Source organism: Elephas maximus, chromosome 9, assembly GCF_024166365.1.
Source record: "Elephas maximus indicus isolate mEleMax1 chromosome 9, mEleMax1 primary haplotype, whole genome shotgun sequence".
In the NCBI taxonomy this organism is placed as follows: domain Eukaryota; kingdom Metazoa; phylum Chordata; class Mammalia; order Proboscidea; family Elephantidae; genus Elephas; species Elephas maximus.
Window position 1 is genome coordinate 120,715,080 of NC_064827.1, and position 72,089 is coordinate 120,787,168.

Here is a 72,089-nt window from a genome sequence, read left to right on the forward strand (position 1 = left end):
TCTCTTTATTGGCACATTTACTCCATTTATGTTCAGTGTACTTACTCTTAGGTATGAGCTTAGTGCTGCCATTCCAATGTTTTTTTTTTTTTTTGTGTGTGTGTGTGTGTGTGTGCTGTTGACAGTTTCTTCATTCCACTTAATTTTCTGTGCTGGTTCATTTTTTTGTGTATTTTCAACTTTTTCATTTTAGTTTATTTTGTATTTGTGGAGCCTTTATGTTTTTCTTGTTTTTTACTTTGATGTGTAGGATGGTTAGTTTCCTTTGTGGTTACCTTACTTTTTACCCCAATTTTTCTAAGTTTAAAGCAATCTTTTATTTCTTTATATCTCCTTGACTTCTCCATATGAAAGATTTATGACTACATTATTTTGTCCCTCTTTTTTGTTTGAATGTTGTCATCTTTAACTAATGATGTCATTGTTTCCCTATTTTGATCATTTTAGCTTTGATTTATTTTTGTGATTTCCCTATCTGGGTTGATATCTGGTTGCTCTGTCCCGTGTTCCAGCCTTGGGTTACTGTCTGATGTTATAGATTTTCTAACCTGAAGTTTCCTTTAGTATTTCTTGTAATTTTGGCTTGGGTTTTTGCAAATTCCCTAAACTTTTTTTTATTGGAAATGTCCTAACTTCGCCATCATTTTTGTGAGACAGTTTTGTTGGATATATAATTCTTGGCTGGCAGTTTTGACCTTCAAGACTTTATGTAAACCCATTACCTTCTTGCCTGTGTGGTTTCTGCTGAGTAGTATGAGCTTAGTCTTGTTGACTCTCTTTTGTAGGTGACTTTTCATTTATATCTAGCCACTCTTAAAATAATCTCTTTACCTTTGGTTTTGGCAAGTTTGATTATGATATGTCACGGTGACTTTGTTTTGGGATCTACCTTGTATGAGGTTCAATGAGCATCTTGGGTGGACATCTTTTCATCTTTCACGATATCAGGGAAGTTTCCTTCCAACAAATCTTCAACGATTCTCTCTGTGTTCATCCTCCCCCACCCCCAGCCAGATTATGGGTATCCAGTGCTATTGGCTATAAGGAGTAGGAGCCACCACTTATTCCTCAACCCCTGTCATGAGTGGATTGGTGGCATGGGTGGAGACACCAGCCCTCAGGCCCCTGATGTGGGTAGGTGATGACCCTGCTTAATAGACAGAGTCATGTCAAATGCCATTAACCTTCCTCTCCACCATATACTTGAAAGAGTTGAAGTGAGGGTTCAGGTATATACCCTGTTGTACTGTGCTAATGAGGGCCAGCACTGTTGAAATGGGTCCACACAGGTCTATGCAGGGCTGAAAGACATTCAAAGTCTTTGGACCTCTTATGCCTGTGCCTAGGCAAAGGAGCTGTTTCTGCCCTGAGTTCTTGGTTTAAAGGATCCAGGAGATCATTTTTCCCTGTTTGTGAAATTGTTCCCTCTCCAATGCTGGGAGAATGGCTCAGCGAGTGTGACAGATCTTTCAGCCCAGGGGATGTGGCAGTCTCTGAAGCCAGCTTGGACCGAGTGTAGAGTAGGAAGGGGGCAGATAAATGGGAGAGAGGTTTTTCCCAAAAGGGTGTTTTTTGACCTGTGTGGTAGGTTACACACGTGTACATATCTTTTGTCAATTGAGCACCACTTTTTTTTTTTTCACAGATTCTGGAGGTGGGAGTAGAATCTCCATCCCTCAGTGTCTCCCGATTTGGAAAACATGTCCCAAAGGTCATTGCTTGCCTCACCACTGACACCACCTGATCCTGGCCTGCAGGGTGATGGTTCCCACTGGGTCAGGTCTGGCAACTCCTCACTGTTTCTTAACTGTCTCTCTCCACCTGCCACTCAGTCTGATTCCTCGCCTATGCCTTAGATGTTCTGGGCTCCTAGATTGTCATATATAATCGATTCACATATATTTTCAGGTCTTTGTTGTAAGAGGGACCACGGGAAGTGTTTGACTACTCCAACCTCTTGGACCCACTAACTCTGTGTTTGATTTCCGAGGGTGGAGTACTTGTGGGGTGTTGCTTATATCTGGAAATAGTATGGAGATTTAGTTGTGAGCCTTGTAGGGATTCGGAGAATTGAGAGGTGTGGGTGCTTTTGTGGCCATTATTTGGGACTGTGTTGGAAATGTATTGATGTGAGTTCACAGTGTGGGGATTGTGTATGTGTTGAATGGGTTCCTGCAAGTTCATATATGTATTTAAATGTGTGAGTTGGTTGTGTTTACATGAACCTTAGTGATTCAATATAAGTGAGTTTTTGTGGGAGTGTGCAGGTCATGAGACATAGGCATGTACACTCAAGGACTTGGAAGTGAGCTGTATGCAATTTGTGGCTCAGGGGAATACTTTGGGTGTGGCTGTTCTGCCATGAATTTTGGGTCTTCCTGTGTATCTAATGGCAGGTTTGAAATGAGTTTCTTTGGGCATGTGAGGGAGTGTGCCTGTGTGTGTTAGCTTGCATGTAAGACCTTTTGGTTTTGTATATTTTGGGAATGAGGAAGGATCACTGGTATGTACTCAGGGCATGTTGTATGGTTGTGTTGCCTGGATGCTTTCCTGGAGTTGCACATGCATCTTCCATGTTTGGTCTGGGGTTTGTATGATTCTGCATTCAAGAAAATTGGGGATTGATTTCTGTTTGAGTATTGTGGATTGTTTGATTATGTATAGGCAGGCATTGTGAGTTATATTAGTATTTGAAGATATAGGGTCATATTTTGTATGTTTGGTGTCATGAATAATTTAGGTTATATTCAGGGTATGAGGACAGTTGTATTCGTAATGAGTTTGTTTCATGAAGAGGCATGGCAGTTGGGATGAATATTTTCTAGATTCATGTGTAATATGTCTCAGTAGGGAGTATGGTATATTCTGGGAAATGAGGAGGTGGGTATCTGATGAAAAAATGAGATTGTGCATTTGCACAGGAAGTGGGAGAATTGAATTTGTGTATGTGCTAGAGGGACGTTGATATGGTTATGTATGAGATTTTGAGAATGTGGCAGTTTTGGAACATAGGGTAGAGGGCATGAAATGGGATTTCCGTGTATTTATATAGGATGTGCAAGAGATATTTCACTGACTGAGAGGATATACTGGTGTGTGTAATCATGAGCCAGTGGGTGAATTATTCTTGGAGTGTTCTGCGTGTGTTTCTTTGAACAATGGTAGGGTGTTCGTAATTGTGTTTGGGAATGTTTCGAGGTTAGGGAAGTAAGGCCAATTTCTAGAGAAGTGTGACAATCTATTATGTTCTGGATGCTGTATACTTTAAGTAATTGGGAATGTGTGTCTGCGTGTGTGTTTTGTGTCTGGTATGTGCGGGCAAGTAGGGGGATCATGTGTGTGTGTGTGTTAACTAGAGTGCTAGGACTGTTGATGTTTTGGAGTTTTAGCTGCATTCCTGAATATGTGGGGGTTGCTATGAGTCAAAATCAAATCGAGAGCAGTGAGTCTGGTTTTGATTTTTTGTACCTGTGGTTGTGTTTTGGGTGAGTGTGTAGGGTGTTTTTGTCTGTATGAAAGCAGCCAGGGATCCTCTTTGTGCCTATTCTTGTCTAATTCTTGGAGAATTTGGTGGCACAGCTTGTATGTGCATTTTCAGAGTTCCTTTGGTGTATTTATATATATTATTAATACAGGTTGTATGTGGTTGTGTGTGTATTTGGTTTCATTGGCTTTCTGGGGTGTTTATTCTGGAGGATGTGGGGTTCAGTATGTATATTTGGAAACTGAGAGGCCTTCTATAAATTGTGCATTCATTTGGGAATTGTATGTATTCTAGAGATGTATGATTTCTTGTGGGTCTGTATTAGGGTGGCCTTTCAGGTTAGATTTTGAACTTGGAGGTGTTAGAGAGCTTGGTTTTGTGTACAGTGTTCAGTGAGTATATATGGGTACTATTGGTTGTCCATGGACATCTTCAGGCACATGTTCAGAGTATACATAGTTGTAGGAATTATTGTGTGTATTCATGGTCCGTAGGGTTTTGTTATAAAACTATAGGCAGTAAAAGGTGGTATGTTTGTGTGTTTAGAGTGTGGGTAGTAGTTGTACGTATGTATTCAGGAGTTGTGTGTTCTGGAAATGTATAGCGATGTTTGGATTATATATTAGGGGTGGGAGTCAGGGGTCCTCTCATGGTGCAGACGCAGTGTGTGTACATACTCATAGGAAAGGGGATCAGTCATGCTGGAATCAGCTCCAGTTAATTTGGGATAGTAGATGGTGCATATCTCTGCCCAAATATGGGTCAGTGACATCCGGGTGGTACCTTGAAATTAGCAATGGCAGGATTATTTATATCAGGTCATTTGTCAATGTTTAGAAATCAAGGCTTGCAACGGTCGCAATGGAGAGTGAATTGATAACATTGGTCACGTGTGTGTGTGTCTGTGTGCACATGTCTGTCTGTACATGTGCCTGTGTGTCATTAGAATGTGCTGAACAAGAACATTGAGGCCTCACTCAGGTACTCTATTGGATAGTGTGAGTGGGGCACTTGGGGCCTTATGCCCTTCTATGTTTCCATGGGAAAGACATGTGACAATATTGTATCCTTTCATCTCACTGTTCAATCTCTGTGCTTAACAAATAATCTGAGAAGCCAGAATATATGAAGAAGAATGGTCTTCAGCATTGGAGGAATGTCACTGACAACCTGGGTTATGCAGATGACAATGTTCCATGCTGCAAATGAAGAAAATTGAAGAACTACCTGATGAAGGCGAAAGACCACAGTCGTCAGCATGGATTACACCTGAATATAAAGAAAACTAAATCCTCACACTGGACAACCAAAGTAAATAGAGACATATTTGAAGTTGTCAAGGATTTCATGCCCCTTTAATCAACAATCAAAAACAATGGAAGCAGCAGTCAGGACCTCAAAGGACATTTTGCCATGGGCAAATCTGCTACAAAAAAAAGAAAAAAAAAATTTTTTTTTTAAGACTCCCTTAATGTTATAAAAAATGGAAGATGTCATTTTGATAAAAAAAAGTTGCACCTGTCTCAAGCCTGGCATGGCAGCCCCACCAAAAGGTTGGCCCTCAGAGCTGGGTAGCCTTTCTAGACTCAAAGAGCACCAGTAACCAGGAAATAGGGAAAACACAGTCTTAGCACCTGGGCCTGGGAACAGAGAGTCCCAAGAACCCTGAGTTGATGGGACCTCAGTTAGCTGAAAAACTGCCAGATATAGGCTTGCACAGCTGGAATCCCTCCAACCTTGGGTGTGGGTATGCTGAACCTTCTGAGGTGTCCCTGTGTTGAGATGTGTAAGGATGCAGGTGAAGGTCTCTGTCACACCTGAGCAGGTATATGGGGCCTGGCCTAGCTCTTTTGGCTCAGAGGGGATGACAGGTAAAGGAGATTAGATACTGGGTCTGTGTTCCTTGAACAATGTGGAAGAAGATGATGGATCCCCTCTTATAGTAGGGCTTCCCAGCCACACCCATCTTCTCTTCTATCACAGGAGGCTTCAGGACCCCAAAGAGAGAATGGGTTGGGTTTTCTCTGGTGAGTCTCATCACTTGGTTCTTCCCAGGCTGGCTTGATGCCAGTTCAGTGGGACAGGGAGAAGCAAGGCAAGGGTTGGAGTCAGATAAGTGACAGGGGAGGGCGTGGGGGAAGCCCTGTCCTAGAAAGAGGACCAGGAGGATGGATCTAGAGAGCATGATGAAGCCTTCCTGTGAACAGACTTGACTCTTTCTTTGCTGGGTACTTTCTTTTCTGAAGCCTCACCATGCTGCCAGCACCGGGAGTCTCCTCTCATCTCCCTGTTTTTCTGATAGGGTGACCTGACCTTTTTTATTTTCCCCCATGACATGTGCAGTTTCAGACACATCAGATGGTGTCCAGTGACCATGATGGACCCCAGTTCCCTCCACACACGCCTCCTACCTCACTTGGACCCACCCAAGGACTTCTGGGCCTTCGTGAAGTCTGATTCAACTTGATGCCCATACTTTGTAGTAATTATGTTGTATTTTGTTGGCAGATATTTTAAATACAATATTTGATCGGTAATGCATGGGAAGGTTTTGTAGGATCTTTTCATTGGGTTTTGAATATTCTTTTTGTTGTTGTTGCTTTGGGTTTAGCAATCACTCCTCATGTTTTCCACCTACAGCCCTCCTAGCCATTAATCTGCTCTATGTCTGTATATTGTAGATTTTCATGTGGAATCATGCAATAATTGTTCTTGAGATTTCAGTTATTTCACTGAGGCCAGTGGTGTCAAGGTTCATCCATTTATTGCAAGTAAGAGAATTTCTTTGCTCTTTATGGCTGCATAATATTGCATGTACCTGTATGGCACATTTTGTGTATCCAATCATCTTTTCATGGGCACTGGGGTTGTTTCCACCTTTTTGTTTCAGTGAACAGTTCTGCAATAAACGACAGTGTCCAAGTATCTGCTTTCTTGCTTTCAATTCTTTTGTTTATGTGCCTAGGAGTGTCTATGGTAATTCTTTGTGAAAGCATTTGAGGTGCCATCAAACTGTGTTCTACAGTTTTCAATGGACATGGCACCCACTTTCTCCTATGTTTGTTTCCTGTTTGTTTTTGTTTTTTTCTGTCAATAGCCATCGGTGTGGTGTGGAGTGATACGTCTTTGTGATTCTGATTTGCATTTCCTAATGACTGACGATGTTGAGCATCTTCTCCCTTGCTTACTGGCCATTTGTATATTTTCTGTGGAATAATGTCGATTTATGTCTTCTGCCCTTTGTTTGAGTTGGGCGGTTTTTTTCTTTATGTGTTCAGCTTTAGGCACTCTTTATATCTTTGGATATGAAACCCTTAAGCAAGTACATATTCCAAGTATATTCTCACAATCAGTAGTTGTCTTCACTTTCTTGATAGTGCTCATTGATGCAGAAAAGATTTAAATTTTCACCAAGACAAATTTATCTGTTTCTTTTGTTTCTTCCCTCATATGTATGAAGAAGTGGGGAAAAAAATTCAGAAAACATAACCCTGATGTTTACTTTTAAGAGTTTTATGATTTTAGCTCTAGTATTTAGATCTTTGATGCATTTAGAGTTAATTTTTGTATATGCTATAGAGTATGTGTCCAGCTTCATCCTTTTCCTTGTGGAGATCAAGTTGTCTCAGCATCATTTGTTAGAGAACTGTTCTTTGTACTTTGAATGAACTTAGCTTCGATGTTGAAACAAATTGGGCAAAGATGTATGAATTCACATCTCAATTCTATACCATTGGTCTCTACGCCTATTCTTATGCCAGAACCAGACTGTTTTCTTTATTACATGTGTGTAGTACTATTTTATATCTTAAAGCGTGCGTCCCAGTCTGTTCTTCTTTTCCAAGATGGTTTTTTTATATTCAGAGCACTTTGTGTTTGCAATATATAAATTTTCTTGTGTTCTTATGTATTTGATTTTCTCTGCTTCATTTAATTTATAAGTGGTAAGACATGGATCCTGAGATTTAGGAGAGAGGAATAGGAGAGTCTCAGCATCTTGCCCCAGGAATGAAAATCCCACACCAAGATTGCATGAAGGAAATTCCTGGAAGGGCTGATGAGGTACAGAGCTGGGAGATATGGGGCCAATTTTTTTTTTTTTTTTTTTTGAGGTACATGTCATGGGATGAAGAGAGAGTTTACCCTGAAGAAGAAAAGTGAAGCTTGCTGGGCTGTGCCCTGGCTGCCATCAAGGGCATAAGGAGGTTCAAGGAGGCAGAGTCCTGAGCGTCATAGTTTTGGGAGACGGGCAGGGTAGGTCTGTTCTCTAGATGAAGCTTGTTTTCCGAACATCACAGCATGTAGATACGTTTTATCACCAGTAGTATGTATATTTCTTTTTGTAATGAGAACTTTCCACACACCTGTTTAATGAAACCATGGGTAAAGAGGTCTCACCACAAAGGCAGATGTGAGTCTTCTTCCTGTTCCCAAATGAAAGCAGTCCTCAGGGCTTCGCACCAGCGCTACCCTGTGGCCTCCAAATGGTGACTGCCAAAATACCAGAGTCTCAAGCTATTCATAATAAGTATCCGTAAGACAATTGTGGGGTATTGGAGAATCTGAATCTATGGTCTAGATGTTGATTGAGAGGATGGTTACACCACGGTATTTCAAATTCCTGAAGCTCACAAAACTGTAAGTTAAATGGGTGAGTTTCATTGCATGGAAATTATATAACTCTGAGAGCTGAGTTTAACAGTAAGATATATTTTTCCCTAACTGTGTTGGCACCTGATTTGTAACAGTAAAAGTTTGCACGATTTAAGGCCAATTGAATTCCCGGCACAAAGGGTTAAGGAGGTGCCTGGTCATGGAAATGGTGGTTGTTCACGTTCACGAAGAGGCTCCTAGGAACAAATGCCTGGTGATCTCCTTTGGAAATTCAACCAGAGAATACTCTATGGAACACAGTTCTGTTGTGAAACGCGTGGGGTCGCGATGAGTTAGAACTGACCCAACAGCACTGGTTTGGTTTTTCTTTTGGAACCAACCTGGCTACCTCTTACGGATTCTGTGACCTTGGATGAACTGTGTCTAGTATGTACAATGGGAATGGCCTATAAATCATGAGATGACTTTGACTTTTATCTGTATCTGTAACAAGCACTGAGCAATATCTCACATGAAACATATTCAGCAAATAATAGCAGATATGAACATTACTATTGTTTCATGTTAATATCCTGGTTCAGGTGAAGACGAGACATGCTTCCTGCCTTTAGAAAAGCCACAGTCGACAGGGAGTAAGAACACGGGAACAGTGACATGCAGTGCGTGGTACGGGGTCTGTGACAGGGGAAAGTGAAAGTGAAGCTAGGCACAATCTCAGGAATAGAAATGGATAAGTCCTTGACCTCTTTACTCATCCAGACCTGAGTCTACTCCAATAACCTTATAGAATCTTCTCTAGACCACTCCAGCCTTCCCCACATGAACACACTCATTGAAGAAATAGCAGAAAGCTTCATTTAGGCCCTATTCTGGGAAAGCATATTCCATACACTCTCTCTATCCTTGCAAGAGCTATCCAAATAAAGTGTGATTATGCATGTGTTACTGGTCAGAAAGCTCCTGCTCAGACACCGGAGGTCACACAGCCAGCAAGAGACAGAGCTGAGATTGAAAGTCTGCTCTGGCTGACCCCAAATCCAGCTTTTCTATGGCCTCTTTCCTCTTTCTTCCTCTGGGCACTTTGTTCAACTTGTACCTTCTGTGGCTGACACTCACTCTCAGGTGTGGGGAAGGGAGGAAATTCTTTAGGTGATAATGAAATGTTAAGAGGTGAAGAGAAATTCAGGGAAAGTTGGCGGAAGGCCACACCAAACACAGAAAAAAACCTGGACCATCAGTCTAGGGTCCATTCTATGTTTCTTTGGGCGATCCTGAAGGCCTGGTTACTCATTGCCACCAACTCTGACCCACTATGGAACCATGTTCCATTGGCTCTCTCCCTATATTCTTTCTTGGAACCAGGAGAGTGATATCTTCTCCTTCCCATGCCCACAAAGCATGGCACCAATACAAAATTGTGCACAAGGAACAAGAGAGGTCTGTTAATGGATAGGGGTTGTACTGTCAGAGCAGCGGCCAAGCCTGGCATACATCTCAATCTATCTTTGCTACACTTGAGACATTTCAGCAAAGAGAATATTCAAATGGCCAACAGACACTTGAAAGGATGCTCAATGTCATTAGGCATCAAAGAAATGCATATAGAAACCACAAGGAGATACCATTTCATAGCCATACTATGGGTAAGATAAAAATTAAAAAAACTAAAAAAAAAACGGAAAAATGACAGGTGTTGGAGAGGATGTGGAGAAATTGGAAACCTCACCGTTGCTTGTGAAAATGCAAAATGATGTAGTCATTTTGGAAACACTGGCAATTTCTTAAAAACCTGTAGATATACCTGCCGTATGACCCGGGAATTCCATTCCAGGTGTATGCCCTTGGGATCTAAAAGAAGTGATATGAACAGACATATGCACACCTATGTTCACCACAGCACTATTCACAATAGAAAAAAGATAGAAACAACCTAAGTGCCCAACAACGGACGAATGGATAAGTAAAATATGCTGCATACATACAGTGGAATACTACTCAGCAATAAAGAAAAATGAGTTCCTGAAACATCTTGGAATATGGAAGAACCTGGAGGACATGAACAAGTAAAATGAGTCAGTCACAAAAAAACAGATATTGTATGTAATCACATTTATGAAATGATATCAAAAATAAAATTATACAGAAAATAATGTTCAGTAGCATTTACCAGAGATGGGGTAGGGGGAAGGGGAATTTGTTTTCTAGTCAGTAGATACTTGTTATTTTTCATGATGGAGAGGAAAAACTCAATGACAGTGAATTGTACAAAGCCTGATGAAGACAAACCACATCAGTAAAATATACACAAGGAAAAAAAATATATATGTAGTCATATATGTAGTCATATATGTATATAGGCATGTTTACATGAGTGTGTATGTGTGTGTATACAGGTGTGTGTGTAGGAATACACATATGCATCTATGTGACTGTATGCACACATGTTAATACATGTAATAAAGCACATAGAGGGAAGAGTTGTGAATATTTCTGAGACATAACCAAATACCCCGATGGATTAGTTTTCTGGATTTGAAATATTAGAATTAGAGTCTTGTGGAACATCTTGGTCACTTGGGCTGATATGGTTCATAAAGTTATGTTTTACATCCTAGTTTGCTGAGTAGTGTTTGTGGTTTTAAAGCTTGTGAGCGACCTACTAAAATGCAACTATTGGTCTCTACTCATCAGGACCAAAAGGGAACGTAGGAAACCAAAGGCTAAGAGAAGGAACTTGAATTGTGTACGTGAAGAATGTTCAGATGACAAGTCTTTTGTTACATATATATTTACCACAATAAAAAGAAAATAAAAAATATTGTGGAATCGAATAAAACTCCAGGATTCATTATACTTTCTCGTCTATAAGACCTAAGCAAATGCACTCCATTTAAGAAACGCACACTCAGCCCAAAATCCAAACATTGCTGCTGAAGAGGCAGTTAATAAAATGAGAAATAAACTCATTTGAAATGCGAACACTCTCAAGCTTGCTCTTCAAAGCCTTTAATTCAGGATTTCACCTCCCAGCTTTCCTACTGGACAAGGCACACAGCACTGCTGTCCTTAGAAAGGAAGGAATTCATCACCCAAAGGTTAGTTTTGCCTCAGGCAGACCTGCTGGTCATCCAAACCTCCTGGATGGCCTTGCAATGAGAAACACTTGATTTTCACCTCTCCTGCCTCTGCACTTCCTACTACATCGTATTTGCATTTTTCCATGCACTGCATCATTCTCTCACTGTCCTCTGGGTCTCCACATCTTCTAGGAATGCAGGTTAAGAGATCTCTTAAGGAAATGTCCTCAATATGTGTCCTTCAGTTTACTTTTTCTTCTGTGTTGTGATTAGGAAACCATCTCAGCCAGTGTTACTTCCTTCCTGTCTAAACAACGGTTACAGTGGGAACAAATTATTTCTTTTTTAGTGTGTAAACTAAACTCATAATTTCAGTCAGCCCTTAAATAATCAGTGCTAGAACGGTGTCACTGTATTTCTTTTTCTTTTTTTTTTTTTAAATTTCAATAATCTGATACTCTTTTTCTGGAAATTGCAAGATTTGCAGTATTTCTCACTTCCTTGGATCATGACTCTAAGACCCTACAGATCCAACACGTGGAGCTGGCAGGGCACAGGCTGAGAGAGAAAGCAGGGTAGCATCACACCTTGTCATTTCCTCTAATGCTCTGAGATTGGGTGGCAGATCACCTGTCTTCTGCGTCCTGTCACCCAAGAGTGGAGATGATTTTTATCAGTGGACGAGGCCTTCCTTACACTTTCCCACAGCGATGGTCAGAGAACTGGGTCCAAGGGACTTTTGGCCTCACCCTTTCATGGCCAATCTTGGTAAAGTTCATATGCGCTAATTTAATCACATATGCTTCCAGGGTCAAAGATTTTCATGTAGTAGAAAAAAAGATTGCAGAATTCGGACCCGCTTGTTCCTGCACAATGTGATGTTCAAATCATAGGTCCTGAGCTCACTCAGTCAAATCCAATGGCCCAAAATCCATTGTGTCCATCAGGGAAAAAAATCTATGGATTCACTGACAAGCAGAAGAACCAAGGAGCAAGCCTGCTTTTCCTGAGTCCCTAGATAGTAGCATTTGCTTCACCAGTCCCATAATAGGAGGTCTGGATTGAAAATCATGTAAGGTTGCCCTGTGATAGAAGCTCATATGCTAAGAAAAGTTGCCAAGATTTTGCTTTTATCAGCCACAACAAGTAGCTTTAAAAAAAAAGTTCAGGTGATTTTCTTCAATCTCTCTAACTTCATCATCTAAGCTGAGATGTGAGTAGAGTTGTACACTGTAGCTGCCAGAGAGAATACCAAGAAAGGCACATCAAGAAGCTGTTTCCTGGCTGCAGAGAATTAAGGGGTGGGCAGTTTCCAGAGAGGCAGAAGCTGCATGGAGGTGCTCTTTTCACAGTGACTGGGAAAACACTGTCGATGCTGTAAATAGAAATATTCTTCGGGTCTTATCAGGTTTATAATTCAGCTAAAACTCAGAAATCATGAGGCAATTCAAGAGGACCACATTATGAAATGACTTTCTCACAGAATTGTAGCAAAGGGGGGAGAAGAGCCCTTGCCTCCTCTGTGCAAATTCTCTGCTTTTCCACCATAATATGACTACCGTTGCATTTTTCTGCAGCATTTCCCTCTTGAGTTGAAATGTCTTCCTACAGGGACAAGATACTATGTTAGTCCGAAACCCGTCGCCTTTGAGTGGATTCTGAGTCATAGTGACCCTATAGGACAGAGTAGAACTGCGTCATAAGGTTTCTAAGGAGTGCCTGGTGGATTCAAACTGCCAAGCTTTTGATTAGCAGCCATAGCTCTTAACCACTACACCACCAGGGTTGTTAGTGCCGGTAGGGACATTTTTTGTGTGAAGGCTGTCAGTGTGGAACACTGCTCCTCTGCCTCTCCCCTTCCCCTATACCCTCCCATCCAACAACCACTGCTGATGTGAGAGCAGGATTAAAGTTGGTCGCACATGACTTTTCTTATTGCAATGACTTGGGGTCAGCACCCTCATCTCATATGACCAGTTTTTCTACCAAGCCTCTCAAACAACAACAACATGAATGCTTTTTCCAGTCATTTTCACTGTAATACACTGAAAATTCTGTTCATGATGACTAAAGAGACAAACATTCTTTGTTTAAAGATGATAACACCACGGTTTCCACAACGATTGAGGACATACATTGATGAGCCTGGATTCCAAAAAGCAAGGTTGTGTGATGGAGACAGGTGAAGCTGAAGCTGAGAAGTAGGGCTTCATGACCCAGAATGGCCAGCTAGGAGATAGATGGGAACGAGTGTGTGTGTGCATGGGGATTTGACTTGAGTGAGTAGAATCTTGCATTGGTCTCACGATACCCACCCATTTCAGGGCCATGGGGCCCTAACGAATAACTGAAGATCCTAGGGCTGTAGCATTGTAAGCACTTTTTCTTCAGAGAAAAAGATTTTCTGCCTTTCTCACCCTTACATCTGCTCTCTGCCCACTAAGCCTAGGTGCTCAAGAGTGTTTAGTGACTATTCAATATGCCAGATAATCAAAATGTCCTGCAGAGATTTTGTGAAATTGGTATGCTGGTTTAGTTTGGGTGCTGTGTTTCATGTGTATGGAACCAAGATTTAAGCTCAAGCCTTTTGGCTGCAAATTCAGGTCTGTTCTTCTGAGGGTAAGTCATAACAGCTTAATGTTTTCTGCCTCCTGGAAGTTTTCCCAGATAAAATACAAGCCACTTGTTGACTTCAAATTTCTGTTAAACAAGGACTAATATTGTTGTAAATATATCCCCATTATTATATGAGGAATCCTTGGGGGCCTGTATTTTCTTTGCTAAAACTGGCAAGCCTATTCTTGGGGGGACTTTGAAGTTTAACGGAATGTTAAAATTACCATTGTAGGCTCTAGACTAAAGAAATACAAATGGGATCGTTGAACCCAGGCTGGGGACATTGGCTTTATTTCAATATATTATTCTAACGAAACAAATATGTATATATATACTGGGATAGATCTTTATTTAATAAAGAGAAAAAAGGAGGAGGCAGGGCCAAGGTGGCAAAATACTCAGATGCTTCCTGTATTTCCTCTTACATCCAAGACATTAAAAAGAAGTGAATGGATTCTATATGACAATGTAGGAGCCAGATCATCAAAGACAAAGCTGAGGAGTTGGACTGAGCGGCAGGATGCAGGAGAGACAGTTCAGAAGCAGCAAAGAAGTGCCAGTTGTGAGGTTGCCAGCACCCTGCTGACTGGGTCAGCTGGTGCATGGCAGGCTGAGGAGAGCAGTAGCATTCAGGACAGGTTTCACCATGTCAGGAGAGGCTGGGCAGCGGAGAGTCTGCAGAAGCCTCTGGATCAGGATGGAAATGGTACTGGACCTGCGAAAGTTAACTGCAAGCTTCTAACCTACTATCTACTGTGTGGGAGTCAAAATAAGCCCTCCTGGAGGGGAAGAGCCTGTTTTCCCTCCCCGCACCCACCTCCCGCTCCCCGCTGTCCACTCTGACACCAATCAGGCAGTATTCAACAACTGCCAGGCCTTTAACCCAGATCTCAGGGCTGTCTGCACCCAAGCTAGTCTCTTGGCTATAAAAATTCACCATGCCCCCTCAGCTGGGAAGTCAGGCCAGGAGCTGCCCCTTTGGGCACTGGCATAAACGGTTTGAGGACATGTAGCTCCCTTTACCCCTGCCTGTACCTGTGTGGGCCAATTCAACACCATGAGGCCATACACTTGAAGCCTGTTTTCAACTGCAACAGCCAAGGGGTAGTTGCAGAATCGTGACATTTGATGTTGCCCTGCCCATTAAACAGGGACCTCATCTACACACATCAGGGACCTGAGGGCTGGTGGTATCACCCAACTCCATCTAGCCACCCAAGACAGGGGTCAGAGAATATACACTGCCGCCCAGTCCCTTCAGCCAACAGCATTGGGTGCCAAGGACTATCTGCATGACTCCTTTAATATCCCAAACATCCTGAGAGCTGTACAGTGTTATGCTATTTTCCCAGTGAAGATCCTGAAATGTAGAGGACTTATGGAAGTTTTCTAAAGTCAAACACCAGGGAATGGAGGAGCCCGGGCTCTGTCCTTCACTTACCACATTGTCCTTCTATATTTGATATGTGTGGTGACTCCCCTAAATACCTTGGATACACCAGGATTGCCGGTTATGCTGAGGAGGACAGTCTATGAGGTCCCTTCATGGTGTTGGCTGGGAAACTTCTGGGACTTGGCATTCCTGAAAATTCACAGGTACTTGCAACAAAATTAGAATTTAGAACTTGGAGAAAAAAGCATTGGGCTGGGAGGAAACTTTGTTGAGTTCCAGGGAGCTTCCAAGTTGAGAATCAGAGCTGCTGAAGGGAATGGGCTGGAGAAGTGAGGCCATGGACACGTGGATTTGAGGAGTTAAGTGCAGATTGGAGGGCAAGGACTTGACAATTCTGAGGAAAGACCAGAGGTGTCCTCTCCCCTTATTCTCATCTCTTCATCTTGATTTTTTCCCCAACAGAATCTTACTTGCAGAGGTCTCCATCCAGATCCCAGTTAGGAACTTCCCAACACATGAAGCAGCTCACAGGCACCAAAGGCCAAAACACTGAAACACCCAGTGCTCTGAACATGGGGTCTATGCAAGTGCCCGAAGAATCAGACTACTAATACCTCAATGCTTCTCAGCCCTTCGTACCAACCCTGCTCACATCTAGCCTTGCATACTCCAGGCATCCAGGTCTGCCATAAACATCATCAAGTCTCCGCTTTTCCTGGCTGTATTGTTGTTCTGTAAGGTAGGTTTCCTCTTGTTTGGAAGGAACTATTTTCAATGTAAGTGTAAGACTAAATCTACATCAGTTTAGCCCTAGAATTTCAGTCATCATTTGGGAAAGAAAGGGAAGAGTACTTAGAGGATGCTCCCTGGAAAATTCCAAAGTTACCTGAGGTCAGTCCCCTTGACCACAGCAGGATGGACCTTCCCAACTGAGTTAAATGAGATTCTTTCCCATCCAGAAATGAGGCAAAAGGACTTCCTAACTTCTCTGTCTCCCTTCATAGCCCATATACACACTATCAAAAGAAATCCTCATAAATATATTTCCAACACATTGTCTCGTTCTGTCCTCACCAGAAATAGCATACTACCGTTGCTTATTTAGCAGTCCTCTTGAGAATTCATACCACTTCTTAGAGTAAATGCAGAGAAACAGAAAGCCATGTCCCCAAGAAGCCAAGTCTTGATCCTGTCAAGTCAAATAAACCACACAGGAAAATCCCTGGGTGCACTGAGGATCATTTTAGATCTGTTGTCCGACATCTTTCTAGCAAACAGAAAAAAAGCACCTTCAAGCAAAGTGCAGCCTCCAGGCTCAATTGTAGAAACATTAATTAATGACCAAGAAGGCTGAAAGGTTGAAATGCAAATTCCATTAATAGATGGTTAAGAGACAGAGATATTGTTAGGATACCCACAGAAAGCTCCCAAACCAAGCCACAGCTTGTGAAAAATGGGTGATGACAGTGATCACTGGCGATTTATCAATGAGCTGTGAGAGGCCGGAGCCAGACTGTCCCCAGGAGCATTCTGAGGACATCAGCTAAAGCTGGAGGAGAGAGCTAAGTCAGTCACATGTGGATGTGGAAAACGGGGGACACCTGTATCTTTTTCTTTTCACAGCACCACAGTCCATCCAGCAGTAGAGGAGGACCGGAAGAAAGAGTCAATGAGAATTTCTTCCAACAAAACCATCTTTAATCTCAATTTACAGAGGACTATTCTTCAAAGTAAATGTAAAGCTACTGTGCTTCATCTCCCACCATGGAAGTACATGTGCGCCCTGCCCAGGCTTTGGCCTCCCTCTCTGCCCTCATCATATCTGTATAACAGCCAAGAAGTACCACTAGGATAGGGGAGGAGCATTAGCCTAATAAGTATGGGGGAGGAGTTGACAACTCTAATCTATTTAGGGGACCCCAACTTGAGGGTCTGACATATAGAAGAGGAGAGCTCACTACTGGCTAAGAAGATGCTTCTTCCTTTTTTCATGAGTGGAAGGGTCACATTTTCTTTTTAGAGGCAGTGAGGGTTGGACCTCATCCACAGTCAAGGGTTGCCTCCCAGAGACTCCAAGGTCAGCCCCCGAGTAGTGCCGCTTTGCAGCAAGTGATGGAGTTCTGACTTGAACTGGGATCTTCCACTTCACAGCTGTATGTCCAGGACGGCTAAGACTCACTGTCTCCGGAGATCGGAGCTGGGATGCTCCCCAGGTACCCTGAACTCCGTGGTGCAGAATGCTGGAGGCAGGCAGAGGACTCTTGGAAAGACTCCAGGGCAGTAGGCTTTCTTGAGATGCCAAGAGGAAGTCAAGGCTGGGGAGTTCCTCCTCTTCCTTTTCTTCTTCACTGGACCCTTCTCCTTTCCCAGGTGCTTCACTAATAGGAGAGGCTTGTAAGGACATTAAGGTTCCTCTGTTTCCCAATCTAGGGTAGGTGCAACTAGGACCCCGTTGAAGAGAAGTTGATTGTTCAGACTTAAGTTCCTGTGACATGGGACTCCATGTGAAGAGAGCAAGTTCTTTTGACGTAGACAGATGACTGTATCCGCTGCCATCTTTTGGCAGGTCATCTGCATCCAACTTTTTTGTGCTTGTTTTCTTGCTCGTCTGTAGTTGGCTGTTGTGGTTATCTGTGCTCCCTGCATCTTGACTGGTCCCAGACTCTGTACAAGGTGACTCCCTGGTTGGCACAGCATAAGTTGGGGATGCCTCCACACCCACGTTTCCTTTCAATTCCAGCATTCGCTTCTCTACCAGCTACAAGGAAGGAAAATGGATAATTACTGATTCTGTATAGATTGTGAGAACACGTGGCTGAGTGGGTGGTGGAGACCATAGTACTGGGGCAGGATTTAGGGAAGTCAGTCACATGAGTGCCCCTCAGTAAGTAGTACTGCAGCTCTGCCTCTCCAACCTCTTGTGTGGTTTTCCCAACCACAATGCCTTACCACTCCACTCCTCTTCTTGGCCACTCCATTATCTCTTACCTCCTCATTCTGTACCTGCTCCCACACCTGGAGCTGGGCTTCCCCAGAAGCCATGACAGCCAAGGCACTGTCCGGTTAGATGAAATCCTGTGGGTTTTATGTTATGATTCTCCCTTCCTCCTCTGGTTTACCTGAGTGAGAGTGAGTCCTTCCTCTCCCTCCAGCTCCTGCCTTAAGAACATGGGATCTACCTGTGATTCTGGTGATAGTAACATTTCCAGGAATTGAGGGTGAATAACTGCTTTGACCTGTTAACGGAACGAAGAGATGTGTGAACATCCTTAACAAGGAGTAACCAGTGATTTAGAGATTCTAGAAGAAAACCAATAATCTACCTCTCAAATTTGCATCCAGTATTGTATTAAAATATCACCACCCCAACCTACACATACAGAGACACTCATGCACACACGCATATACACATAAGAAAAGGACACACACATTGATCATGGAGGAAGAAACTGAGCTTAATTACAATGTCTGGGGTAAAACTCCAGATGTTTGGTGGCTGGAACGCCAAAAGTACAGAGCCCACAGACACCAAACCTCAGGTCCCAGCCCACCTTGGTGATAAATGCTTCCTGTGCACAGAGCTTGTCAATGTAGCTCAGGAGTCCCGGGTCTGGGTACAGCTCATCCTCTTCGTGGTGTTGCTCATTTTCTGCTTCTTCATATTTTTCATCTGGCTCCACAGTGGCTGAATGGGCAGTTCCAAGGAGATGTTCCATGATCTCAATATACTCTTTGACGGCTTCGGGAGGGATTTCATGGGACCACTTGGGCTCCCAAGGGTGCTCGGTTCTGTGTTGATGTTGCTTAGAGGGCTGTGCCATGGAAACTCCCTTCTTTGGAATGAACACTATAGGAGGGGTTGGAAAGGGGATGTTTATGTGGCAGCAAATTCTGGCTCTTTCCACCTGTTACAGATTGAATTGAGTCCCCAAAATGTGTGTCAACTTGGCTAGTCCATGACACCCAGCATTGTGTGGTTGTCCACCATTTGGGTACCTGATGTAATTATCCTATGTGTTGTAAATCCTAACCTGCATGATGTTAATGAAGCAGGATTATAGGCAGTTGTGTTAATGAGGCAGGCCTCAGTCTACAGGATTCGATTGTATCTTGAGTCAATCTTTTTTGAAATGGAAAAGAGAGAAACAAGCAGAGAGGAGAGGAACTTCATGCCACCAGGAAAGAACTGCCCAGAGTGAATCCCATCCTCTGGACTCGAGGTCCCTGTGCTGAGGAGCTCCTAGACCTGGGGAATATTGATGACAAGGACCTTCCCCCAGAACCAACAGAGAGTAAAAGCATTCCCCAAGAGCTGGTACCCTGAATTCAGACTACTAGCCTCTAGACTGTGAGAGAATAAATTTCTGTTTGGTAAGTCCATCCACTGTGGTATTTCTGTTATAGCAACACTAGATAACTAAGTCACCACCCAACCCCATGTGGTAAAGGCAGAATTCTGGAGACACTGTCATGGTTCCTGGTAGGGCAGGCACACTTGAAGCTGCAAACACTGTGAGAGGAGCATATGTAAGAGGCAGATGGTCTAAGACAGTCAGCTTCTGGGGAAACTCGAAACTACTTCTTTTTCAAGATGTCTCATTGAGACCCAGATTTAAAGCTAATTAGATATTGGAGCCCACCTTTGATAATCGATGTGAGACAGTAGTTATAAAACGTGACCACCTCACTACTAGTGTGTAATGAAGTGTAGCGGAGACCCCAGGCATCTGGCAGTATCTGCTGATAGAAATAGCCATTGCCCCCTCTTGAAAGAAAAGTACATGTGAAGACAATGCCTTCTCCCAACACAACCAGTCCCTACATACCTCCTTTGACCCCTGGCCTGTAGCTCCTGTTGAACTTGCTTAGCCATACCTGGACACTGGCCAACCACAGTGGATGAAGGCCCGTGAGGATCAACATTGCGTGGAGCTGGAGGAGGCAGGCAGACAGATGCACTCCTCTGCTGCAACATCTGAATCTGTAACTCCTCCTCTGCCTCAAACTCCATGAACCTGACAAGGGTGAGGGAGGCACAGACTGTGCTGAGGAGAAGGCAAGATGCACCAGGAGCCCTAGGACCAGGCAACAGCCAATTATGGGGCAGTGCAGAAAGATGTGCCTTCAATGACCTGTCCAGGTGCCCAGTAAGTCCATTTCCCAGGAGGCACAAACAAGGTTTGGGTCCCTTATGTGTTCACCACATCATCCCTTCACCTGTAGCACAACTTATCATAACATAGGAAGATTGTGAAGGAAATGAGCCATGCCTTCTTGGAAGCTTCTCCTGACATAGCCATAGTGCTCACTACCTTTCCATACCCTTACCACCTGATGGCATACCACAACACTGACACTGGTTGGTTGAATTGAATCAGACCTACATGACACACAGCAGGACCCACTCATGCACACCGTTCTCCAAGCCTCTCCTGCCCTTGCCTAAAATGCACATGGTAGAGGTGAGAGCCTGAACCTGGAATGGGATGAAGTTGATTGCAGATAACACCAAGGACTAGTTCCTAGAGTCGCAGTCCTAGTCTCAAGCTGTGAGGCCTTGAGATATAAACCAGGTGGGCAAGAGGTCCAAGAGACATTTGGAAAAAGGTGGAATGTGAGGTTTCACAAAAGCCTCAGGCTCCTTTGATGATTTTTTTTTAAAAACTGAGGGAAGAAAGGCAATGAGGGACAGAAACACGTTCAACAGGGTGACTGAGATGCTGCCTTCCCCTGAACACACCCTTCCAGCCTGGGCCATTCTTAGATGGTTGTAGAATACTTTTGTACCAGTTGTCATAAGGAAGAGTGGCCCCAAATTCCCTGTTATCTATATGGACACTGAGGCAAGGAGGAACTTGTCCAGTACAGCATATCCCCTCACTGCAGAGTGTCCACAGCTTGGACTATATCTCCATGGGTATCCACAGTGTTTATCCCCATTCTGTCTTAACACTCCAGTTTCAGGGCATCCCCAAAACCAACATGTAGAAGGGTGAGTATCTTAAAGAACGTAGAACAGAAAACTCCAAGCAGTGAATGTGGTGGTAGAAGTTGTCTGAGGGTAGAGCGGGATCATCAGGGAACCAGGAGCCCTCTCCAAGTGTACATTTCCTCCTCACACAGACCCTGTGATTTGTACCAACCCTCCCTCTTCATTCACACCTCATCACTCAGTCCCAACAGGGCCAGGATGCCACGGACTCACTTTTCTGCCATCTCATAGAAGATCATCCGGTCAAAATTGCTTTTGCGCTGCCATTCCTGTACAGACCACCAGAGTCCCTCCTCCAGGGTCATGGTGGGCTTCAGTCTAGCCAGGGATCGCAGGACTGGGCTAAATACCCGTGGATATCAGTAACTTTCAAAAAATACATATTCCATCCCCATCTTGACCCCACCCCTACACACATCCCCTGCCCATCATCACATCTATCTTGCTATTTGTCCCTGACAGTCCCTCTTCCAGTGTTTTAGATTTCAAGTGCTTTTGCCTCCAGAATACCATTAGCTGTTTCAGAATCCAGGGAATCCCTAAGACTGCTGGAAATTTGGGTTTACTGGACGGTGTCTTTATTCCTGGGTGAGTGCTGGGGAGTGGGGAAAGGAAGAAGATGCCTTCAGTCTTTCAGCCAATGAGAGCAACATGTATGTGGAAAAACATCCTGTGAACGTGATCAGAGTTCCATATTGGTTGACCTGTTGGGAAGCTCAGGGTTGAGAGAGATGTAGGCTCTGCTCTGAAAAGATAAAGCTTCCCACATTACTAATCAGTCTGCCTTTCATTCACAGAAGCCCATGACCCTGCACTTCATTGCCAATTTCCACTCACACACACTGTAGCTAGGACAGTTTTGCTCTTGTGGGTACTTTTTATGGACTACACTTCATATATTAGGTCATATCGTCTTCTTAGCTCTCCTCTTAATGAACTGAAATTGTCTCCTTATTTGATGAGATACTTACTCTAGGGTGAAGATGTACACTGCCCTGCTCAGGATTACAAATCTAAAGAGAACAGAGCCCAAGCCCTTCACCACTATGCATACTCTACCACCTCCCTGTTGTAACTGGAATTCTCCAGAGGAATGAGGGTGGGAGTAAACTTAAAGTGGTTGTCCTAGGCCTTGCCCGTTTCACGTCTCCTGAGGCAATGGCCAAAATATGCTCAGCTCCTTTGTTGGAAGGTAAAGACCAGTGGAAGAATGTAGTTTCTGATCTGAGACCAAAATTCACATCATGGCTCCTCACTTTACCACAGCGTTTAAAAAAACCAAAACCAAACCCTTTGCCATTGGGTTGATCCCGACTTATAGTTACACTACAGGACAGAGTAGAACTGCCCCATAGAGTTTCCAAGGAGGGGTGGTGGATTTGAACTGCAGCCATAGAGCTTAACCACTATGCTACCAGGGTTTCTACCGTGGTGTTTAGTCTCTTATAAATAATTGTTAAGGTAACGATTCCAATATAAAGATTGATTTCATGTACAAGATGGTCAGCATCAATTGAGACGAGATACCTGAATGTGTTGTACACAGGGAGGTGCATTTAATATTATGGGGAATATATTTTCTCATAACATATCCCATCACCCTCATGACCTTCTCTCAAGTGTTCCTGAAGAGCCTAACATCCATTGTGTCTTTCCAAGATCTCTTTGTTTGAAAGCTGCAGGATAATCTCAGCTGTCCCCACTGATTAGAGTACTCACATGAGAAAGCAGGAAAGAGCTTCTGTATCAGGGCTTTGGGGATGGTACCTCCTGGCCAGAGACTTGAAGCATTGCCAACATCAGTAGTTCTGGTAAACACTCTGGGGATTACAGGAGTAGTCATCCAGTGAAGGCCTGGATTGTGTGACGGCCAGGCTTTTCTCCCCAGAAGAAGCATGTTGGCCTGAGCAAGCCTTCACTTGGGGGAAAATGGAGGCCAGCTGGGCAGCTGGTGGTGGAGCTTGAAGAGAAAGAGCTGGGGACCAAACTCCCCTACAAGCCTGAGTAACCACAACAGAAGTGGCAGGGATCACAGCAGAGGCTTCCCCAGAAGGGGGTGGGGCATGGTCAACTGCCCCACTGGGAGCCCTTGGGGCACTCCAATTAAGTGGGGTCTGCTCCATGACAAAGGTCTGAATTCCAGGGAGGTCTGCTGAACTCCCTGTGTCCTCACTTGAAAAATGACCTTTGCAGGCCTGGCCCCACTGGGGCCAGAATCCCCAGTGCTTGGCACAGGAAGTGTCCTGGGGAAAGCAGAGAGCCCAAGAGGGGTGCCTGGAAGGCATGATGATGTCATGAGCAGCAGTGGGTGTTGCATCCAGGGTGTTTGCTGTGGAGGTCCAGGAGTGTGTGGGGGAAAGGGCAGTACAGTGAAAGGAGATATGGAGGCACCAGGATTCATGGTCATATCCAGTCCCAGCACTGGAGTTGCTGTTGAGACAAAGGAAAAGAGTAAATGGAGGTGGAGGAAAGGCAACTAAGTGTTGGGTCATCCGAATTCCCTGCCTGGTCACTGGGAATCAGCACAATGAATCTCAAGTGATGGGCAGGAGTATGGAAGGGGGAACTGGTGAAGACTGCAAAAACTCCTGAGATTGAATTAGATGTTCCTTCCTTCCAGTTGAGAAGTTTACTGCTAGAGAACTTGTGAGGAGTTCAACCAGACTTCCAGGCCCCTGTCTACCAAGAAGTAAGAGGCCCAAGCTATGACTGACTCACAGAACCTGTATCAGGAATCCCAGGCAGACAGGCTCTCACTCTCATAAGCTGTTTCCAACCCATGGAACAGGGTTGACATCCACTGTGTCCGAAATGCCCCCAGCAGGCTCGCTAGCAGGGAAGGGATTTTCTGAAGTAGAAAGTGTCCTCTAGATTTTCTTGAAGGAGTGAGTCTTCAAGAGAGTGGTTTCCCATCTCCTCCTGAGCGTTTCTTTTCATGATGTCCACTACAAAACCTCTTTCCTTCTTTCCCCAACACCCTGTCTCATTTTTCTAATCTGCCTCTTCAAGCCTTCCTAGGTGGGATATTCCGGGTGGTGTTAAGAGTCCACTCCTTATTCCTGCTCAGAGAGCTTGTCCCCAGGGGAAGTGTCAAACTTGAATTCCCAAGGGTTGGACGGGTGGCAGGAATCTGATAACACACCCCCCGCTCCAGGCCTACCTCCTTCTGAAGACATCTCCACAGGCTTGGGCACTGACCACAGCTGTCTGGCAGCCTTCAGCACATGAAATCGCCACGTCCTGGACTCAGAGCGTGATCTGGCTGCAACAGATGCTCATGGATCCAAGAAAAGGAGGGAAAAGTTTGAATCCAAACAGGAGTAGAATGTAGGACTGCAGACATTCTACAGTGGGGGAGGGGTGGAGGGCAGGTTGGGATGAGGAGACATTCCATGAAAGGGATCTGACAGGTAGGCAAAAGCTACATGTTTCCTTCAAATTACAGTTGACAACACAAATCATGTGAACCTCTTCTGGCCATTTGTCGGTTCTTTCTTAGATCCAGAGCACAAAGGCTCTACTCTAGACTTCAATTCTTATCAACATACCTAGTTTTGTGCCCCTATACCCACCGTGTTCCCCAACTCTAGGTGGTAGGTTCTTGAATTGTTACAAGGGCACCAGTACTTCATGAGCAAAATTCAGGACACTTTGTCTAATGGAAGGTGCGGTCCTTAATAGAGACAAGGAATGTGAGTGTTTGAAATTAGGGTTTTCTGAGAAGTTCCATTGTGTTTGGTGTGTGTGCATACAGTATTGTATCCATTATTGTTTAGGAAGCAGTCCTTGTGTCCCTGAACTCCCATTCGTTACTGAGAACTCTGGGGGTTTCCAGTCTTACCCATGATCCTTTTTCCTGGAAAGCCCCACTGTATTAAAGGAAGGCCAACAGGCTGTAATTCCATGACCAGAAGTAGATTCCTGTTGTTTCTCAGGTTATTATATTGTACATTCATATTCAAGGATCATATTCCTAACGAGTGTAATTCAGTAATTAAAGAAAGATACCACTGAAAAGTCAAACAGTTCCAGATAGATTGTACAGTGGCAACGCCTCCCCCAACCCCCACACCTTTTCTTGGCAACCAGATTCTCCATCTGAGTGGAAATCGATGATATTTTCTATTTGTTTTTCCTCTTTCCAAAAATATTGTATGTGACTGAGGGTAACTAACAGAAGCTATGCTCATTTATCCGGAGTGCTTTCAGTTTCCTTTTTTTCATTATACAATTAAGGTGTGTTCCTGTATAGACATACCCCGTGCCGTATATATATTTTCCATTAAAATTAATGCAAGCTTGTGTGTTTATAGTTTTTTTTTTTTTTTTTTTTTCCTTTCTGGATCAATGATCCTATTTGTATTCTTACATACACCCTAGATTGTAGAATGAGAACTTTAACATTTTCGTAAGCTTCAAATTACCGCGAAATAGGCTTGCTGGATTTAGCAAGTAAAATATAGGACTCCAAGGAATCCCTGTGTAATATGGGGACATGCTTCCAAGAACACTGCACCAGCAGGACTCCACAAAAACATTAGTCGTTGTTTCTCAAAAATTTGAAGTTGACAAGTGGCCTGCATTTTTTCTGGCAAACCTACGGAGGTAAAAAAAAAAAAAAAACCTTGGTTATTATAACTTACTCACCCTGTAAGAACAAAACTGAATTTGCAGTCAGAAGGTCAGAGTTAGAATCTTGGTTTCATAAACATACAAACAGTGCCCAAACGAAACCAGCACATCAATTATACATAATCTTTCAGGTCATTTTGATCATCTGGGATATTCAATGGTCATCAAACACCCTGGAGCTCTTGGGCTTAGTGGGTATGGGAGCAGATACAAGGACAAGGGAGCAGAAAATCTATTTCTCTGAAACTAAATGAGCTTAGGAATCAACTTGAGCAATCAAGAGCCCTGGGTTCTTCAGGTGTTAGATAGAGCCCCATGGCCCTAAAATGGGTGGGTATCTTGAGGCCAAAACAGGATTCTACTCACCAAAGTCAAATCACACACACACTTGCTCCCATCTAACCCCTCCCTGGCCATTCTGAGCCCTGAAGCCCTCCACACACCCTTGCACTTTGGAATCCAGGCTCATCAAGCTATGTGCTCATATCTTTGTGGGAGTCATGGTAGAATGTTCATTCAATAAAATATGTTTGAATTTTTTTAATCATGAACATAATTTTCAGTGTATTAAAATGAGTTGAAGAGCACTCATTTTGTTGTCATTTCAGGAAGAGACACTTGAAGCAAAATTAGTCATGGATGATGAAGGGTGCTGACCCCTAGTAGTTGCAGTGAGAAAAGTAATGTGAGACCCACTTTAATCCTGCTCTCACAGCAGTAGTGGCCTTCAGATGGGAGGGTGTAAGGAAAGGAGAGAGGCATGAAGGAGGAGTGTTCCACACTGATAGCCTTCACTCAGAAAACTTCTCTGCTGGCACTAACTTAGATTCTTGTCCCTGGGGAAGATATTTTGACTCAAGAGGGTAATGTAGACAAAGGCAATAGCAGTCGTATTGTAGTGGAGAAGCAGAGAATTGGAAGCTCAGAAGAGACAAGGGTTCTTCTCCCTTCTTTGCTACAATTATGTAACAAAGTCATTTCAGAATGTGGACCTCATGAATTGCCTTGTGTTATCTGAGTTTTACCTGAAATATAAACCTGATAAGACCAGATGAATATTTCTATCTTCACCATCCACAGTGTTTGCCCAACCACTGCCTCCAAGCAGCTTCTGCCTGTCTGTTAATTGCCAACACCTTAATTCTCTGCAACCAGGTCGTAGCTTCTTGCGTGCATCTAACTTTATATTTTCTCTGGCACCTACAATGAACAGCTCTATTCATGTCTTAGCTTAGATGATGAAGTCAGATTCAATAAAACTGCCCTGATATTTTTAAAAGCTAGTCATGGGGATCGAGAAAAGTAAAATCTTGGTGACTTTTCTTAGGACTTGAGCTTCTACCATGGAGCAACCTTAACTGCTTTTCAATCTAGGCTGATGGTGGGGCAAATCAGTGCATGTAGTCCTTCAAGAAAAGCAGACTTGCTCTTTGATACTTCCGCTTGCCGGTTAAAAATATATATAGTCCATCAATTTTTTCCCATTGTACATGCTTATTTGGATTTAGGACCATTGGATTTGAATGAGTGAGCCCAGAGCCAATGATTTAAACATTGCATTGTGGAGGAACATTAATGTCCACATTCTGCAATGTGTGTTTCCACTGCCTGAAAATGTTCAACCATGGAAACATATGTGATTAAATTAGCCCATAGGAAATTTGCTACTACTGGCTGTGAAAGCACAAAGCCAAAAGTCCTTTGGAACTGGCTCTCTGACCATCCCTGTAGAAAAACTCTAAGGCCTGCACTGACCACTGAAAAAAATCATCTCTGTTCTTGGGTCATGGAACACAGACGACAGATGATCTTCCACCCAACCTCAGAGGAAATGATAAAACATGATGACTGAGTCTTATTCAGCTACAGTGACTTCTCTCTCAGCCTGTGCACTTGCAGGCTCCATGTGTTGACTCTGTAGGGTCATGCAGAGAGTCATCCAAGGAGTGAGAAATCATAAAAATCTTGCAATTTCCAGAGAAAGGATATATGATTATTGAGTTTTTTCTTAAAAAAAATAAAAAAACCTTAAAAGCAATACAATGATGCAATTCCGGTGCGGATATTTTAAGGGCTAGCAGGAATAATTAATTTATATTATAAAAAAAAAGGAATAATTTCTTTTTTTCCCACAGTGCCTGCTGTGTAGATAGGAAGGAAGTAACACTGGCTGTGAAGTATTCCTAATTCCAAAACAAGAGAAAAGTAAACTGAAGTACACATATTGAGGACTTTTCCCTGAAGAGATCTCTTAGCATGCATTCCTAGAAGATTTGTAGAGCGAGGGACAGTGAGAGTACCGTATAGTGCATGTAAAAACGCAAATACAATGTAGCTGGAAGTGTAGAGGCAGGTGATGTGAACATCCAGCATTTCTTATTGCAAGGCAGTCTGGGAGGCTCGAATTATCAGCAGGGCTGCCTGAGGCTAAAACGGCCCTTGGATGATAGAGTTGTGTCCTATGGGGTCGCTGTGAGTCAGAATCCACTCACAACAAAGGGTTTGCCTTAGGTAAGGAGCCCTCAAGGTGCAAGGCTAAGCCCGCCCTGCTCTAGGAGCTCACGCATGCGCACAACCTCAGGGACAGGGCTCTGGGGCGCGCGAACTGCCGCCCTCTAACGGCCTCAGGCGTCAGTTGCAGAAGGTCCCCTTCAGGGAGGCGCGCGGCAGGAGCAGGGAAGGCAGGGTCCCTAAGGGTAGGCCTCGCGGCTGGGCGGGGCTGTGCCAGGGGAGGCCTCAGACCCTGCACACAGGAGCGCACCGCTCTTCCGCTTTCTCCTCGCTCAGTTCTATTACAAAGGAAGGTAAGGGACACGCAAACATCCTTGGTAATGTTGCTGCTATGCTTTACCCTCCTGTAGGCTCTTGGGTTATTCGCAGGCGTGGGTTTTGCATTGGGAGACCCCCTTTCACTGTGTAGAATTCAGTGCCCTCAGGTTGCCAGCTTGTCCTGTGCTGGCGGTATTTATACCACGGGAAATGGCGAAGGCTGCATCTCAGGACTGCAGTGATTGTTTTCCTAATTGGTGGGCTGAAAATGAGGGGGGAAATTTCAATAATGCCTCTTTAAACTGACAAGTGTGTCAAGTCATTATCTGTTGCGTTCTGAAGAATACCTAATTTTGAACAATCTAAGGATTTGAAAAGCACTCTCTGTTTAAGCACAGAAAGAGCTCGTGTCAAGGAAAATTCAGTGACGTTCCAGTGTATGACCTCGTTTCTCTTAGGTTTTCCTTGTTAACATAAGAAACATATGAACCAACATTCATGTTCAAATGACACTGATTTCCTCAGGAAGTGAGTGACTTTGCTGAATTGACTAAAAACCAAGCATTTGTTTGCAGTGTCCTGCGTGGAATCATGATTGACTTGCAAGCATGGTGGGTTAAGGATGCAAGAGGTTTGCCAAGATCTACAAAAGCCTCCTGCTGATGATGTGTGTGTAAAAGATTTCCAGCCACGAGTACTGCATGTTCGATTGAAATCAGTAAATTGTATGTCACTCCTCCATGTGTATCTGGGACATTTTGTAGGTGTGTATAATTCTGCAGAAGGGCGGTGCGGGTGTGTAATCCTTTGGCAGCACACAACTGTGTGTGCATTTGAGGCTGTAAGTTGTTGTATTTGTGTTTCCATCCTGGAGGGGTGGAGGGAGTGTCAGTGGGTGCATTTGGAATGTGAGGCACGTGTGTATATTAAGAGGCTGTCGGTGGTCTGTGTGTGTACTTGAGGAGATGAGAGAGTTTTGTGTTTGATTTTTGAGGGTGGATACTTGTGTGGTGTTGTGTGTATCTTGAAATAGGACAGAGATGTAGTTGTGAGGTTCGTAGGGATTGTGAGAATTGAGGGGTGTGGGTGCTTCTATGCCTGTTATTTGGGAGTCTGTTGGCCATGTGTTTCTGTGAATTCACAGTTCGGGGGTTGTGTATGTGTGAATGGGTTCTTAGGAAAGCGATATTTGTATGTGTAGGTTGGCGGTGTCTGTATGCATATTTGTGGTTCAGTATGAGTGTATTTTGTGGGAATGTGCAGGGCATGAGATACAGGCGTGTGCACTCAGAGACTCGGAGGTGAGCTCTTTACAATTTGTGGCTCGAGGGAATACTTAGGGCGTGGCCCCCCTGCTGTGAATTTTGGGTCATCCTGTGTACCTAATAGCAGGTTTGGAGTGGGTTTCTCTGCTGTACATTTGGGCATCTGAGGGAGTGTGCCTGTGTGTATTAGTTTGGGTGTAGGGCCTGTTCTTTTTGTGTATTTGGGGACTGAGAGAGGATCGCTGGTGTGTATTCAGGGCATGTTGTACAGTTGTGTTGCTTTGGGTGCTTTTCTGGAGTTGCACATGCATTCTTCCATGTTCGGTCTGGGATTTGTGTGATTCTGTACACTAGAAAAATTGAAATTGATTTCTGTTTGAGTATTTTGGATTGTTGGAGTATGTGTAGGCAGGCATCATGACGTTTTATTAGTATTGGAAGATACAGGGTCGTTGTTGCATACTTTCAGTACCCTGGATAATTTAGGTTAGATTTAGGGTATGAGGCCAGTTGTATGGGTAAAGAACTTGTGTGTTTCATGAAGGGGCATGGCAGTTTGGATGAATATTTTCCAGGGCTGTGTGTACTCTTTTTCAGTAGAGAGTATGGTGTATTCTGGAAAATGAGGACAGTGTGTCTGATGAGAATATGGGGCTGTGTGTTTGCACAGGGTGTGGGAGAACTGTGTTTACATGTAGTAGAGGCATGTTGATATGGTTATGTGTGAGATACTGAGAATGTGGCAGCTTTGGAACGTGAGATACGGACCTGGAACGGGGTTCCAGTGTATTTGTTCAGGATGTGCAAGAGATATTTCATTGTGAATGGGGAGTATATATTGGTGTGTGTAAGTCACGAGTGGGTGGGTGAATTATTCTTGGAGAATTCTACAAGTGTTTCTTTGGAGAATGTTAGGGTGTTTCTAGGTGTGTTTGGGCATGTTCGGAGGTTGGGGAAGAGAGGCTGTATTCTAGAGACGTGTGATAATCTATAGTGTTTTGGGTGATGTATACTTTGAGAAATTGAGGCTATATGTGTGTGTGTATGTGTCAGTGTGTTGTGTCTGGCACGTGTGAGCCCGTGGCCACTTAGGGGTGTGGGCTGTGTGTGTATATTAGCTAGAGTGCAAGGATTGTTGGTGTTTTGGAGTTTTATCTGCATCCTTGAATGTGTGCGGTGTATGAACATGGTTGGGTTTTGGGTGAGTGTATGGGGGATTCGTGTCTGTATGAAAGCAGTTGACGTTCCTCTTTGTGCCTACTCTGGTCTAATTCTTGCGGAATTTGGTGGTGTAGCTTGTATGTGCATTTTTAGTGTCCATGTGGTGTACTTACATATGTTAATACTAAAGGTCGTATGCAGTTGTGAGTTTATTTGGTGTCACTGGTTTTCGGGGCTGTTTATTCTGGAGGATGTGGGAGGTTCAGGATGTACATTTGGAAACTGAGAGGGTTTATATAAATGGTGCCTGCATTTTGGAATTGTGTATTATTAGTGTTTAGAGATGTGGGTTTTGGTGTGTGTCTGTGGCTTATGAAGTGAGATTTTGAACTTGGTGGTGTTAGAGAGCTAGATTGTGTGTACGGTGTTCAGTGAGTATATATGTACTGTTTGTTGTACGTGTGTGTGTTCAGGCACGTGTGGAGAGTATATACATCGTCGTAGTAATGACTGTGAGTGTTCATGGTCCGTACGGTTTTTGTTGTAAAACTATAAGCAGCAGGATGTGGTATGTTTGTATATTCAGGTTGTGGGTCATAGTTGTATGTGTGTGTTTAGGAGTTGTGAGCTGTGTGTTCTGGAGATATATAGTGACGTTTGGTTTACATATTATGGGTGGGAGTTGAAGGTCCTTCTCGTGGTGCAGGTGGAATGTGTGTACATGTTAATAGGAAAGTGGATCAGGTATGCTGGCATCGGCTCCTATTAACTTGGGATACTAGGTGGTGCTTATCTCTGCCCACTGGGGGTCAGTGACATCAGGCTAGTACCTTGAAATTAGCCATGGCAGGATGACTTCTATCAGGTGAGTTGTCAATCTTCACAAAGCAGACTTGCAGCACTTGCAGTGGAGAGTGAATGGATAAATATTTACCAACACATCATTGGTCAGTGTGTGTGTGTGCGTGTCTGTGTGTGTGTGCGCGCGCACGTGTGTGTGTCATTCTATCTGTCTGTGTATCTGCCTGTGTATCGTTAGAATGTGTTAAGCAAGAACATATAGACATCGTAGGGGGACTCTATTGGAGAGTGTGAGTGGAGCGTTTGGGGGACTTAGGCCCTTCTATATGTCCATGGGAAAGAGGTGTGGCAATATTGTATCCTTTCATCTCATTTTTCAATCTCTATCCCTAACAAATAACCTGAGAAGCCAGAATATATGAAGAAGAATGGGGCATCAGCAGTGGAGGAATGTCACTGACAACCTGGGATACGCAGATGACACTGCCTGGTGACAATGAAGAAAACTCGAAGAACTACCTGATGAAGGTCAGAGACCACAGCCTTCAGTGTGGATTACACTTGAACATAATGGAAATGAAAATCTTCCCACTGGAAAGACAAAGTAAAAAGAGACATATATGAAGTTGTCAAGGATTTCATGCCCCTTGAATCAACAGTTAAGAACCATGAAAACAGTAGTCAGGACATCAAAGGACTTTTGCCTTGTGCAAATCTGCTGCAAAAGACGTTCTTAAAAGACGTCCTTACAGTTGTAAAAATGCAAGATGTCACTTTGATAAGAAAGGTGCACCTGACCAATCCTGGCTTGCCAATCCCACCAAAAGTCTGTCCCTCAGAGCTAGGGAGGCTTTCTAAAGTCAAACAGCACCAGTAACTCAGGAGGTATGGAAAACTCAGTGTTAGCTCCTGGGCCTGGGAAGAGAGGACTGCAAGAACCCTGAGATGACAGGACCTCGGTCAGCTGAAAAACAGCCAGATACAGATTTGCACAGCCAGAATCCCTCCAGCCTTGGTTGTGGGTAGGGTGAACCTTCTGATGTGACCCAGTGCTGAGAGGCGTGAGATGCAGGTGAAGGCCTCAGTCACACCTGTGCAGGTATGTGTGGCCTGGTCTAGCTTTGTTGGCTCAGGGGAGCTGACAGGTAAGGGAGATGAGGAACTGGTCTGTTTTCCTTGAACAATCTGGAGGAAGATGACAGTTCCATTCTTATAGTAGGGCTCCCCAGCCTCACCCCTTGTTTCTTCTGTCACAGGTGGCCTCAGGATCTGAAAGATAGAATGGAATGGTTTCCTCTGGTGTGTCTGATCAGTTGATTGGGATCCCCACCTTCCCAGGCAGGCGTGGTGCCAGTTCAGTGGGAGTGGGAGAAGCAACGCAGTGGTTTGGGTCAGGTAAGTGACAGGGGAGGCCATGGGGAAGCCCTGCCCCTGAGAAAGGGTGGGGAGAGTAGATCTAGAGAGCTTGGGGAAGCCCACCTGTGAATAGACATGGCTCTTACTTCCCTGAGACCTTTCTTTTCTGAAGCCTCAGGATGCTGCTAGCACTGGGAGCCTCATCTCAGCGTCCTGTTTTTCTGATAGGGTGATCTGACCTTCTTTATTTTCCCCCACGTCATGTCCAGCTTCAAACACACCAGAGGATGTCAAATGACCATGGTGGACCCCAGGTGACTGCACACACGCCTCCTACCTCACTTGGACCACCCAAAGACTTCTTCACCTTAAGGTGAGTGTCCTTCATGATGGTGGATTCTACTGCCCAAAAGTGTACTGATACCTCTTTGTGGAATGATCCAGTAACTGCTTCTCTGTAGTACAAATGGATTCCTTGTAGCCTTGCCAGCCTGCTTCATATTTTACTCCCAACATGATGACTGTAGTTGGTACTATATGTACTCTTTTGTTGGGAGAATGGTGGTTGGCCTTCTTTTATATTGCAAAATATGACATATTTTAAATATAATATTTGATCAATAATACATGCTAGGATTTCATAGGTTTGTTTTCATTTGGTTTTGAATATTCTTGTTGATTTTGTTCCTTTGTTTTTAGAAATCACCCCCCATGCTTTCTGCCTCCAGCCCTCCTAGCTATCAAGCTGCTGTATGTCTTTGCATATTGTAGATTTTCATGTAAGTGGGATCATGCAATAATTTTTCTTGGGATTTCAGTTATTTCATTCAGAACAGTGTTTTCAAGGTTCATCCACTTATTGAAAATAACAGAATCATATTGCTCTGTATGGCTGCATAATATTGCATGTATCTATATGTCACGTTTTGTGTATCCAGTCGTCTTTTCATGGACACTAGGGTGGTTTCCACCTTTTTGATTCAGTGAGTAATGTTGCAGTAAACATCAGTGTCCATGTATGTGTTTTCTTACTTTCAGTTCTTTTGTGTATATGCCCAGGAGTGGAATGACAGGGTCATATGGCAATTCTTTGTTAGATTATTTGAGGAGCCACCAAACTGTGTACTACAGGGGCTGCAGGACCTCAGATGCACACTAGCAATGCACATGGCTCCCAGCTTCTTCCATTCTCACTAACGCTCTTTTGTTTGTTTTTGTTTTTGTTTTCTGGCAATAGCCGTCATTGGGACGTGGACTGATACCTCATTGTGATTTTGATTTGCATTTCCCTAATGACTGATGATGCCTCTTTTCATGTGCATACTGGCCATTTGTATTTTCTTAGGAATAATGCTTATTTATGCCTTTTGCCACTTTCTTAAATTGGGTAGTTTGTGTTTCTGTGTTTAGTTCTAGGCACTCCTTCTATTTCTGAATATAAAACCCTTTTTTAAGGAATATAGAGATTCCATGTATGCTCTCGCAACCTGTAGTTGTCTTCGCTTTCTCGATAGTGCTCACTGATGCACAAAAGATTTAAATTCACCAACAGAAATTTATCTATTTGTTTCTTATGTCATATCTACGAAAGTGTGTGGGGGGGAAACATGAAATATAACTCTGATGCTTAATTTTAAGGGTTTTATGGTTTTAGTTCTCATATTTAGGTCATCTATCCCGTTCAAGTAAATTTTTCTGTGTGGTGTGGAATACGTGTCCACCTTCATGCGTTTCTGTGTGGAGATCCAGTTGTCCGAACATCATTTGTTAAAGAGACCATTCTTTGCACATTGAATGGACGTAGCATTATTGCTGAAACAAATTGAGCAAAAAAAAAAAAAGACTACAAATTCATTTCTGGACCCTCAATTCTATTTCTTTGGTCTCTGTCTATTCTTATGGCAGAACCAGAATGTTTAGTGTACTGCATGTGCTTACTGCTATTTTAAATCTTGAAGTGTGTGTCCTATAGTTTGTTCTTCTTTTCCAAGATTGTTTTGTATATTGAGAACACTTTGTGGATTGCAATATATAAATTATACATAGGTGGTATATTTTCTTGGTTCTTGTGTGCTTGATTTTCTTTGCTTTATTTAATTTGTAAGTGGTAAGACATTTTAAGACATGGATACTGAGATTTAGGAGAGAGGAATGGGAGAGTCTCAGCATCTTGACCCAGGAATGAAAATCCCACAGCAAGACTGCATGAAGGAAATTGCTGCAAGGGCTGATGATGTACAGAGCCGGGAGATAGGAGATGATTTTTATCAGTGAACAGTACCTGTTTTAGACCTTTCCACAAGAATGGTCAGGGAGCCGGGTCCAAAGGACTTTTGGCTTCGCCCTTTCATGGCCAATCTTGGTAAGTTTCATATGGGCTTATTTAATCACATATGCTTCCAGGGTCAAAGATTTTCAATTAGAAAAATAAATTGCAGAATTGGACATGCTTGTTTCTCCACAATGCAATGTTTGAATATTGGACTTGACTTCACTCGTTCAAATCCAGTGGCCCCACTTCCTTGAGTGTACATCATGGGAAAAAAATGGATAGACCAACTGACAAGCAGAAGAATCAAGGAGCAAGCCTGCTTTTCTTGAGTGCCTAGATACAATGATTTGCCTGACCATTCCCATAATAGGAAAGTCTGGATTGAACATCCTTTATGTTTGCCTTATGGTAGAAGTTCAAATCCCGAGAAAAGTTGCCAATATTTTACTTATATAAATCACAAGTAGCTTTAAAAAATATTACGATGATTTTCTTGACTCTCTCTAACTGTATCATCTAAGCTGTGAGTAGAGTTGTACATTGTACCTGCCAGAGAGAATACAAAGAAAGGCACATGCAAGAAAGTACCCTCTGGCTGCAGAGGAATTTCCAGAGAGGCAGAAGCTGCTTGGAGGCTCTCTTTTCACAGAGGTTGGGCAAACACTGTGGATGCTGTAGATAGAAATATTGATAGGGTCCCATCAGTTTTATAATTCAGATAACAATCAGAAATCATGAAGCAATTCGTGAGGACCACATTAAAAATTGACTTTCTCACATAATTGTAGCAAAGAGGAGAGAAGAACCCTTGTCTCCTCTGGATGAATTCTCTGCTTTTCCACTACAAAGTTACTGCTGTTGCATTTTTCTACATTTCCTCTTGAGTCAAAATATCTTCCTACAGGGATAAGAAACTATTTTAGTGCCCAAACCCGTTGCCTTTGAGTCCATTCTGACTCATCGTGAACCCACAGGACAGAGTAGAACAGCTTGTTAGGGTTTTCAGCGGGCACCTGGAGGATTCAAACTGCCAACCTTTTAGTTAGCAGCCATACCTCTTAAGCACTACACCACCAGGGTTGTTAGTGCCAGTGAGGACACTTTTTGAGTGAAGGCGATCAATGTGGAACTCTCCTCCTCACCCTCTCTCTGCTGCCCCTACAGCTGCCCATCCAGAAACCGCTACTGCTCTGACAGCTGGATTTAAGTTGGCCTCACATTTCTTATTTTTTCAGACTGCAGCAGGTGATAAAAATCTTCTGTTTCTCCATCTTTGGCTTTAGTGGTTGGTGTGTAAATTTGAATAATAGTCATATTAACTAGTCTTCCTTGTAGGCATGTGAATATTATCCTATCACTGACAGCGTTGTTCTTCAGGATAGATTTTGAAATGTTCATTTTAATGATGAATGCAACACTATTCCTCTTCAAGTTCTCATTCCCAGCATAGTAGACTATATGACTGTCCAATTCAAAATGGTCAATACCAGTCCATTTCAGTTCACTAATGCCTGAGATATTGATGTTTATGTGTTCCATTTTATTTTTGATTATTTCCCATTTTCCTAGATTTATACATTGTACAGTCCAGGTTCCCATTATTAATGGATATTTGCAGGTGTTTCTTCTCATTTTGAGCCATGCAACATCAGCAAATGAAGGTCCCAAAAGCTTGACTGCATTCACATCATTAAGGTTGACTCTACTTTGAGGAGGCAGCTCTTCCCCAGTCGTCTTTTGAGTGCCTTCCAATGTGGGTGGCTCATCTTCCTGCACCATATCAGACAATGTTCCCCTTTTATCAATAAGGTTTTCACTGGCTAATGCTTTTCAGAAGTAGACTGCTGGGTCCTTCTTCCTAGTCTGTCTAAGGAAGCTCAGCTGAAACCTGTCCTCCATGGGTGACCCTGCTGATATCTGAATACCAGTGGCATAGCTTCCAGCAACTTGCGCAAGGCCCCACAGTATGAAAAAGTGACAAACACATGGGGGCTTGTAATCAAGATACATCCATAATTACTGGTGATTGGAATGTGAAAGTTGGAAACAAAGAAGAAGGATCGGTAGTTGAAAAGCATGGCCTCGGTGATAGAAATTATGCAAGACACCGAATGATAGAATTTTGCAAGACCAATGACACTTTGCTCAAAAACTACTGGGTTATAGAAGAAATCAAGGACAGAATAAAGAAATTCATAGAATCGAATGAGAATACACATCTTACCAGAACCTTTGGAACATAGCAAAAACAGTGCTTTGAGGTCAATTTACAGCAATGAACACACACATCAGAAAAAAAGAAAGTCCAGAATAAAAATATTAACCCTACAACTGGAACAAATAGAAAGAGAGCAGCAAAAGTAGCCCTCAGGCATCAGAAGAAAGGAAATAATAAAAATTAGAGCAGAAATAAATAGAGAATAGAAAAATAATTCAGATAGTCAACAAGACCAAATGTTGATTCTTCACAAAGATCCACAAAATTGACAAACCATTGGGCGGAAGAAAAACAGGTGAGGAAGCAAATAAACTGAATAAGAGATGAAAAAAAAATAATAATAAGAGATGAGATGGGCGAAATCGCAACAGACCCAACTGAAATAAAGAGGACCACAATAGCATACTACGAAAACTTATACTCCAATTGATTTGAAAACCTAGAGGAAATGGACAAATTTCTAGAAACACACTACGTACGTAAACCGACACAAACTGAGGTAGAAAAGCTAAATAAACCCATAACAAAAATGAGATTGAAGAGGTAATTAAAAAAAAAAAACTCTTAACAAAAACAAGCCTTGACTCAAATGCCTTCACTAGAGAATTCTACCAAACTTTCAGTGAAGAGGTAACACCAGTAGAAATAAAGGTATTTCAGAGCATAGAAAAGGAAGGAGTACTCCTGAACTCATTCTATGAAGCCAGCCTAACCCTGTTACCAAAGCCAGGTAAAGACACCACAAAAAGGAAAATTACAGACCAATAACCTTCATGGACATAGATGCAAAAGTCCTCAACAAAATTCTAGCCAATAGAATTCAACAGCCTATCAAAAAAATAGTTCATCATGACCCAATAGGATTCATAGCAGGTATGTAGGGATGGTTCAACATTAAAAACAAAAAACAATGTAATCCATTGCATAAATAATACAAAAGAACCACATGATATTATCAACTGCCGCTGAAAAGGCATTTGACAAATTCCAACACCCATTCCTGATGAATACTGTCTGCAGAATAGGAATCGAAGAGAAATTCCTCAACATAATAAAGGGCATTTATACTAAGCCAACAGCCAACATCATTCTCATGCAGAGACTCTGAACCCAGTCCCCTTGAGAATGGGAACCAGACAAGGATGTCCTTTATCACCACTCTTAATCAACATTGTGTTGGAGGTCCCAGCCTGAACAATAAGGCAAGAAGAAGAAATAAAGGACATCCAGATTGGTAAGGAAGAAGTATAAAATCTCTATTTACAGATGATATGATCCCATACACAGAAAACCCTAAAGAATGCACAAGAAAACTACTGGAACCAATAGAAGATTTCAGCAAAGTATCAGGATACAAGAAAAACATGTCAAAACCAGTTGGATTCCTCTACACCAACAAAGAGAACTCTGAAAAGGAAATCAATAGCACTTACATTAACCCCCAAGAAGATAATATACTTAGGAAAAACCTAAGCACAGACAAAAAAGTCCTATACAAAGAAAACTACAGGACGCTACTGCAAGAACCCAAAAGAGACCTCCAAAGCGGAAAAACATACCATGCTCATAGATAGGAAGATTCAACATTGTGAAAATGTTAATTTTACCCAAAGCTTTCTACAAATACAGGGCAATCCTGATCCCAATTCCAAAGGCATTTCTTTAACGAGATGGAGAAACAAATTACCAACATCGTATGGAAAGGAAAAGAGGCCCCAGATAAGTAAAGCATTACTGAAGAAAAAGAACAAAGTGGGAGGCCTCACACTACCTGATTTGAGGACCTAGTATACCAACACTGTAGTAAAAACAGCCTGCTACTGGTACAACAGATACATAGGCCAGTGGAAGAGAAGTGAGAACCCAAACATAAATTCATCCAGCTCCAAGCAGCTGATATTTGCCAAAGGCCCCAAGTCCGTTAAATGGGGAAAACTCAGTCTTTTTAAGAAATGGTGCTGATATAACTGTATATTCATCTGAAAAAAAAAATGAAGGAAGACACATAACCTCACACTATGTACAAAAAATCTAAGACAAAATGGATCAAACACCCAAATATCAAATCTAAAATGTTAAAGGTCATGGAAGAAAAAATAGGGAAAATGCTGGAAACCCTAATGCATTGCATAAATACTGTACGAACCATAACTAACAATGCACAAACGCCACGAGAGAAACTAGAAAACTGGGAGCTCCTCACACTTACGCTCAAACACTTATGCTCATCCAAAGGCTTCACCAAAAGACTAAAGAGAGAACCTACAGTCTGGGAAAAAAATTTGACTACGTCATATCCAATAAGGGTCTAATCTCTAAAATCTACAAGATGCTGCCGCACGTCAACCAAAAAAAGACGAATAACCCATTTAAAAAATGGGCAGAGGATATGAACAGACACTTCATCACAGAAGACATTCCAGTGTCTAAGAGACACATGAGGAAATGCTCACGATTATTAGCCATTGTTGTTGGTGTTAGGTGCCCTCGAGTCGGTTCTGACTCATAGCGACCCTATGCACAACAGAACGAAACACTGCCCGGTCATGCGCCATCCTTACAATCGTTATGCTTGAGCTCATTGTCGCAGCCACTGTGTCAATCCACCTCGTTGAAGGTCTTCCTCTTTTCTGCTGACCCTGTACTCTGCCAAGCATGATGTCCTTCTCCAGGGACTGATCCCTAATGACAACATGTCCAAAGTATGTAAGACGCAGTCTCGCCATCCTCACCTCTAAGGAGCATTCTGGCTGCACTTCTTCCAAGACAGATTTGTTCGTTCTTTTGGCAGTCCATGGTATATTTAATATTCTTCGCCAACACCACAGTTCAAAGGCGTCAGCTCTTCTTCGGTCTTCCTTATTCATTGTCCAGCTTTCACGTGCATATGATGTGATGGAAAATAGCATGGCTTGGGTCAGGAACACAATAGCCTTCAAGGTGACATCTTTGCTCTTCAACACTTTGAAGAGGTCCTTTGCAGCAGATTTGCCCAATGCAATGAGTCTTTTGATTTCTTGACTGTTGCATCCATGGCTGCTGATTGTGGATCCAAGGAAAATGAAATCCTTGACAACTTCAATCTTTTCTCCGTTTATCATGATGTTGCTTATTGGTCCAGTTGTGAGGATTTTTGTTTTCTTTATGTTGAGGTGTAATCCATACTGAAGGCTATGGTCTTTGATCTTCATTAGTAAGTGCTTCAAGTCCTCTTAATTTCAGCAAGCAAGGTTGTGTCATCTGCATAACGCAGGTTGTTAATGAGTCTTCCTCCAATCCTATGCCCCGTTCTTCATATAGTCCAGCTTCTCGTATTATTTGCTCAGCATACAGATTAAATAGATATGGTGAAAGAATACAACCCTGATGCACACCTTTCCTGACTTTAAATCAATCAGCATCCCCTTGTTCTGTCCGAACAACTGCCTCTTGATCTGTGTAAAGGTTCCTGATGAACACAATTAAGTGTTCTGAAATTCCCATTCTTTGCGATGTTATCCATAATTTGTTACGATCCACTCACTTGAATGCCTTTGCATAGTCAATAAAACACAGGTAAAGGTCCTTCTGGTATTCTCTGCTATCAGCGAGGATCCATCTGACATCAGCAATGATATCCCTGGTTCCATGTCCTCTTCTGAATCCAGCCTGAATTTCTGGCAGTTCCCGGTCGATACACTGCTGTAGCCACTTTTGAATGATCTTCAGCAAAATTTTGCTTGCATGTGATATTAATGATGGTCTTCTATAATTTCCACATTCAGTTGGATTGCCCTTCTTGGGAATAGGTATAAATATGGATCTTGGTTAGTCAGTTGGCCACGAAGCTGTCTTCCATATTTCTTGGCATAGACGAGTGAGGCCCTCCAGCACTGCATCTGTTTGTTGAAACATCTCAATTGATATTCCATCAATTCCTGGAGGCTTGTTTTTCACCAGTGCCTTCAGAGCAGCTTGGACTTCTGCCTTCAGTACCATCGGTTCCTGATCATATACCACCTCTTGAAATGGTTGAACATCTGCTAATTCTTTTTTGTATAATGACTCTGTGTATTCCTTCCATCTTCTTTTGATGCCTCCTGTGTCGTTTAATATTTTTCCCATGGAATCCTTCACTATTGGAACTTGAGGCTTGAATTTTTTCTTCGGTTCTTTCAGCTTGAGAAACGTCGAGCATGTTCTTCCCTTTTGGTTTTCCTTCTCCAGCTCTTTGCACATGTCATTATAATACTTTACTTTGTCTTCTGGAGAGGCCCTTTGAAATCTGCTGTTCAGTTCTTTTACTTCATCAATTCTTCCTTTTGCTTTAGCTGCTCATTGCTCAAGAGCAAGTTTCAGAGTCTCCTCTGACATCCATCTTGGTCTTTCCTTTCTTTCCTGTCTTTTTGGTGACCTTTTGCTTTCTTCATGGATGATGTTCTTGATGTCATTCCACAACTTGTCTGTTCCTTGGTCACTAGTGTTCAATGTGTCAAATCTATTCTTGAGGTGGTCTCTAAATTCAGGTGGGATATACTCAAGGTTGTATTTTGGCTCTCATGGACTTGCTGTGATTTTCTTCAGTTTCACCTTGAACTTGCATATGATCAATTGATGGTCTCTTCCACAGTCGGCCCCTGGCCTTGTTCTGACTGATGATACTGAAATTTCCATCGTCTCTTTCCACAGATGTAGTCAATTTGATTTCTGTGTGTTCCATCTGGCGAGGTCCATGTGTATAGTCGCCGTTTATGTTGGTGAAAGAAGGTATTTGCAATGAAGAAGTCGTTGGTCTTGCAAAATTCTATCACTTGATCTCCAGCATTGTTTTTCACCAAGGCCATATTTTCCAAGTACTGGTCCTTCTTTGTTTCCAACTTTGTTTCGAAGCCATTAGAGAAATGCAAATTAAGACTACGATGAGAAACCATCTCTCCCCAGCAAGGCTAATCCAAAAGTCATGAAATAATAAATGTTGGAGAGGTTATGGAGAGACTTGAACACTTATACACTGCTGGTGGGAATGTAAAATGGTACAACCACTTTGGAAATAGATTTGGTACTTCCTTAAAAAGCTAGAAATAGCAGTAGGATATGATCCAGCAATCCCACTCCTTGGAATATATCCTAGAGAAATAAGAGATGTCACACAAATAGACATGCATGCACATGTTCATTGCATCATTGTTCACAATAGCAAAAAGGTGGAAACAACGTAGGTGCCCATCAACAGAATAGATAAACAAATTATGGTACATACACAAAATGGAATACTATGCAACAATAAAGAACAATGATGAATCCTCAAGACATCTTACAGCATGGATGACTTTGGAGGGCATTCTGCTGAGTGAAACTAGTCAGTAACAGAAGGACAAATATTGTATGAGACCACTATTGTAAGAACTCAAGCAAAGGTTTAACACAAAAGAAAGCATTCTTTGATGGTTAGGAGTGTCGGGAGGGAGGGATGGGGAGTTCACTAATCAGTTTGTAGACAAGGATCATCTTTGGTGGAGGGCAGGACAACACAGAATACAGGATAAGTCAGCATAACAGGACCAAAGCAAAAGCTAAGAAGTTTCCTGAACATATCCAAACACTTTGAGGGACAGAGTAGCTGAGGCTGGGATCTGGAAAGCATAGTTTCGGGAGACGTCTAGGTCAATTGGCATCAAAAAGTTTATTAGGAAAGTGTTCTGCATCCCACTTTGGTGAGTGGCCTGTGGGGTCTTAAAAGTTTGTGATTGGCCATCTAAGATGCATCAGTTGGCCCCAACACACTTGGATTGAAGGAGAATGAAGAACACCAAAGAGACAAGGAGAATAATAGCCCGAGACACTAAAGGTCCGCATAAACCAGAGACTCCACCAGAAGAGCCAGTACCAATAATGACCAGCCTGATAGGGAACACAACAGAGAGTCCAAGATGCAGCGGGAGGAAGTGCAGAGCAGAACTCCATTTCATGGAAAAAGACCAGGCTTAATGGTCAGACAGAGACTAGAGGAACCCCAGAGGACATGCTCCCAGACTCTCTGTTAACCCATAACTAAAACCATTCCTGAAGGCAACACTTCAGACAAGATTAGAGGGGAATACAAAATATGAAATAATACTCGTCAAGTGTATACTTCTTAGTTGAAGTGGATACACGAGACTAAATGGGCAATTCCTGCCCGGAGGCGGGATGAGAAGGCAGAAAGGGATAGGAGCTGGTTGAATGGACATGGGAAATCTGGGGTGGAAATGGGGACTGTGCTGTCACATTATAGAGATTGCAAGTGGGTCATTTTGATTATCTGGATATTGAATAATCATCAAACTCTCTTGTGCACCTCAGCTTATTGGCATGGGAGCAGATATAAGGGCGAGGAAGAAGAAATTTTTTTTTCTTCTCTGACGCTAATGGGCTTAATGTGCTACAGCCCTGGTCTCTTTAGGTGTTAGATAGAGCCCCATGGCCCTGAAATGGGTGGGAATCTCGAGACCAAAACAGAACTCTACTCAACAAAGTCAAATCACACACACACTTGCTCCCATCTGACTCCTAACTGGCCATTCTGAGCCATGAAGCCCCACTCACACCCTTGCTCTTTGGAATCCAGTCTCATCAAGGTACATGCTCGTATCTTTGTGGGAGTCAAGGCAGAATGTTCATTAAATACAGTATCTTTGACTTTTTTTTCATCATGAGCATAATTTTCAGTGTATTAATATGAAAATGAGTTGAAAGAGCACTCATTGTGTGGTTGTTTCAAGAAGAGAGGCCTGGTTGGAAAATTGGTCATTAGAGATGAAGGGTGCCAACCCCAAGTGGTTGCAATAAGAAAAGAAATGTGAGACCAACTTTAATCCTGCTCTCACAGCAGTAGTGACCTTCAGATGGGAGGGTGTAAGGGAAGGAGAGAGACATCGAGGAGGAGTGTTCCACACTGACAGCCTTCACTCAGAACATTTCCCTGCTGGCACTAACATAGTTTCTTGACCCTGGGGAAGATATTTTGACTCAGGAGGGTAATGTAGAAAAAGGCATGTAGAATTGGAAGCCTAGAGGAGACAAGGGTTCTTCTCCCCTCTTTGCTACAATTATGTGACAAAGCCATTTCATAATGTGGCCGTTGTAATTTCTCATTTTTATCTGAACTATTAACTTGATAGGACCCGATGAATATTTCTATCTTCACCATCCACAGTTTTTGCCAAACCACTGTGAAAAGAATGCTTCTGCCTCCCTGGACATTGCCCAATCCTTAATTCTCTGCAACCAGGGAAGTACCTTGTTGCATGCACCTATCTTTGTGTTTTCTCTGGCAGCTACAATGTACAACTCTACTCACATCTTAGCTTAGATAATGAAGTTAGAGAGGTTCAAGAAAAATCATCCTGATATTTTTTAAAGCTACTCATGGTGATTGATAAAAGCAAAATCTTGGCGACTTTTCTTAGGACTTGAGCTTCTATTATGGAGCAACTTTAAATAATTTTTAATCCAGATGAATGGTGAGGCAAATTATTGCATCTAGGCACTCAAGATAAGCAGGCTTGCTCCTTGATTCTTCTGTTTGTCAGTTAGCCCAACAATTTTTTCCCATGATGTGTACTTATGGATTTAGGCCATTGGATTTGAATGAGTGAGCTCAGGGCCAATGATTTAAACATTGCATTATGGAGTGACAATCATGTCCAAATTCTGCAATTCCTTTTTCTACTGCATGAAAATCTTCGACCCTGGAAGCATATGTGATTAAATTAGCCCATATGCAATTTAATAAGATTGGCCATGAAAAGGCGAGGCCAAAAATACTTTGAACTTCATTAGTAAGTGCTTCAAGTCCTCTTCACTTTCAGCAAGCAAGGTTGTGTCATCTGCATAACACAGGTTGTTAATGAGTCTTCCTCCAATCCTGATGCCCCGTTCTTCTTCATATAGTCCAGCTTCTTGGATTATTTGCTCAGCATAGGGATTGAATAGGTATGGTGAAAGAATACAACCCTGACGCACACCTTTCCTGACTTTAAAACGATCAGTATCCTCTTGTTCTGTCTGAACAACTGCCTCTTGATCTATGTTAAGTGTTCTGAAAATCCAATTCCTTGCAATGTTATCCATAATTTGTTATGATCCACACAGTCGAATGCCTTTGCATAGTCAATAAAACACAGGTATAGGTCCTTCTGGTATTCTCTGCTTTCAGCCAGGATCCATCTGACATTGGCAATGATAACCCTGGTTCCACGTCCTTTTCTGAAACCAGCCTGAATTTCTGGCCGTTCCCTGTCAATATACAGCTGCAGCCGTTTTTGAATGATCTTCAGCAAAATTTTGCTTGCATGTGATATTAATGATATTGTATAATTTCCACGTTCGGTTGGATCACCTTTCTTGGGAACAGGTATAAATATGGATCTCTTCTAGTCAGTTGGCCAGGGAGCTGTCTTCTATATTTCTGTGATGCTGGAAGCTATTCCACCAGTATTCAGATACCAGCAGGCTCACCCATGGAGGACAGGTTTCAGCTGAGCTTCCAGACTAAGACCGACTAGGAAGAAGGCCTCGGCAGTCTACTTTTGAAAAGCATTAGCCAGTGAAAACCTTATGAATAGCAGGGGAACATTTGTCGTGATGGATATAGTCTGTAATTTTCTTTTTTTTGTTGTGTCTTTACCAGGTTTTTGTATCAGGGATATGCTGGCTTCATAAAATGAGTTTAGGAATATTCCGTCCTTTTCTGTGCTCTGAAATACCTTTAGTAGTAGTAGTGTAAATTCTTCTCGGAAGTATTTTAGAGCTCTGCCGTAAAGCCAACCGGGCCAGGGTTTTTTTTTGTTGTTGTTGTTGGGAGCTTGTCGTAAATATACTCATTCCACTTGATTTTTCTGGTCTTTGTTGTAAGAGGGATCCCCAGAAGTATCTGGGTATTTCACCGTCTTGATCCCGCCTCAGTGCCGTTTCCATCTTTTTGCTGTTGTGAACAGTGCTGCAGTGAACGTGGGTGTGCATGTATCTATTTGTGTGAGAGCTCTTATTTCTCTAGGATATATTCCAAGGAGTGGAATTGGTGGGTCACGTGGCAGTTCTATTTCTACCTTTGAAGGAAGCTCCAAATCGATTTTCAAAGTGGTTGTACCATTTTACATTCCCACCAGCAGTGTATGAGTATTCCAGTCTCCACAACCTCTCCTACATTGATTATTTTGTGTTTTTTGGATTACTGCTATCCTTGTTGGGGTGAGATGGTTATCTCACTGCAGTTTGATTTGCATTTTTCTGAAGGCTAATGATCGCGAGCACTTCCTCAGGTATCTATTCCTGAATGTCTTCTTTGGTGAAGTGACTGTTCATGTCCCTTGCCCACTTTTTAGTTGGGTTATTTGTCTTTTTGTTGTTGAGGTTTTGCAGTATCTTGTAGATTTTGGAGATCAGATGGTGATCAGATTTCTTGTAGCCAAAATTTTTTTCCCGCTCTGTAGGTTGTCTTATTACTGGATTGGTGAAGTGTTTGGATGAGTATAAGCGTTTGATTTTTAGGAGTGCTGAGTTATCTAGTTTCTCTTCTGGTATTTGTGTGTTGTTAGTAATGTTTTGTATACTGTTCATGCCGTGTGTTAGGGCTCCCAGTGTTGTCCCTATTTTGTCTTCCATGATCTTTGTCGTTTTAGATTTTATAGTCTTTGATCCATTTTGAGTTACTTTTTGTCCATGGTGTGAAGTATGGTTCTTGTTTCAATTTTTTGCAGATGAATACCCAGTTATGCCAGCACCATTTGTTCAAGAGACTGTCTTTTCCCTAATTAATGGACTTTGGGCCTTTGTCAAAAACCAGCTGCTCATATGTGTATGAATTTATTTCTGGATTCTCTGTTCTGTTCCTTTGGTTTATGTATCTGTTGTCGTAGCAGTACCACGGTATTTTGACTAGAATGGTGGTATAATAGATTCTTAAAATCAGGTAGTATGAGGGTCTCCCACTTTGTTCTTTTTCTTCAGTAATGCTTTACTTATCTGGGGCCTCTGACCTTTCCATGTGAAATTGGTGATTTGTTTCTCCATCTCATCACAAAATGCTATTGAATTTGGGATCATGAATCCTAGTATCTATAGATCACTTTGGGTAGAATAGACATTTTCACAATGTTGAGTCTTCCTATTCATGAGTAAGGTATGTTTTTCCACTTATGTAGGTCTCTCTTGTTTTCTAGAAGTAGTGTCTTGTAGTTTTCTTTGTATAGATCTTTTACGTCTCTGGTTAGATTTATTCCTATGTATTTTATCTCCTTGGGGGCTATAGTGAATGGTAATGATTTGGTCATTTCCTCTTTGATGTTCTCTTTTTTGGTGTAGAAGAATACAACTGATTTTCCTATGTTTATCTTGTATCCTGATACTTTCCTGAACTCTTCTATTAGTTCTGGTAGTTTTCTTGTTTATTCCTTAGGGTTTTCTGTGTATCAGATCATATTATCTCCAAATAGAGATACTTTTACTTCTTCCTTATCAATTTGGATGCCGTTTATTTCTTTTCTAGCCTAATTGCTCTGGCTAGGACTTCCAGCACAAAGTTGAATAAGAGTGGTGATAGAGGGCATCCTTTTCTGGTTCAAGTTTTCAAGCGGAATGCTTTCAGACTGTCTCCATTTAGGATGATGTTTGCTGTTGGGTTTGTATAAATGTCCTTTATTATGTTGAGGAATTTACCTTCTATTGCTATACTGCTGAGTGTTTTTATCATGAATGGGTGTTGGACTTTGTCAAATGCCATTTCTGCAGGAATTGATAAGACGGTCTGTTTTTTTTGTTTTATTTATGTGATCGATTACTCTGTTTTTTTTTTTTTAAATGTTGAACCATCCCTGCGTACCTGGTATAAATCCCACTGGGCATGGTGAATTTCTTTTTTTAATATATATTTTTTAATTTTATTGGTTAGTATTTTGTTGAGGATTATTGCGTCTAATCTCATGAGGTCCATTGGTCTATAGTTCTCTTTTATGTGGTGTTTTTACCTGTTTTTGTCATCAGGGCTATGCTGGCTTCATAGAATGAGTTTGGCAGTGTTCCATCCTTTTCTATGCTCTGAAATACCTTTATTAGTAGTGGCGTTAACTCTTTTGTGAAAGTTGGTAGAATTCTCCAGTGAAGCTGTCAGGGCCAGGGTTTTTTGTTGTTGTTGTTGTTGGATGTTTTTAAATTACGTTTTTAATCTCTTCTTTTGTTATGGCTTATTTAGTTGTTCTACCTCTGTTTGTGTTAGTTTAGATAGGTTGTGTGATTCTATAAATTTTTCCATTTCCTCTAGGTTTTCAAATTTGTTAGAGTACAATTTTTCATAATATTGTGTTATGATTATTGAATTTCAGTTGGGCCTGTTGTGATATTGCCCATCACATTTCTAATTTGCGTTATTTGCTTCCTCTCCTGTTTTTCTTTGTTTGGCAAGTGGTTTATCGATTCTGTTAGTCTTTTCTAAGAAACAGCTTTTGTTCTCCTTAGCTCTTTCAATTGTTTTTCTAGTCTCTTTTCATTTAGTTCTGCTCTGATTTTTATTATTTGCTTTCTTCTGGTGTCTTTTGCTGCTCTCCTTCTATTTGTTTGAGTTGTAGGATTAGTGCTTTGATTTTTGGCCCTTTCTTTTTTTTGTTCTGGATGTGTGCATTTATTGCTATACATTGACCTCTGAGCACTGCTTCTGCGGTGTCCCAAAAGTTCCGGCAAGTTTTTCCATTCTTGTTTGATTCTGTGGATTTCTTTATTCTGTCCTTAATTTCTTCTATAACCCAGTAGTTTTTGAGCAAGGCGTTTCCATATGTTTGATTTTTTTCTTTGCCTTTTCTGTTATTGATTTCTTCTTTTATGGCTTTATGGTCAGAAATGGTGCTTTGAAATATTTCAGTGCTCCGAATTCAGTTAAGGCTTGCTTTATGGCCTAATGTATGGTCTATTCTGGACAACGTTCCAGGTGCATTAAAAAGAAATTATACTTGGCTGCTTTTGGGTGCAGTGTTCTGTATACATCCATGAGGTCAAGTTGGTTGATTGTGGCATTTAGATCTTCTATTTCCTTTGAGCTTCTGTCTGGATGTTCTGTCCTGCACTGAAAGTGGTGTGTTGAAGTCTCCTATTATTATTGTGGAGTTGTCTCTCTTTTCAATGTTCTTAGAGTTTGTTTTATGTATTTTGGGGTCCTATCATTGGGTGGGTAATATTTATTATGGTTACATCCTCCTGGTGTATTGACCCATTAATCATTCTATAGTGTCCTTCCTTCTCCTTTGTGGTAGATTTTATTTAAAGTGTATTTTGTCAGAAATTAATATTTGCACTCCTGCTCTGTTTTGATTGTTTGCTTGAGATATATATATATAGTATGTATATATGTATGTATATATATTTCCATCCTTTGAGTTTTAGTTTGTGTCTTTGAGTCTAATGCATGTCTCTTGTGGGCAGCAAAAAGATGCATCATTTTTTTTTTTTATCCATTCTGCGTCTGTCTCTTTATTGGCAAACTTACTCCATTTACTTTCAGTGTAATTACTGTTAGGTATGAGCTTAGTAGAAACCCTGGTGGCGTAGTGGTTAAGTGCTACTGCTGCTAACCAAGAGGTCGGCATTTTGAATCCGCCAGGCTCTCCTTGGTAACTCTATGGGGCAGTTCTACTCTGTCCTGTAGGGTCGCTCTGAGTCGGAATCGACTCGATGGCAGTGGGTTTGGTTTTGGGTTTTATAAGCTTAGTGTGCCATTCTTATGTCTTTTTTTGTACGTTGTTGACAGTTTCTTTATTCCACTTAATTTTCTGTGTTGTGCGGTTTTTTTTTTAAATGTATTTTCATCTTTTTCATTGTTGTTGATTTTGTATTTGTGGAGCCTTTATGTTTTTCTTGTTTTTTATTTTGATGTGTAGGATTGTTAGTTTCCTTTGTGGTTACCTTACTCTTTACCCCAATTTTTCTACATTTAAAGCAATCCTTTATTTCTTTATATCTCCTTGATTCCCTCTCCATATGAAAGATATATGACTACATTATTTAGTCCCTCTTTTTTGTTTTAATATTGTCATCTTTTAACTAATGATGGCAAGTTTCCCTATTTTGGTCATTTTAGCTTTGATTTATTTTTGTGATTTCCCTATCTGAGTTGACATCTGGTTGCTCTATCCTGTGTTCCAGTCTTGGGTTATTGTTTGATGTTGTTGATTTTGTAACCTGAATTCTCCCTTAAGTATTTCTTGTAATTTTGGCTTGGTTTTTGCAAATTCCCTAAACATATTTTTTTATTGGAAATGTCCTAACTTCGCCATCATATTTGTGAGACAGTTTTGTTGGATATATAATTCTTGGCTGGCAGTTTTGACCTTCAAGACTTTATATAAAGCCCATTACCTTCTTGCCTGCATGGTTTCTGCTGAGTAGTATGAGCTTAGTCTTGTTGACTCTCTTTTGTAGGTGACTTTTCATTTATATCTAGCCACTCTTAAAATAATCTCTTTACCTTTGGTTTTGGCAAGTTTGATTATGATATGTCATGGTGACTTTCTTTTGGGATCTACCTTGTATGAGGTTCAATGAGCATCTTGAGTGGATATCTTCTCATTTTTCACAGTATCAGGGAAGTTTCCTTCCAACAAATCTTCAACAATTCTCTCTGTATTTTTGTCCCTCCCCCACATCCAAATTATGGGCACCCAGTGCTATTGGTTGTAAGGAGTGAAGCCACCACTTATTCTTCGACCCCTCTCATGGGTGGCTAGGTGGCATGGGTGGAGACACCAATCCTCAGGCCTCTGATGTGGGTATGTGTTGACCCTGCTTAATGGACAGAGTCATGTCAAATGTCATGAACCTTCCTCTCCACATATAGTTGAAAGAGTTGAAGTTAGAGTTCAGGTATATACCCTGTTGTACTGTGTTAATGAGGGCCTAGACTGTTGAAATGGGCCCACACAGGTCTCTGCAGGGATGAAAGACATTCAAAGTCTTTGGACCTCTTATGCCTGTGCCTTGGCAAAGGAGCTGTTTCTGCTGTGAGTTCTTGGTTTAAAGGACCCAGCAGATAATTTTTCCCTGTTTGTGAAATTGTTCCCTCTCCAATGCCAGGAGAATGGCTCAGGGAGCACGATGGATCTTTCTTTCAGCCCAGGGGATGTGGCAGTCTCTGTAGCCAGCTTGGACTGAGTGTAGAGCAGGAAGGGGGCAGGTAAATGGGAGAAAGGTTTTTCCCAAAGGGGTGTTTTTTGATCTGCAGGGTAAGTTGGATGCATGTACATACTTTTGCCAATTGAGCACCACTTTTCATTGATTCTGGAGGTGGGAGTGGAATCTCCATCCCTCAGCCTTCCCCAATTTGGAAAACATGTCCCAAACGCCATTGCTTGCCTCAGTGCTGGCCAACTCCTCAGTGCTTCTTAACCGTCTCTCCCTCCGCCTGCCACTCAGTCCGATTCCTCAACATTGCCTTAGATGTTCAGGGCTAGTAGATTGTCATTTATAATCAAGTCACATATTTTTTCATGTCCTTTTTTTTTTTGTTGTTGTTGTAAGAGGGACCATGGGAGGCGTCTGACTACTCCATGATGTTGGCCGCACCACCTCTGTGTTTGATTTCTGAGGGTGGAGTACTTGTGGCATGTTGCTTATATCTGGAAATAGTATGGAGATTTAGTTGTGAGCCTTGTAGGGATTGGGGGAATTGAGAGGTGTGGGTGCTTTTGTGCCTGTTATTTGGGACTTTGTTGGAAATGTGTTTATGTGAATTCACAGTGTGGGGATTGTCCATGTGTTGAATGGATTCTTGGAATTAGATATTTGTATTGAAGTGTGTGGGTTGGTGGTGTTTACATGAACCTTTGTGATTCAATATAAGTGAGTTTTTGTGGGAGTGTGCAGGTCATGAGGTATAGGTATGTACACTCAAGGACTTGGAAGTGAGCTGTATGCAAATTTTGGCTCAGGGGAATACTTTGGGTGTGGCTCTTCTGCCATGAATTTTGGGTCTTCCTGTGTATCTAATGGCAGGTTTGGAATGAGTTTCTCTGCTTGACGTTTGGGCATATGAGGGAGTGTGCCTGTGTGTGTTAGCTTGCGTGTAAGGCCTTTTGGTTTTGTATATTTTGGGCATGAGGAAGGATCACTGGTATGTACTCAGGGCATGTTGTATGGTTGTGTTGCCTCAGTGCTTTCCTGGAGTTGCACATGCATCTGCCATGTTTGGTCTGGGGTTTGTATGATTCTGCATTCAAGAAAATTGGGGATTGGCTTCTGTATGAGTATTGTGGATTGTTTGATTATGTATAGGCAGGCATTGTGAGTTATATTAGTATTTGAAGATATAGGGTCATGTTTGCATATCTTTAGTTTCCTGAATAAATAAGGTTATGTTCAGGGTATGAGGACAGTTGTACGCGTAAAGAGTTTGTATGTTTCACGAAGGGGCATGGCAGTTGGGATGAATATTTTCTAGGGTCATGTGTAATATGTTTCAGTAGGGAGTATGGTATATTCTGGGAAATGAGGAGGTGGGTATCTGATGAAAAAACGAGGTTGTGCATTTGCATAGGTTGTGGGAGAAATGAATTTGTGTATGTACTGGAAGCATGTTGATGTGGTTATGTATGAGATTTTGAGGATGTGGCAGTTCTGGAACGTAGTATAGAGGGCCTGAAATGGGGTTTCCATGTATTTGTATAGGATGTGCAAGAGATATTTCATTGACTGAGAGAATATGCTGGTGTGTGTAATCATGAGTCAGTGGGTGAATTTTTCTTGGGGTGTTCTGCATGTCTTTCCTTGGAGAATGATAGGGTGTTTGCAATTGTGTCTGGGCATTTTTGGAGGCTGGGGAAACGAGGCCAACTTCTAGAGATATGTGACAATCTATGGTGTTCTGGGTGCTGTATACATTAAGTAATTGGGAATCTGTGTGTGTGTGTGTGTGTGTGTATGTGTTGTGCCTGGTATGTGTGGGCAAGTAGGGGGACCTGTGTGTGTGTCTATTAGCTAGAGTGCTAGAAGTGTTGATGTTTTGGAGTTTTATTTGCATCCCTGAATATGTGGGGGCTACTATGATTCAGAATTGAATTGACGGCAGCGAGTCTGGTTTTGTTTTTTTTTGTATCCGTGGTTGTGTTTTGGGTGAGTGTGTAGGGTGTTTGTGTCTGTCTGAAAGCAGTCAGGGATCCTCTTTGTGCCTATTCTGGTCTAATTCTTGGAGAATTTGGTGGCATAGCTTGTATGTGCATTTTCAGTGTTTATTTGGTGTACTTATATGTATTAATAATACAGGTTGTATGTAGTTGTGTGTGTATTTGGTTTCATTGGCTTTCTGGGGTGTTTATTCTGGGGCATGTGGGGGGTTCAGTATGTATATTTGGAAACTCAGAGGCGTTCTATAAATTGTGCATTCATTTGGGAATTGTATATCGTATGTGTTCTAGAGATGTGTGATTTCTTGTGGGTCTGTATTAGGGTGACCTTTGAGGTTAGATTTTGAACTTGGTGGTGTTAGAGAGCTCGATTGTGTGTACAGTGTTCAGTGAGTATATATGGGTACTATTGATTGTCCACGTACGTGTTCAGGCACATGTTGAGAGAATATGTAGTTGTAGGAATTACTGTGTGTATTCATGGTCTGTAGGGTATTCTCATAAAACTATACGCAGTATGAGGTGTTATGTTTGTGTATTTAGAGTGTGGGTAGTAGTTTATGTGTGTGTTCAGGAGTTGTGAGGAGTTGTGTGTTCTGGAAACATATAGCGATGTTTGGTTTATATATTGGGGTGGGAGTTAAGGGTCCTTCTCGTGGTGCAGACGCAGTGTGTGTACATACTCATAGGAAAGTGGATCAGTTATGCTGGAATCAGCTCCAGTTAATTTGGGATAGTAGATGGTGCGTATCTCTGCCCAAGTGTGGGTCAGTGACATCAGGGTGGTACCTTGAAATTAGCAATGGCAGGATTATGTATATCAGGTAAATCGTCAGTGTTTACAAATCAAGGCTTGCAACGCTTGCAACGGAGAGTGAATTGATAACATTGGTCACTCTGCGTGTGTGTGTGTGTGTGTGTGTGTGTGTATGTCTGTCTGTGTATGTGCCTGTGTGTCATTAGAATGTGCTAAGCGAGAACATTTAGGCATCACTTGGGTACTTATTGGATAGTATGAGTGGGGCATTTGGGGCCTTATGCCCTTCTATGTCTTCATGAAGAAGACATGTGACAGTATTGTATCCTTTCATCTCACTGTTCAATCTCTCTGCTTAACAAATAATCTGAGAAGCCAGAATATATGAAGCAGAATGGGCATCAGCATTGGAGGAATGTCACTGACAACCTGGGATATGGAGATGGCAATCCTCCATGCTGCAAATGAAGAAAACTCGAAGAACTACCTGATGAAGGCCAAAGACCACAGTCTTCAGCATGGATTACACCTGAACATAAAGAAAATGAAATCCTTACACTGGACAACCAACATAAATAGAGACATATTTGAAGTTGTCAAGGATTTCATGCCTCTTTAATCAACAATCAAAAACAATGGAAGCTGCAGTCAGGACTTCAAAGGATGGTTTGCTATGGGCAAATCTGCTACAAAAGACTTCCTTAAAGTTATAAAAATGGAAGATGTCATTTTGATAAAAAAAAGTTGCACCTGTCCCAAGCCTGGCATGGCAGCCCCGCCAAAAGGTCCCCCCTCAGAGATTGGTAGGGTTTCTAGACTCAAAGAGCACCAGTAACCAGGAAAGAGGGAAAACACAGTCTTAGCACCTGGGCCTGGGAACAGAGAGTCCCAAGAACCCTGAGTTGATGGGACTTCAGTTAGCTCAAAAACTGCCAGATACAGGCTTGCGCAGCTGGAATCCCTCCAACCTTGGGTGTGGGTATGCTGAACCTTCTGTGTGTCCCTGTGTTGAGATGTGTAAGGATGCAGGTGAGGGTCTCGGTCACACCCGAGTAAGTATATGGGGCCTGGCCTAGCTCTATTGGCTCAGAGGGGCTGACAGGTAAGGGAGATTAAACACTGGGTCTGTGTTCCTTGAACAATATGGAAGAAGATGACACATCCCTTCTTATACTAGGGCTTCCCAGCCACACCCCTCATCTCTTCTATCACAGGAGGCTTCAGGACACCAAAGAGAGAATGGATTGGGTTTTCTCTGGTGTGTCTCATCACTTGGTTCTTCCCAGGCAGGCTTGAAGCCAGTTCAGTGGGAGTAGGAGAAGCAAAGCAGGGTTGGAATCAGATAAGTGACAGGGGAGGGCGTGAGAAAGCCCTGTCCTAGAGAAAGGACTGGGAGGATGGATCTAGAGAGCACGAAGAAGGCTTTCTGTGAATAGACATGACTATTTATTTCTTTCCTGAGTCCTTTCTTTTCTGAAGCCTCACCATGCTCCTAGCACTGGGAGTGTCTTCTCTGTGTCCTGTTTTTCTGATAGGGCGACGTGATATTCTTTATTTTCCCCCATGACATGTGTAGCTTCAGACACATCAGATGGTGTCCAGTAACCATTGCGGACCCCAGTTGCCTCCACAAACACCTACTACCTCACTTGGACAAACCCAAGGACTTTTGCATCTTCATGATGTCCAGTTCAACGGGATGTCCGTACTTTGTTGTAATTATGTTGTATTTGTTGGCAGATATTTTATTAAATACAATATTTCATCGATAACAGATGGGAGGATTTTGTAGGATCTTTTCACTTGGTTTTGAATATTCGTTTTGTTGTTGTTGCTTTGTTTTGCAATCACTCCTCATGTTTTCTGCCTCCAGCCCTCCTAGCCATTAACCTGCTCTATGTCTGCATATTGTAGATGTTCATGTAAGTGGGATCATGCAATAATTGTTCTTGAGATTTCAGTTATTTCACTCAGACCAATGGTTTCAAGGTTCATCCATTTATTGCAAGTAACAGAATTTCTTTGCTCTTTATGGCTGCACAATATTGCATGTATCTGTATGGCACATTTTGTGTATCCAGTCATCTTTTCATGGACAGTGGGCTTGTTTCCACCTTTTTGAGTCAATGAATAATTCTGCAATAAACGTCAGTGTCCAAGTATCTGCTTTCTTGCTTTCAGTTCTTTTGTTTATGTACCTAGGAGTGTCTATGGTAATTCTTTGTGAATGCATTTGAGGTGCCATCAAACTGTGTTCTACAGTTTTCAATGGACATGACACCCAGTTTCTCCTATGTTTGTTTGCCTGTTTGTTTTTGTTTTTTTCTGTCAATAGCCATCGGTGTGGTGTGGAGTGATACCTCTTTGTGATTTTGATTTGCATTTCCCTAATGACTAATGATGCTGAGCATCTTCTCCCTTGCTTACTGGCCACTTGTATATTTTCTGTGGAATAATGTCAGTTATGTCTTCTGCCCCTTTTTTGAGTTGGGCCGTTTTTTTGTATATGTGTTCAGTTTTAGGCACTCTTTATATCTTTGGATATGCAAGTACAGATTCCAAGTATATTCTCACAATCAGTAGTTGTCTTCACTTTCTTGACAGTGCTCATTGATGCAGAAAAGATTTAAATTTTCACCAAGACAAATTTATCTGTTTCTTTTGTTTCTTCCCTCATATGTATGAAGAAGTGGGGAAAAAAATTCAGAAAACATAACCCTGATGTTTACTTTTAAGAGTTTTATGATTTTAGCTCTAGTATTTAGATCTTTGATGCATTTAGAGTTAATTTTTGTATATGCTATAGAGTATGTCATCCTTTTCCTTGTGGAGATCAAGTTGTCTCAGCATCATTTGTTAGAGAACTGTTCTTTGTATTTTGAATGAACTTAGCTACAGTATTGAAACAAATTGGGCAAAGATGTACGAATTCACATCTCAATTCTATACCGTTGGTGTCTACGCCTCTTCTTATGCCAGAACCAGACTGTTTTCTTTATTACATGTGTGTAGTGCTATTTTATATCTTGAAGTGTGCGTCCCATAGTCTGTTCTTCTTTTCCAAGATTATTTTTTTATATTCAGAGCCCTTTGTGTTTGCAATATATAAATTTTCTTGTGTTGTTGTGTATTTAATTTTCTCTGCTTCATTTAATTTATAAGTGGTAAGACATGGATCCTGAGATTTAGGAGAGAGGAATAGGAGAGTCTCAGCATCTTGCCCCAGGAATGAAAATCCCACACCAAGATTGCATGAAGGAAATTCCTGGAAGGGCTGATGAGGTACAGAGCTGGGAGATGTGGGGCCAATTTTTTTTTTTTTTTTTTTGAGGTACATGGCATGGGATGAAGAGAGAGTTTACCCTGAAGAAGAAAAGTGAAGCTTGCTGGGCTGTGCCCTGGCTGCCATCAAGGGCATAAGGAGGTTCAAGGAGGCAGAGTCCTGAGCGTCATAGTTTTGGGAGACGGGCAGGGTAGGTCTGTTCTCTAGATGAAGCTTGTTTTCCGAACATCACAGCATGTAGATACGTTTTATCACCAGTAGTATGTATATTTCTTTTTGTAATGAGAACTTTCCACACACCTGTTTAATGAAACCATGGGTAAAGAGGTCTCACCACAAAGGCAGATGTGAGTCTTCTTCCTGTTCCCAAATGAAAGCAGTCCTCAAGGCTTCGCACCAGCTCTACCCTGTGGCCTCCAAATGGTGACTGCTGAAATACCAGAGTCTGAAGCTATTCATAATAAGTATCTGTAATATAATCATGGGGTTTTGGAGAATCTGAATCTGTGGTCTAGATGTTGATTGAGAGGATGGTTACACCACGGTATTTAAAATTGCTGAAGCTCACAAAACAATAAATTAAATGGGTGAGTTTCATTGCATGGAAATTATATAACTCTGAGAGCTGAGTTTAACAGTAAGATATATTTTTCCCTAACTGTATTGGCACCTGATTTGTAACAGTAAAAGTTTGCACGATTTAAGGCCATTTGATGTCCCCGGCACAAAGGGTTAAGGAGGTGCCTGGTCATGGAAATGGTGGTTGTTCACGTTCACGAAGAGGCTCCTAGGAACAAATGCCTGGTGATCTCCTTTGGAAATTCAACCAGAGAATACTCTATGGAACACAGTTCTGTTGTGAAACGCGTGGGGTCGCGATGAGTTAGAACTGACCCAAAAGCACTGGTTTGGCTTTTCTTTTGGAACCAACCTGGCTACCTCTTACGGATTCTGTGACCTTGGATGAACTGTGTCCAGTATGTACAGTGGGAATGGCCTATAAATCATGAGATGACTTTGACTTTTATCTGTATCTGTAACAAGCACTGAGGAATATCTCACATGAAACATATTCAGCAAATAATAGCAGATATGAACATTACTATTGTTTTGTGTTAGTATCCTCGTTCAGATGAAGATAAGGGCATGCTTCCTGCCTTTAGAAAAACCACAGTCGACAGGGAGTAAGAACACGGGAACAGTGACATGCAGTGCATGGTACAGGGTCTGTGACAGGGTAAAGTGAAAGTGAAGCTGGGCACAATCTCAGGAATAGAAATGGATAAGCCTAGGACTTTCTTGACCTCTCTACTCATCCAGACCTGAGTCTACTCCAATATCCTTACAGAATCTTCTCTAGACCATTCCAGCCTTCCCCACTTGAACACTCTCATCGAAGAAATAGTAGAAAGCTTCATTTAGGCCCTGTTCTGGGAAAGCATATTCCATACACTCTCTCTATCCTTGCAACAGCTATCCAAATAAAATGTGATTATGCATGTGTTACTGGTCAGAAAGCTGTTGCTCAGACACCGGCAGTCACACAGCCAGCAAGAGACAGAGCTGAGATTGAAAGTCTGCTGTGGCGGACCCGAAATCCAGCCTTTCTATGGCCTCTTTCCTCTTTCTTCTTCTGGGCACATTGCTCAACTTGGCTGATGCTCAGTCTCAGGTGTGGGGAAGGGAGGGAATGCTTCAGGTGATAATGAAGTGTTAAGAGGTGAAGAGAAATTCAGGGAAAGTTGGTGGAAGGCCACACCAAACACAGAAAAAAACCTGGACCATCAGTCTAGGGTCCATTCTCTGTTCCTTTGGGCGATCGTGAAGGCCTGGTTACTCATTGCCACCAAGTGTGACCCACTATGGAACCAAGTTCCATTGGTTGTCTCCCTATATTCTTTCTTGGAACCAGGAGAGTGATATCTTCTCCTTCCCATGTCCACAAAGCATGGCACCAATTCAAATTGTGCACAAGGGACAAGAGAGGTTTGTTAATGGACAGGGGTTGTACTGTCAGAGCAGCGGCCAAGTCTGGCATACATTTCAGTCCATCTTTGCTACACTTGAGACATTTCAGCAAAGAGAATATTCAAATGGCCAACAGACACTTGAAAGGATGTCATTAGGCATCAAAGAAATGCGTATAGAAACCACAATGAGATACCATTTCACAGCCAGTACGATGGGCAAAATAAAAATAAAAAACTAAAAAGAGGGAAAAATGACAAGTGCTGGAGAGGATGTAGAGAAATTGGAAACCTCTTCCATTGCTTGTGAAAATGCAAAATGATATAGCCATTTTGGAAACACTGGCAATTTCTCAAAAACCTGGAGATATACCTGCCGTATGACCCAGGAATTCCACTCCAGGTGTATGCCCTTGGGATCTAAAAGAAATGATATGAACAGACATATGCACAGCTATGTTCACCACAGCACTATTCACAATAGCAAAAAGATAGAAACAATCTAAGTGCCCGACAACGGACAAATGGATTAGTAAAATATGCTGTATACATACAGTGGAATACTACTCAGCAATAAAGAAAAATGAGTTCCCTAAACACCTTGGAATATGGAAGAACCTGGAGGACATGAACAAGTAAAATGAGTCAGTCACAAAAAAACAGATATTGTATGTAATCACATTTATGAAATGACATGAAAAATAAAATTATACAGAAAATAATGTTCAGTAGCGTTTACCAGAGATGGGGTAGGGGGAAGGAGAATTTACTCTCTAGGTAGTAGATACTTGTTTATTTTTCATGAAGGAGAGGTAACGCTCAATGAGACTGAATTGTACAAAGCCTGATGAAGGCAAACCACATCAGTAAAATACACACGAGTAGAAAAAAAAATATATGTAGTCATATATGTGTATAGGCATGTTTACATGAGTGTATATGTGTGTGTATACAGGTGTATGTGTAGGAATACGTATATGCATCTATGTGACTGTATGCACACATGTTAATACATATAATAAAGCACATAGAGGGAAGAGTTGTGAATATTTCTGAGACATAACCAAATACCCTGATGGATTAGTTTTCTGGATTCGAAATATTTAAACTAGAGTCTTGTGGAACATCTTGGTCACTTGGGCTGATATGGTTCATCAAGTTATGCTTTACATCCTAGTTTGCTGAGTAGTGTTTGTGGTTTTAAAGCTTGTGAGCGGCCTACTAAAATGCAACTATTGGTCTCTACTCATCCGGACCAAAAGGGAACGTAGGAAACCAAAGGCTAAGAGAAGGAACTTGAATTGTGTACGTGAAGAATGTTCAGATGACAAGTCTTCTATTACATATATATTTACCACAATAAAAAGAAAATACAAAGTATTTGTGGAATCTAATAAAACTCCAGGATTCATTATACATTATACTTTCTCTTCTATAAGACCTAAGCAAATTCACTCCCTTTAAGAAATGCACACTCAGTCCAAAATCCAAACATTGCTGCTTAAGAGGCAGTTAATAAAATAAGAAATAAACCCATTTGAAATGCGAACACTCTCAAGCTTGCTCTTCAAAGCCTCTAATTCAGGACTCCACCTCCCAGCTTTCCTGCCCTTAGAAAGCAAGGAATTCATCACCCAAAGGTCGGTTTTGCCTCAGGCAGCCCTGCTGATCATTCAAACCTCCTGGACTGCCTTGCAATGAGAAAGACTTGATTTTCACCTCACCTGCCTCTGCACTTCCACTACATTGTATTTGCATTTTTACAAGCACTGCATCATTCTCTCACTGTCCTCTGGGTCTCCACATCTTCTAGGAATGCAGGTTAAGAGATCTCTTAAGGAAATGTCCTCAATATGTGTCCTTCAGTTTACTTTTTCTTCTGTGTTGTGATTAGGAAACCATCTCAGCCAGTGTTACTTCCTTCCTGTCTAAAGAATAGTTACAGTGGGAACAAATTATTTCTTTTTTAGTGTGTAAACTAAACTCATAATTTCAGTCAGCCCTTAAATAATCAGTGCTAGAACGGTGTCACTGTATTTCTTTTTTTTTTTAAATTTCAATAATCTGATACTCTTTTTCTGGAAATTGCAAGATTTGCAGTATTTCTCACTTCCTTGGATCATGACTCTAAGACCCTACAGATCCAACACGTGGAGCTGGCAGGGCACAGGCTGAGAGAGAAAGCAGGGTAGCATCACACCTTGTCATTTCCTCTAATGCTCTGAGATTGGGTGGCAGATCACCTGTCTTCTGCGTCCTGTCACCCAAGAATGGAGATGATTTTTTTCAGTGGACAAGGCCTTCCTTACACTTTCCCACAGCGATGGTCAGAGAACTGGGTCCAAGGGAATTTTGTCCTCGCCTTTTCATGGCCAATCTTGGTAAAGTTCATATGCGCTAATTTAATCACATATGCTTCCAGGGTCAAAGATTTTCATGTAGTAGAAAAAAAGATTGCAGAATTTGGACCCGCTTGTTCCTGCACAATGTGATGTTCAAATCATAGGTCCTGAGCTCACTCAGTCAAATCCAATGGCCCAAAATCCATTGTGTCCATCAGGGAAAAAAATCTATGGATTCACTGACAAGCAGAAGAACCAAGGAGCAAGCCTGCTTTTCCTGAGTCCCTAGATAGTAGCATTTGCTTCACCAGTCCCATAATAGGAAGGACTGGATTGAAAATCATGTAAGGTTGCCCTGTGATAGAAGCTCAAACGCTGAGGAATGTTGCCAAGATTTTGCTTTTATCAGCCACAACAAGTAGCTTTAAAAAAAGTTCAGGTGGTTTTCTTCAATCTCTCTAACTTCATCATCTAAGCTGAGATGTGAGTAGAGTTGTACACTGTAGCTGCCGGAGAGAATACCAAGAAAGGCACATCAAGAAGCTGTTTCCTGGCTGCAGAGAATTAAGGGGTGGGCAGTTTCCAGAGAGGCAGAAACTGCCTGGAGGTGCTCTTTTCACAGTGACTGGGAAAACACTGTCGATGCTGTAAATAGAAATATTCTTCAGGTCTTATCAGGTTTATAGTTCAGCTGAAACTCAGAAATCATGAGGCAATTCAAGAGGACCACATTATGAAATGACTTTCTCACATAATTGTAACGAAGGGGGGAGAAGAACCCTTGTCTTCTCTGGAGGAAGTCTCTGCTTTTCCACTACAACATGACTGCTGTTGCATTTTTCTGCAGCATTTCCTTCTTGAATCAAAATGTCTTCCTACAGGGACAAGATAGTATGTTAGTCCCAAACCCCTTGCCTTTGAGTGGATTCCTACTCATAGTGACCCTACAGGACAAAGCAGAACTGCCTCATAAGGTTTCTAAGGAGTGCCTGGTGGATTCGAACTGCCAAGCTTTTGATTAGCAGCCATAGCTCTTATCCACTACACCACCAGGGTTGTTAGTGCCGGTAGGGACATTTTTTTGTGTGAAGGCTGTCCGTGTGGAACACTCCTCCTCTGCCTCTCTCCTTCCGCCATACCCTCCCATCCAAAAACCACTGCTGCTGTGAGAGCAGGATTAAAGTTGTTCTCACGTGACTTTTCTTTTTGCAACCGCTTGGGGTTATTTTTTTTGGCGGGGGGGTCAGCACCCTCATCTCACAAGACCAGTTTTTCTACCAAGCCTCTGGAAACAACTAAATGAATACTTTTTCAAATCATTTTCACTATAATACACTGAAAATTGTGTTCATGGTGAGTACAAAGACAAACATTCTTTCTTTAAAGATGATAACACCATGGTTCCTACAACAATTTAGGACATTCATTGATGAGCCTGGATTCCAAAAAGCAAGAGTGTGTGATGGAGACAGGTGAAGCTGAAGCTGAGAAGTAGTGCTTCATGACCCAGAATGGCCAGCTAGGAGAAAGATGGGAGCTAGTGTGTGTGTGCATGGGGATTTGACTTGTGTGAGTAGAATCTTGCATTGGTCTCACGATACCCACCCATTTCAGGGCCATGGGACCTTAAAAACTGAAGATCCTAGGCCGTAGCATTGTAAGCACTTTTTCTTCAGAGAAAAAGATTTTCTGCCTTCCTCACCCGTACATCTGCTCTCTGCCCACTAAGCCTAGGTGCTCAAGAGTGTTTAGTGACTATTCAATATGCCAGATAATCAAAATGTCCTGCAGAGATTTTGTGAAATTGGTATGCTGGTTTGGTTTTGGTGCTGTGTCATGTGTTTGGAACCAAGATTTAAGCTCAGGCCTTTTGGCTGCAAATTCAGGTCTGTTCTTCTGAGGGTAAGTCATAAGAGCTTATTGTTTTCTGCCTCTTGGTAGTTTTTCTAGATAAAATACAAGCCACAACGAGAGACTGTAAGGGCTGACTCAATAGGGGGAGAGCAAGTGGGAGAAGGGAGTAAGATGTATGTAAACCTACATGTGACAGACTGATTGGAATGGTAAATGTTCACTTGAAGCTTAATAAAAATTAATTAAAAAAAAAATACAAGCCACTTGTTGACTTCAAATGTCTGTTAAACAAGGAGTAATATTGTTGTAAATATATCCCCATTATTATGTGAGGAATCCTTGGAGGCCTTTATTTTCTTTGCTAAAACTGGCAAACCTATTCTTGGGGGGACTTTGAAGTTGAAGGGAATGTTAAAGTTAACATTGTAGACTCTAGACTAAAGAAATACAAATGGGGTCGTTGAACCCAGGCTGGGGACATTGACTTTATTTCAATTTATTATTCTAATGGAACAAATATATGTGTATATTGGAATACATCTTAATTTTATAAAGAGAAAAAAAGAGGAGGCAGGGCCAAGATGGGAAAATAATCTTTCCTGTTGTTCCTCTTACATCCAAGACATGGAAAAGAAGTGAATGGATTTTATATGACAATGTAGGAGCCCAGATCATCAAAGACAAAGCTGAGGAGTTGGACTGAGCAGCAGGATGCAGGAGAGACAGTTCAGAAGCAGCAAAGAAGTGCCAGTTGTGAGGTTCCAGCACCCTGCTGGCTGGATAAGTTGGTGCATGGCAGGCTGAGGAGAGCAGTAGCATTCAGGACAGGTTTCACCATGTCAGGAGAGCCTGGGCAGCGGAGAGTCTGCAGAAGCCTCCGGATCGGGATGGAAATGGTACTGGACCTGAGAAAGTTAAGTGCAAGGTTCTAACCTACTGCCTACTGTGTGGGAGTCAAAATAAGCCCTCCCCCTCCAAGATGCTAACAGGGGGAAGTGCCTGTTCTCCCTCCCCGCACCCACCTCCCGCTCCCCCCTGTCCACTCTGACACCAGTCAGGCAGTATTCAACAACTGCCAGGCCTCTAACCCAGATCTCAGGGCTGTCTGCACCCAAACTAGTCTCTTGGCTATAAAAATTCACCATGCCCCCTCAGCTGGGAAGTCAGGCCAGGAGCTACCCCTTTGCCTGGGCACTGGTATAAAGGGTCTGAGGACATGTAGCTCCCTTCACCCCTGCCTGTACCCGTGTGGGCCAATTCAACACCATGAGGGCATACACTTGAAGCCTGTTTTCAACTGCAACAGCCAAGGGGTAGTTGCAGAATCGTGACATTTGATGTCACCCTGCCCATTAAACAGGGACCTCATCCACACACATCAGGGGCCTGAGGGCTGTTGGTTATCACCCAAATCCATCTAGCCACCCAAGACAGGGGTCAGAGAATATACAGTGCCTCCCAGTCCCTAGAGCCAACAGCACTGGGTGCCAAGGACCAGCTGCATGACTCCTTTAATATCCCAAGCATCCTGAGAGCTGTACAGTGTTATACTATTTTCCCAGTGAAGATCTTGAAATGTAGAGGACTTACGGAAGTTTTCTAAAGTCAAACACCAGGGAATGGAGGAGCCAGGGCTCTGTCCTTCACTTACCATTATTGTCTTTCAATGTTTGATATGTACACTCCTCTAAATACCTGGGATACACCAGGATTGCAGGTTATGCTGAGGAGGACACTCTATGAGGTCCCTTCATGGTGTTGGCCGGGAAACTTCTGGGACATGGCATTCCTGAAAATTCACAGGTACTTGCAACAAAATTAGAATTTGGAACTCGGAGAAAAAAGCATTGGGCTGAGAGGAAACTTTGTTGAGTTCCAGGGAGCTTCCAAGTTGAGAATCAGAGCTACTGAGGGGAATGGGCTGGAGAAGTGAGGCCATGGACACTTGGATTGGAGGACGTAAGTGCAGATTGGAGGGCAAGGACTTGACAATTCTGAGGAAAGACCAGAGGCGTCCTCTCCCCTCTTTCTCATCTCTTCATTTTGATTTTTTCCCCAACAGAATCTTACTTGCGGAGGTCTCCATTCAGATCCCAGTTAGGAACTTCCTAACAAATGCAGCAGCTCACAGGCACCAAATGCCAAACCACTGGAACACCCAGTGCTCTGAACATGGGGTCTATGCAAGTGCCCGAAGAATCAGACTACTAATACCTCAATGCTTCTCAGCTGTTCGTACCAACCCTGCTCACATCTAGCCTTGCATACTCCAGGCATCCAGGTCTGCCATAAACATCATCACGTCTCCGCTTTTCCTGGGCTGTATTGTTGTTCTGTAAGGTAGGTTTCCTCTTGTTTGTAAGGAACTATTTCCAATGTAAGTGTAAGACTAAATCTACATCAATTTAACCCAGAATTTCAGTCATCGTTTGGAAAAGAAAGGGAAGAGTACCTATAGGATGCTCCTTGGAAGGTTACCAAGTTACCTGAGGTCAGTCTCCTTGACCACAGCAGGATGGACCTTCCCAATTCGGTTGAATGAAATTCCTTCCTTTCCAGAAATAAGGCAAAGGGACCTCCTAACTTCTCTATTTTCATGGCTCATATACACACTATCTAAAGAAATCTTCACAAGTATATTTCCAACACATTCTGTCTCGTTATTGTCCTCACCAGAAATAGCATACTACCATTGCTTATGTAGAAGTCCTCTTGAGAATTCATGATACCACTTCTTAGAGTAAATGCAGAGAAACAGAAAGCCATGTCCCCAAGAAGCCAAGTCTTGATCCTGTCAAGTCAAATAAACCACATAGGAAAATCCCTGGGTGTGCTGAGGATCATTTTAGATCTATTGTCCGACATCTTCCTAGCAAACAGAAAAAAAGCACCTTAAAGAAAAGTGCAGCCTCCAGGCTCAATTATAGAAACATTAGTTAATGGCCAAGAAGGCTGAAAGGTTGAAATGCCAATTCCATTAATAGATGGTTAAGAGACAGAGATATTGTTAGGATACCCACAGAAAGCTCCCAAACCAAGCCACAGCTTGTGAAAAATGGGTGATGACAGTGATCACTGGCGATTTATCAATGAGCTGTGAGAGGCCGGAGCCAGACTGTCCCCAGGAGCATTCTGAGGACATCAGGTAAAGCTGGAGGAAAGAGCTAAGTCAGTCACATATGGATGTGGAAAACGGGGGACACCTGTATCTTTTTCTTTTCACAGCACCACAGTCCATCCAGCAGTAGAGGAGGAACGGAAGAAAGAGTCAATGAGAGTTTCTGCCAACAAAACTATCTTTAATCTCAATTTACAGAGGACTATTCTTCAAAGTAAAAGTAAAGCTACTGTGCCTCATCTCCCACCATGGAAATACATGTGCACCCTGCCCAGGCTTTGGCCTCCCCTCTGCCCTCATCGTATCTGTACAACAGCCAAGAAGTACCACTAGGTTAGGGGAGGAGCATTAGCCTAATAAGTATGGGGGAGGAGTTGACAACTCTAATCTATTTAGGGGACCCCAACTTGAGGGTCTGACATATAGGAGAGCTCACTACTGGCTAAGAAGATGCTTCTTCCTTTTTCCATGTGTGGAAGGGTCACACTTTCTTTTTAGAGGCAGTGAGGGTTGGACCTCTCCCACGGTCAAGGGTTGCCTCCCAGAGACTCCAAGGTCAGCCCCTGAGTAGGGCCGCTTTGCAGCAAGTGATGGAGTTCTGACTTGAGCTGGGATCTTACACTTGGCAGCTGTATGTCCAGGTTGGCTAAGACTCACTGTCTCTGGAGATCGGAGCTGGGATGCTCCCCAGGTACCCCGAATTCCATGGTGCAGAATGCTGGAGGCAGGCAGAGGACTCTTGGAAAGACTCCAGGGCAGTAGGCTTTCTTGAGATGCCAAGAGGAAGTCAAGGCTGGGGAGTTCCTCCTCTTCTTTTTCTTCTTCACTGGACCCTTCTCCTTTCCCAGGTGTTTCACTACTAGGAGAGGCTTGTAAGGACATTAAGGTTCCTCTGTTTCCCAATCTAGGGTAGGTGCGACTAGGACGCCGTTGAGGAGAAGTTGATTGTGCAGACTTAAGTTCCTGTGACATGGGCCTCCATGTAAAGAGATCAAGTTCTTTTGACGTAGACAGATGACTGTGTCCGCTGCCATCTTTTGGCAGGTCATCTGCATCCAACTTTCTTGTGCTCATTTTCTTGCTCGTCTGTAGTTGGCTGTTGTGGTTATCTGTGCTCCCCGCATCTTGACTGCTCCCAGACTCTGTACAAGGTGACTCCCTGGTTGGCACGCCATAAGTTGGGGATGCCTCCACACCCACGTTTCCTTTCAATTCCAGCAGTCGCTTCTCTACCAGCTGCAAGGAAGGAAAATGGATAATTACTGATTCTGTACAGATTGTGAGAACACGTGGCTGAGTGGGTGGTGGAGACCATAGTATTGGGACAAGATTTAGGGAAGTTAGTCACTCAAGTGTCCTTCAATAACTAGTACTGCAGCTCTGCCTCTCCGTCCTCTTCTGTGGTTTTCCCAAACGCAATGCCTTACCATTCCACTCCTCTTCTCTGCCATTCCATTATCTCTTACCTCCTCATTCTGCACTTGCTCCCGCACCTGGAGCTGGCCTTCCCCAGAAGCCATGACAGCCAAGGCACTGTCAGGTTAGATGAAATCCTGTGGGTTTCGTGTTATGATTCTCCCTTCCTCCTCTGGTTTACCTGAGTGAGAGTGAGTCCTTCCTCTTCCTCCAGCTCCTGCCTTAAGGACAGGGGATCTACCTGTGATTCTGGTGATAGTAACATTTCCAGGAACTGAGGGTGAATAACTGCTTCCACCTGTTGACGGAACGAGGAGGCTTGTGAACATCTTTGACAAGGAGTAAACACTGATTTAGAGGTTCTAGAAGACAAGGAATAATCTCCCCCTCGAATTTGCATCCAGTATTGTATTAAAATGTCACCACCCCAGCCTACACATACTCAGACACTCATACACACACACATATGCACAGAAGAAAGGGACGCACACATTGATCATGGAGGAAGGAACTGAGCTTAATTACAATGTCTGGGGTAAAACTCCAGATGTTTGGTGGCTGGAACGCCAAAAGTACAGAGCCCACAGACACCAAACCTCAGGTCCCGGCCCACCTTGGTGATAAATCCTTCCTGTGCACACAGCTTGTCAATGTAGCTCAGGAGTCCCGGGTCTGGATACAGCTCATCCTCTTCCTGTTGTTGCTCATTTTCTTCTTCTTCATATTTTCCATCTGGCTCCACAGTGGCTGAATGGGCAGTTCCAAGGAGATCTTCCATGATCTCAACATGCTCCTTGACAGCTTCGGGAGGGATTTCATGGGACCGCTTGGGCTCCCAAGGGTGCTCGGTTCTGTGTCGATGTTGCTTAGGGGGCTGTGCCATGGAAACTCCCTTCTTTGGAATGAACACTATAGGTGGGGTTGGAAAGAGAATGTTTATGCGGCAGCAAATTCTGGCTCTTACACCTGTTACAGATTGAACTGTGACCCCAAAATGTGTGTCAACTTTGCTAGTCCATGACGCCCAGTATTTTGTGGTTGTCCACCATTTGGGGACCTGATGTGATTATCCGATGTCTTGTAAATCCTAACATCTATGATGTTAATGAAGGAGGATTAGAGGCAGTTGTGTTAATGAAGCAGGCCTCAGTCTACAGGATTCGATTGTATCTTGAGTCAATCTCTTTTGAAATGGAAAAAGAGAGAAACAAGCAGAGAGGAGAGGAACTTCATGCCACCAGGAAAGAAGTGCCCAGAGTGAATCCAGTCCTCTGGACGCGAGGTCCCTGTGCTGAGGAGTTCCTAGATGCGGGGAATATTGATGACAAGGACCTTCCCCCAGAACCAACAGAGAGTAAAAGCATTCCCCAAGAGCTGATACTCTGAATTCAGACTTCTAGCCTCCTAGACTGTGAGAGAATAAATTTCTGTTTGGCAAATCCATCCACTGTGGTATTTCTGTTCTAGCAACACTAGATAACTAAGTCACCACCCAACCCCATGTGGTAAAGGCAGAATTCTGGAGACACTGTCATGGTTCCTGGTAAAGCAGGCATGCCTGAAGCCACAAACACTGTGAGAGGAGAAGATGTAAGAGGCAGACAGTCTAAGACAGTCAGCTTGTGGGGAAACTCGAAACTACTTCTTTTACAAGAAGTCTCATTGAGACCCACATTTAAAGCTGATTAGATGTTGGAGCCCACTTTTGATAATCCATGTGAGACTGTAGTTATAAAACGTAACCACCTCACTACTAGGGTGTAATGAAGAGTAGCGGAGACCCCAGGCATCTGGCAGTCTCTGCTGATAGAAATAGCCATTGCCCCCTCTTGAAAGAAAAGTACCACATGTGAAGACAATGCCTTCTCCCGGCATAACCAGTCCCTACATACCTCCTTTGACCCCGGGCCCGTAGCTCCTGTTGACCTTGCTTAGCCATACCTGGATGCTGGGCAGCCACAGTGGATGAAGGCCTGTGAGGATCAACATTGCGTGGAGCCGGAGGAGGCAGGCAGACAGATGCATTCCTCTGCTGCAACATCTGAATCTCTGTCTCCTCCTCTGCCTCAAACTCCATGAACCTGACAAGGGTGAGGGAGGCACAGGCTGTGCTGAGGAGAAGGCAAGATGCACCAGGAGCCCCAGGACCAGGCAACAGCCAATTATGGGGCAGTGGAGAAAGATGTGCCTTCAATGACCTGTCCAGATACCCAGTAAGTCCATTTCCCAGGAGGCACAAACAAGGTTTGGATCCCTTACATGTTCACCACATCATCCCTTCACCGTCAGCACAACTTATCATAACATAGGAAGGTTGCGAAGGAAATGAGCCATGCCTTCTTGGAAGCTTCTCCTGACACAGCCATAGTGCTCACTACCTTTCCATACCCTTAGCACCTGATGGCACACCACAACACTGACACTGGTTGGTTGAATTGAATCAGACCTACATGACACACAGCAGGACCCACTCATGCGCACCGTCCTCCAAGCCTCTCCTGCCCTTGCCTAAAACGCACATGGTAGAGGTGAGAGCCTGAACCTGGAATGAGATGAAGGTGATTGCAGATAACACCAAGGACTAGTTCCTAGAGTCCCGGTCCTAGTCTCAAGCTCTGAGGCCTTGAGATATAAACCAGGTGGGCAAGAGGTCCAAGAGACATTTGGAAAAAGGTGGAATGTGAGGTTTCCCAAAAGCCTCAGGCTCCTTTGATGATTTTTTTTTAAACCAAGGGAGGAAAGGCAATGAGGGACAGAAACACGTCCAACAGGGTGACTGAGATGCTGCCTTCCCCTGACCACACCTTTCCAGCCTGGGCCATTCTTGGATGGTTGTAGAATACTTTTGTACCAGTTGTCATAAGGAAGAGTGGCCCCAAATTCCGTGTTATCTATACGGACATTGAGGCAAGTGGGAACTTGTCTGGTACAGCATATCCCCTCACTGCAGAGTGTCCACAGCTTGGACTGTATCTCCATGGGTATCCACAGTGTTTATCCCCATTCTGTCTTAACACTCCAGTTTCAGGCCATCCACAAATCCAACATGTAGAAGGGGTGAGTTTCTTAAAGACTGTAGAACAGAAAACTCCAAGCAGTGAATGTGGTGGTAGCAGTTGTCTGAGGGTAGAGCGGGATCATCAGGGAACCAGGAGCCCTGTCCAACTTCACACCTCCTCCTCACACAGACCCTGTGATTTGTACCAACCCTCCCTCTTCATTCACACCTCATCATTCAGTCCCAACAGGGCCAGGATGCCATGGACTCACTTTTCTGCCATCTCATAGAAGATCATTCGGTCAAAATTGCTTTTGCGCTGCCATTCCTGTACAGACCGCCAGAGTCCCTCCTCCAGGGTCATGGTGGGCTTCAGTCTAGCCAGGGATCGCAGGACTGGGCTAAATACCCATGCATGTCAGTAACTTTGGACAAATACATATTCCATCCCCATCTTGACCCCACCCCTACACACATCCCCTGCCCATCATCACATCTATCTTGCTATTTGTCCATGACAGTCCCTCTTCCAGTGTTTTAGAGTTCAAGTGCTTTTGCCTCCAGAATACCATAAGCTGTTTCG

The 72,089-nt window shown here is 42.7% G+C and overlaps 2 protein-coding genes and 1 long non-coding RNA gene across 4 annotated transcripts in view; 1 reads left to right on the forward strand and 2 right to left on the reverse strand.

Moving 5' to 3' along the window:
- Window positions 1-11,194: 11,194 nt before the first annotated feature.
- On the reverse strand, window positions 11,195-23,461 carry LOC126082524 (NUT family member 2G-like). The gene is given in 7 exon segments (XM_049895024.1): window positions 11,195-11,363; window positions 17,767-17,942; window positions 18,304-18,420; window positions 18,736-19,031; window positions 20,060-20,199; window positions 21,390-21,518; window positions 22,896-23,461. Coding segments are annotated over 7 exon segments (1,593 nt in total).
- A 5,002-nt stretch (window positions 23,462-28,463) lies between these two features.
- On the forward strand, window positions 28,464-58,395 carry LOC126082774 (uncharacterized). Of its 2 annotated transcripts, none has more exons than XR_007518646.1 (4): window positions 28,464-28,612; window positions 33,061-33,199; window positions 33,430-33,533; window positions 57,860-58,395. It is a non-coding gene; the product is annotated as an uncharacterized LOC126082774 (long non-coding RNA). The 2 variants fall into 2 exon arrangements; XR_007518647.1 differs by lacking the exon at window positions 57,860-58,395 and adding an exon at window positions 33,860-34,104.
- Window positions 58,396-67,527: 9,132 nt separating this feature from the next.
- The window catches only part of LOC126082525 (NUT family member 2G-like), a 23,626-nt gene continuing 19,064 nt past the window's right edge, over window positions 67,528-72,089 (reverse strand). Inside the window, 5 exon segments of the mRNA XM_049895025.1 lie at window positions 67,528-68,328; window positions 68,690-68,806; window positions 69,122-69,417; window positions 70,450-70,589; window positions 71,779-71,907. Coding sequence (XP_049750982.1) covers window positions 67,528-68,328; window positions 68,690-68,806; window positions 69,122-69,417; window positions 70,450-70,589; window positions 71,779-71,907 — 1,483 coding nt within the window.